The sequence below is a fragment of the Fringilla coelebs genome, assembly GCF_963513975.1.
Source record: "Fringilla coelebs genome assembly, chromosome: Z".
Taxonomy (NCBI): Eukaryota; Metazoa; Chordata; class Aves; order Passeriformes; family Fringillidae; genus Fringilla; species Fringilla coelebs.
Genome location: NC_140031.1, coordinates 57,383,480 through 57,455,568, shown reverse-complemented (window position 1 = coordinate 57,455,568; position 72,089 = coordinate 57,383,480). Strand labels below are relative to the sequence as shown.

The 72,089-nt window shown below is 39.8% G+C and overlaps 1 protein-coding gene across 1 annotated transcript; it reads left to right on the top strand.

Moving 5' to 3' along the window:
• The first annotated feature begins 32,208 nt into the window (after positions 1-32,208).
• UGCG (UDP-glucose ceramide glucosyltransferase) lies at positions 32,209-68,546 on the top strand. Its single transcript, XM_084225082.1, has 9 exons — positions 32,209-32,467; positions 56,909-57,050; positions 60,493-60,595; positions 61,510-61,611; positions 61,997-62,109; positions 64,031-64,209; positions 64,687-64,773; positions 65,197-65,386; positions 66,116-68,546. The coding sequence occupies exons 1-9, from the start codon at positions 32,370-32,372 to the stop codon at positions 66,284-66,286; spliced, it is 1,185 nt and encodes a 394-aa protein (XP_084081208.1). The 5' UTR covers positions 32,209-32,369; the 3' UTR covers positions 66,287-68,546.
• The last annotated feature ends 3,543 nt before the right edge of the window (positions 68,547-72,089 follow it).

The window sequence follows — 72,089 nt, the reverse complement described above, 5'->3', positions numbered from 1 at the left end:
TGACCAGTGTCTTCAACAGTAGCTAAAATTATAGTTCATGTGGACTGTACCCTACAGAGCTGCTTTTTTTAAGCAGACAAGGTAGCCAGCCACTTGATCCACTTCCTCTTTTCTTGTGGGAAAGATGAGTGTAAGAGCTGGTGTTATTTTGGTTAGTATTTATTGTTTGTATTTTACTGGTGCCTCATGTATTGTACTGGGCCATCATGTGTGACTATCCATTAACTGGGCATTATTCCGTCCCCCCATATTTAATTTCCTTATGATAGATATAATGGTTGGTGAGTTCCATCCCTTAATTCTGGCAAGATGGAACCTTTGTAAGGCTTGTCAAATGACACGGCATTCATATACTACAATGATGGGATGAAGGGTAAACACATAAACAGTGAGAACAGACTTGCTTCTGGAATTATCTGGGTCTCAGATTGGAAGAAATGGTTGATCCATAACCAGGATAATTTCTTAAGCCCCCAGACAGCTGTATTAGGAATGTGGGAGGGCTTGCAAGTGACAAGCAGCAGGCCAGGAAAAGCAGGGAGGCAGAATCTTCTCAGGAAAACATCACTTTAGTAAAGGCAGCACTGAGACAGGCTGTTGGGTTCTCCATTTTTGGATTCCAGGTAACTTACTCTGGTTTCTTTTGTTTTGAGAAGGGGTTGAACAAAAGCCTGAATACAAGTTTGCAAATACAAAGTATTTTCACATTTAAATTATTCTGTGACCTCATTTTAGACCTAAACTAAGCGCCATACATGAGTGATAAGGTGGCTTAGAGAGAAAGCAACTTTGCAATTACATATAAAAATCCCCTGGACAACTATAATATCCATAGTTTGTATTTTATCTCTAGCAGACCAACATTTTTTTATGATTAGTTATCCTCAAATCATGAGAGTCTCAGTCTCTAATACATAGGTGTAACTACCAGATAAATCAGGAAGGCAGTAAAACGTCCATAAAGACCTTTCACCATAGATGAAGGCAGAAAAAATTGTAAGTAATGCTTAGTCCCTATCTGTGATTACCCTATTTGATGATTTTTTCTTCTTTTGTATTCTTGTGTTTTCAGGTAGCTTGTCATTGTTCTCTATGACAGCAGATATAGATTGCCTAAGTGCATGTCAAATAATTTCAGTCTGCATGAAAGCTTCTCTCTTAGCCTATATCAATTGCAAGTATATATTTTTCTTTCTATGCTTTGCATTAAAGAACATCCGAAAGGTTATGGTAGAGATTAGACCCGAACTATAAGCACATAATAAAAGATATTATCATATAATTTAAACTAGCCTGAAATGGAAATTTTTTTTCTTGAACTTATGTTCTTCAATGATCTTTAAAGTTCTGAATGGAGTACTGTATTGACGCTTAAAAAATAATGTCTTACCTGAAGAGCATCTTTGAGATAGGTAAATAGTTGGCTGAAAATGCTACAGGGACACATTCAGGTGTGGTCCATTGTTCTCAATATAGGTATCACTTTAGCTGATGCTAAAGTCTATTCCATTAGACATCTATTTAATTTTTTTTTTCAAATGCTGCACTCTGAAAGCACAAACCAAGTAAAAACAAACTGAGAGGCAAAGCTTCATTAATACATTAATACCCTTCTCTCAAACTCTTACATGTTCCACCTTAACCTTCTCAAAAAGATGGTTTGAAAGCACTCTGCCCCATAATTACATGTATTCATTTTCTGGTTTTGTAATGTTTTCTCTACACAGGTTTTTAGAAAATTAACAATTTTACATTCACAAATCCTCACAGTTAGGTAGTGTTAATATTCCCAGAGAGTGTGTGTGTATATGTGTGTGTGTTTATGGACAAGTTCAATCAGATATGGTAATGGACTTTGTCTTTTAAAACACAGTGACAAAGCTAAAAGATTACAGACTTGTTAATGATGAAAAAGACCTCTGAGGTCATTGAATCCAGCTTAACCCAGCACCACCATGCTCAACCATTACATCACTGCAAACACCACATCTACATGTTTTTTGAACACTTCTGGGATGGTGATTTCATTACTTCCATGGGCACTCTGTTTCAATGTTTGACAACACTTCTGGAGAAGAAATTTTTTTCCCATTTCCAACCTAAATCTCCCCTTGCACAGCCATTTCTTCTTGTCCTGTCGCTGGTTGCCAGGAAGAAGAGACTGACTCCCACCTGACTCCCACCAGGCAGCTGCAATACCTGACAAGATCTCCCCTTAGTCTCCTCCAAGCTAAACACCCCCAGCTCCCTCAGCTGCTCCTCATACAACTTCTGTTCCAGACCCTTTGCCAGGTCTGTTGCCCTTCTATGGCCTCGCTCAGTCTATTTCTCGTAGTGAAGGGCGCAGAACTGGACACAGCACTCCAGGTGTGGCCTCACCAGTACCCAGTGCAGGGGCACAGTCGTTGCCCTCCTCCTGCTGGCCACAGTGCTGCTGATACAGGCCAGGATGCTGTTGGCCTTCTTGGCCACCTGGGCTGGGTCGTGTTCAGGTACTGCTGACCAGCACCCCCAGGTCCTTTCCTGACAGGCAGCTTTCCAGCCACTCTGCCCCAGCCTGTAGTGCTGAATGAGGTTGTGACCCAAGGGCGCTTCACCTTGTTAAACCCTCTTGAACTAGCTTTGCCTCCCCACTTCAGAATGGAAATTTGCAGTGTAAGACTACTTATCAAGAGCTAAATGACACTTCAGATTCACATCTGTCATTGCTCCAAGCAAGGGCTAGCTCCATGAGCTAACTCTTTGCTCAAAACAGCCTGATGAAGAGAATTCTTAGCTAGTATCAAACTGCACCAACACTTAACAGAGATGAACAGAATGAAATTATTTTATTTATTTTTTTTTCTCAAATGACTAATCTCAAATACCATGTTTCTTTGTTGATGCCCTTTCCCTCCAGCCCATGTGGGAAACAGAGGGCACAATTCCTTCCACTTAGACTGTACCATTTATAGCACCTTTGAGAAGAAAATTTCTGCTCCTTCAAGCTTTGGATTTGCTCTTATAACTCAAAGTGGCTTTTTGTTACTCTGTATCAGTCCTGCCTGTTAATTTTAAATTAACACTGTACCAACTACCATTTCATAGCAGCTATGCCTAGGTGTAGTTTGGATTTCTAAATGTATTTGCATAATAATAAAATATAAAGGTACTCCCATGCACAATTATCAAACCTTCCTTGATTTCATTGTAAGACAATTATTTGAGCTACTGAGATATTTTAGAAAATCTCCTTCTAAGGCTACCAAGCTTTGCCTGTCAATCTTTGCTGCATATGTTAGCTGAAATGTTTTGGTCCTTTGCACATAGGGATTGAGAAGATGTGCCATAAATAAGTACAAGAATGGGAAAAAGGCAGTTTTGTGCACTTATCTTTTACTCAAATTGACTTTTTTTTTTTTTTTTTTGTGGGAAGGGAAAGAAAATGAAAGACACCGACTTAAGTAAGATACCGGTAGCTCTGAGTATAATTGCAGTTTCACTGTTGGCTACAGGACCGGCTTTGCACTAAAGGCCTTCTTTGAACTGAAGGCTGTACATTTAGATTTCATCAGCAAAAGTACTTTCTGGTGCAACTGGCTTGTAGTATTTTCATGCAAATGACACAGAAGATAAAACTGGATCCTAACTATAAGATCACCAGGCAGATTGAGTGTAGCAAACACATTGCAAAGAATAATAATCATCAATGACAGGAGTGAGTTGACTCTTCCCACGTTGTGCAACACTTTTATGCAATAGTCTTCCTCTTAGCATATGACTTCTTCGCACATTTTGCACTGATTTTCTGCAACATTCTTCCTCTTATCATGATGCTTCTTCCCCCTCCTCCCCCAAGATTTTTCCACTAGTATGATATAAACAAAGAGAAGCTACATTGGTAAATGGTCAAAAGTTCAGTTTAAGGAGATTAAAAGCTCTGAATGCAACTAGACACACATTTGTTTCACTAAGAAAAAAATACAGACTTCATAATTTTTAAACCAAACCATCATTTTTGTGGTGGGACTCATGACTTCTATGGTAAACTGGGCAATATATATACAGATGTATTTAACCATGTCTTCATCTTTAAAGTCCAAAAGATAGATAATTGCAGCATGGTGTGTTTGGGAAAATTGCAGCTTGGGAATTGTACCAGTTATGGGCTTTCTGCATTCTGGTTTTGTGATGGCTCTGCATTCTGAGTGTGTGATGGCTCACACACATTGGTGATTTTAATAGCAGCACAGCTTACCTAATCATAAAGTTAGCTGGGGTCTGCAAGGAGACAGATCTTTTCAAACTGTTAATTCTCATTCAACATGATTTCCAAGGAAAATGGGCGAGGAACTTGAAATACCCAGACTATTAATATGTCAGTTATTATTACTTGTCTAACTGAGCCTTTTTTTACTAAATTTATATAGACTCTGCCATGTGGCTTCTGCTGATGGTTTATATCTGGTCAGTTTGCCAATATAGACGTGTATCTGGAGAAAAGCCCTTTTGAAAACAGCTATGAGTTTATTTAAGGAAAGATTGGTGAGGAATTAGCAACACCCAAAGGAACAAGAAGGCAAACATTTGAATAATTTGCGTGTATTCTCTGTTTAAGCCATAATTACGGGAGTGTTGTAAGTGCAGAAGGTGAGGCAAAAAGAGATGGTAGATCTTGCACAGGTGTGTGCCTGTGATTTGGACATCACAGCAAACTGCAGAAAATTGCAGCATTTTAGAAGTTGGAAAATCTCAAAAAAAGCAGTAAATATGTGACTGTAAGTTTGAAATACTTGTTGTAATAAGAATATTTACTTAAATAAAACAAAGCAAGGAAGGTATTTACAAACGTATGGTTTTTTAGCCCAAGCACTAATGACATAAAACCTTCAGCTACCTAGGAAGAAAATAACAGGGTGGTAATTCATAAATTAAGAAAAAATGGTCTTGTTGTCACCATTCCTCAGCCTAAGATCATAGGTGCTCTTTATTACCTGCAGAATAAAACTGCAAGATTCATCACAGCACACTGTTTCCCAGCTATGAGAGACCACAGATGAAGATCACACACAGTTGACTATTCTCAGAGAATCCATCCAGAATTTACAGAAAGCATCATGAATGACTCCTCTGCTGAGGCACATGGCTAAAAATATTTCTTTCCAGTGAAAGTATCCTTTTCTAATTTTGCACTCTGCAAAAAGCTTCTTCAGTAGAGCAGTGCACTTGGCATCTCTCTTTTAGCAAAAATCAGTGCAATTAAATTTTTTAACATCAATGCAGCATTAAGAAACAAGCATTCTTTATTTAGCACCAGACACACGAGGGGATATTTCCTCTGAAATACCATGAATCCTGAGTACTGTGTGCCTACTATATTTCAGATACTAGATAGGTTTTTCAGAAGAAATATATATATATGATAACGATTTCCCCGGAGTCATTAGCTTGTATTTCCTATGGCACACAAGTCATTAGCTTGTGTTCTCCCACTGTCACAAGCATTCTCTTGTCCCAGGTATCCCTCCAGTGGTCTCTGATGGCTGATGATCCTGAAGTTATACTTCACTGCCTAATGAACTTGGTACTATGTCTTAAATTAGGAGAAAAGTTGGTGTAACTGGCCTGGTTCATTAACTTGCAAGTCCTTAGATCAGTGAAGTATAGTCTCTTATTCCTTTCCTTAGTTAATGTTTATTGTAGTTGTAATTGTATGGTTGCACAGGCTAATGATTTTGCAAAATGATCATTGTATTAACTCACCAGGTGCAAACAATTCCTCCATCTCTCCCATATTCTTTCCTTTATTGTGGTGGGGAAATTGTATAACAAAATAGTTTGAAATGTTGTCACCGTCCATGCAACTACTCTACATTTTCTCTGCATGAAGTGTTTATAGCAATATGTCTTGACATGAGAAATATCATAGGAAACTCTGTGATCCTCTATGGAACTTGAGTAAGCTGCTGTTGGAATCAGAGATGTTTTATGTATCTGTGTCTCCAGAACCACAGACTTCTCTCCAGTACATGTGTATGCACAGTATTCAAAAATGATTCTGTGCTTCTTGCAGACACCAGTGTAATGTAGTTTTCATTAACACCTCTTTTCTTGGAAAGTCAGTGATATTAATTGATACTTGCACATTTGTGACCAGCAGCTTTTAGAGTTTCTATGTGGAAAATCTCAATCTGAACCAGAACCCAGTCTGAACCACTTTGTCTGATGTGAGGACTGCTCTGCTTACAGCACCAGAAACACCAGTTTGTGACAGACTGCTAAATGATTTGAGGGCCAGTTAACACAGTAGGCCACCTCACTATCAGTCTTTGTGCAATGGGGGTCAGAGGACCTCAGAGAGCGAACAAAAATCCCTTATCTTTTCTGTCTGAACTTTCAGTTCATCATTAGAAGTTAACATGGGTGACAAGAATGTTAGTCCCCAAGCCCCTGACACCCAGACATTTGCATTCCTCAGAATGGGAAAGAAATTACACAATGCTGGCTATCTCCTAAACCAAATGCCAGGCCAAGTAGACAGAGCATTTCTGTAAGCACATAATGATTAAAACAGTACAGAGAAAAGATATTTTCTCTTAATGTCTAATTTAAAAAGGATGTACCCTGTTTTTAAGTGCAGCTTTGGTCTCCTACTTGAATAGCAATATATTTTAAAGCTATATTTCACAGAAAATAGAACATTAGTGAAACTTGCTGTGCTTCAGATTAAAATGAAATGCCATAGAATTTTTCCAGAAATATTATTGTTGAATTGTTGTGAAAAGAAAGACCTTTAACTAGAGCAGATACAAACAGAAATGACCCAAGAATACTAACACTTTGTGTTAATTCCCATTTACTTCTTAGGTTACATCAACTACTTGAATTTTCTGCTGGATCAGAAGGGAAGTGAAACAGCACATTAAGTTAAAACCAGGATATCCAAGAAGACAGATGACTCTGGGTCATACTGCAGCATTAATTTCTGATGTGTCTTTGGGTAAGTCAAAGAGAGTGATTAACCCCAACCAGCTATTGTTACAGTAATGCCTAATTAAAACTAATTGTGTAAATTGTTCCTGAAAAGGGGGATTATTCACATGTATTTAAGTTGAGCTGTATGCTCCTCGGCAGACATGGCCCTCTCTCCATTTACTACAGAAGAAAACTATGGGCTCACTTAGATATTTAGCTTGTGCCTTCTTCAGATATAGGTAACATGAATCTAGGTATTAGTTTTCTTGAAGTTCTAGTTTACACTTTATTTTCTCTAAATCCATATGTTTAAAACAAAGTTATTCTTCTTTTCATCTTGTCTTCTACAGCTGAGTGTTTAGCTCTTTGGAGATGGGACTGTCCCTCAATAAGTGCATGTTGTACAACAAAATTCCTGGAGGGTTAAAGCACTACTGTAAGATAACTTCTTCTCTGACTCTTGTAATGGGTGATATTTGACTTGCAGTCTGTAGTCTAGTGGTTACAGTACAGTCTAAGCTTTGGCTTCAATCAGAAGTGAGTTTATTTGCTAGTGAGGGTGACTAAAAAAATCAGAAAGAAAGGCTCAAACTAAAAAGATTTAAGATCAGTTCTTTATCCTTTTTAAAAAATCTTATTTAATCCCTTGTGTTGGAAATAACACAGTACTTACAGAGACAGGAGGTCTCAACTGGCTCCTGGCTCTGATGGATGTTTCACCTCATGTTGACAGAATAGGTGGATTCCAGCATCTCCTGACATCCACGGTAGGAACCTGATTAGGAATGTGTTTTTTGAACAAATTTCTGTTTGCAGATCTCTTCCTGAAGTACTTACTCTTTTGAATGTCACAGAGAAAGGAGAATATCTTCCTGCTCTGTCTGCTGTTAACTCTGAGATCAGCAGGGCCTTAGTCACCACTAGCTGTGGGGAAGGACTATGTAACTGCAATAAGTTGTCCATATAAAGGACATATATATGCTCTGACATAAACACAAGACATCTTGTGGGAACATATCTGCACTCAGAACAGCCGCTGGAGTTCCATCAGCCAGCAACCTCAACTCTGGTCTGCAGCTACTGCAGCCCTGATTTAGGACAGTGGCAGGATAGATGAATGCATTGCATTCTTTAGAGCCTTGGGTGGGGATGGGTATTTCTTGGGCAAGAGAGAAACTTCATGAAAATTAAATATTTTTACCCTAAATTTGCTTTCTTTAATATCTACATCCCCAGTTTGTTGACTGAAAAACACCTGCACAGGTGTTTGCACCTGCTTTTGCAGTAGGGTCCACACAGAGAAAAGTGTAAGGTGAGCATAGTTCTGTGTGCCCCAGCAGCAGATACACATATCTGGCACCACCAGTGCCCAGCTGTCCAGACAGCAAAGAGCTGCATCCCAAGTTTGGTTTATTATCTTTGGCGTCTTCCTTTGTAGAGTATGGCATAATAAACATTAGGATCTTTAGAGCAAGGGCTATGTTTTCATTCTTTGTCAGTGTGACATCAATCACTGTGGCATCCCTATCCGTGCTTGGAGTTTCTATACATTACCCACAATATAAATAGTAACTAAGAACAGTAGCTGACACCTGTGTGCCAGCAGCTGAGGTTTTAAGGGTGTTTATGTCTGTAGTTCATAAAGAACTGTGGAATCCTCCCTTTTTAAATAGCACGTTATAAATCTCAAGTCATATACTTTTCAAAATTTTACCCATTTAAAAAAAATATTTTGCAGTTTTAGATGAATGATGGCAACCATCCTTATCCTGAGTTGATCTGTAGATAAAAATCTGAATATTATAGAGCTTGGGGTAAGCTCTGGGGTAAGGATTAGGGACGCTGTGCACTGCATGGTCAGCCGCTGCCACTGTGACAGTGACGACCCTTGAACCCAGCCACAGCCCATGACATAAACCTGATGTAAACCATGGGTGACCGAGACACCTCCAGTTCTGCAGCTGCAGTCCTTAGGTACTCTGTCAGAGGTGCTGTGTCCCAGGTTTGCTTGTATGGTGGATGAAGCGGAAACCCAACACCCATGAACTCACAATGACAAGAGCCTGCAGTGGGCCAGCCCCCCTTTGACTGAGCAAGTGCTGATGCAGAACAGGAAGACATCAATTTATTCAGGAAAGGAGAAAGAAGGGAAGGATCCTAAGCTTAAATTTATTCAGAGGACATAGACCTGGCAGTGAGCTTAGGACTTAGAGGTGGCATAGATCCTGCCCCACTCCTCATAGCAGCAAAAAATGAAGATACCATTGCTAAGATTATTTATATGGAAAAACATAATTGGATAAATTTCTATTTATTTCTAAATTCTGACAGGATGATGTAGTGGCTGGAAGGAGGAGGCCCCATTGCCCAGTCTCAATAGTATTTATCACATGAGGAGCAGAGAAATATGGGCTACTTTTACTTAACTGTTAGTTTCAAAAACAGCTTTTTGTGTAAAATCAACAGGAATAATGAATGAGCTGAATAGCTGCATAAAAATGTGTAGGCCTGTTAGTAATTCTTATCCCCAAAGTCAGTCTGCTATCATTTACTTGTTTTCTAACACTTTACATGGTCACTTCAAGCAAAGACCCTTGAACAATCAGGATACAAGCATGAAACTCCACTTACAGGCAGTTCTTCAATAAGTTTTGCATTATTTACTCCATTGCTTCCATGGGAAGCTCTAACTCTGTTGCTAGTAATTGAGAAAGGAGGGATTAAGAAAGTTCAGCAAAACCGGTTGATAACAGTGGCTGCAAGCAGTTTATGTGGCCTAGAAGAGACATAATAAAGGGAGCTTTAGTAGGAGACAGGATGGAAGAAACTGTAGTCTCTTGAAAATAAATCTGTATACCTGAAGAAACAAGGTATTTATTTTTAGTGTATTGGTCCCATCAGTCCATAGAGAGCAAAGTTCAAGTGAAAGTACATATCACACTTATGATGGCTCCAGGCATTATTGAAACTGCCATATTAAGGGCAAAATTTACTTGACAGGGTAAATTGCAAGCAACACACAAACCACATGTGAAAGTAGGATGCAGCAATGCTTCCTTAATTTTGGCCAGAGCATGAAAAACTGGACCTGGCCATACTCTTGGTTTTCCCTTGTAATTTACTGTATTTCTTGGGCTCAAAACTGCCAGGGGTCCCACCTATGTGCATTATACCAGCTTCTGCTCCTTTATTGCCACACTAGAAGTGTATTTTTTGCCCAGTAAAAATGAAGGTTGGGGCAAAGCTTTCTGAGGCTCTGTTTGTTGACAAGGCATTCTGTCCTACTAAAATTGTTACCAAATGAGGGAATGTTGCCTCTGAAGTATCAAAACCAATATATTGTGACTTGTCAATAGACAAGGACAAATGTCACTTTAAATGTATTTTATTAACAGAAATATATATATATCAGTGAAAAAAGAGATCTATGGATTGAATCCTTTTACTAAACTAAAAGAAAGAAATTTACTTTTTCTCAAAGGCAACTTTTTGATTTTTGCAGTTTATTTGTTAATTTGTATAGTACACAGTTGTAACCTAAAATTTTATGAAGCATTAATTTTATGAAGCATTAGTTATAATATGAAAATTTGAAACCACTGTTCTTGATGCTGAGTTTGTTCTCGTAACATTCCTGAATTAATCCTACCAGGATTAGAGGAACTGTGTTAATTTTTGAGCAAAATCATGACAAAAATTTTCTAGCAGAAACTAGTTGCTAAGTTCTGGGGAATTATTTGTTTTTTGTCTTCCTGGAAATTCTCAACTTTGACAAGCTCAAAAAGTGTTTCATCTACTGTCTCTTTTAAAGCAGCACTTCAAGGAATATATTTGGCAAATGAAATTTGATACTTTTGCTAGCACATGGAGTGACAACCATTGCATGCTGGTATTTTCGATGGTTGCTTGCCGTGTTAGTGTTGTTCAGCCATGAAACTAAGGCAAGACATGGCAGTTCTACCCTATTCTATTGCTGATAAGATGAGAAGATGAAAACAGGAATGCAGAAGCTCATGGATTTGGGGATTTATTCCTATGTTGTGTGGGTGGGTCGTATTGCTAAAAAGAGAGTAAAACATCTGTGAGAAGAGTGAAATCACTGTCTTTAACTCCAAGCTGAATCACTGTGCAAGTGCTCCTACTGCTCATTGCCAGGTAGCTTTAGAAGTCCATCACCAGAGCGAAGGGAATCACAGAACGCAGGTTTACATTGAATGAAAGATTACTGATGGAAGACTGCACATATACAACAAACCTGCTTTCAAAGTGATTTGCAGTAAAGCTTGTGCAGAGTGCTGCTGTTGAGTGCAGCTGTCATAGAGAAGGATGATGGTATTGGTACTGGAGGGGAATAGCTGGACTGCTAAGTGAAATTTAACCAATTGCTGATCTCCCTGGCTGACAGAAAAAAAAGTAATTTAGTCTGGAGTCAATGAATCTCATTTACAGCTGGGTGAAGTAGATTAATGCTTTTGAGATTCCTTTCTCTAAATTGTTCAAAAAACTGAACAAAAATAAAACCTTAATTTTATCACCTTAAGAAGGCCACTGAACTTTGCATTTCAGTTATCATTTCAGCAAAATGTGATAACTGTATGTACTTGCCTCCCTGAACAGTTGTGAGAATAAATTATTGTTCCTAAACAGCTTGCAAGCTGAAAAAGGGATGAAAAAGGGAACAGTTAATGTTAACATTTAGAAAAAGGAGAGCAGAAGGAGGAAAAGGTTACAGATATGCTTTTTACTGTTTCCTCACCCAATACTGCAGTCACTTCAGAACAAAAGAGGCCAGGCGCATGAAAACAATTCTGAGACATTTCTGTCAGGCTTTGCAGTGCAGGCCAGTACTGCAGCAATATCTGCTCATGGGTCTTCAGATGATCCTGAAGATCATCTCTCATCATACGGGAAATGCACACGAGAGCGGGGGTTGATGTACAAGTGCAGGAAGAGAAGGCTAATCATTTGCTGTTGCTTAACATGGGCTCAGGCAGTATTCTTCCCAGGCCTTCTTGAACACACCCTCGTACCTGGGAACACTTTCATATGGAACGGTTATGAAATACTATGGCTGATGTAGTTCTGATAAGAAGCTGTAGCAATATTTATAAACTGCTGAGCTCTATAGATAGCAATACCCTTGGTAACAGGAAATGGGACATGGTTGCTTCACCTGTGCAATTAGTGAAGCAAGTCTCTGCATGTTCATATGCTCTTATACAACATGAACTTGATAAAAAGACCCTATTGGCATTTGGGCTCATCAAAATGCCATGGGGATAGTAAAGTATCAGAAAGCACTGGGCAAAACTAAAGAGCTTAGAATGCACTGCCTTCTTACAGTAAAATTCTCTAATGCCTGTACTGCTGTGTAAATAATTACAGCACTGAAAATGCTTAACTGTTGATGTGAATGGTATACACTGTTCTCAAGTTGGAATTGCTTTTTGCATCCATACAGAAAGGTTTTAATTTTCTAAAATGCCTGTCAAACTAAGGAGCTCTGTGAATGCTGGGCCTCTGCCTACAATCAAAACCAAATAAAGCAAAAGAAATGAAAAATCATTGAGAGAAATTAAAACCTTAGACACAGCATCTTGCGTCAAAGTTTTGCTCATGTCCCTCAGCAAACAGGTGTCATTTACTTTTTCCCAAGCACTGAGTTAAATTGCTTATATATAGTATTTTCCCAGCTCCCTCTCCCCTAAATTCCAGATCCAAGGAATTTAGTCTGATTGGAATCAAAATCCATGGTATCAGTGGCCATAAACTTCAGATGAATGTGGTCAGGTTTTGTTTAATCATTACCAAATTTCACACCATTTGAATTCATGTGATCTGACAGTGAGTCAAATTAACTTTTTTCCTAAGAGTTAAGATTTCAAAACAAGTTGCACAAATATGATTGTTTTACTTTTAAGAAGTTTTGTCAGAAATCTACTGTGTATATAGAAGGGGAAGGCAATGGAGAGTTAGCACTAGAATTTCACTGACCATCTGCTGGGGCGGGGCAGGAGGGTGCTTATCACACAGTGGAAGAGCGAGATGGGGCCAAAATTTGGTAAGTTTCTAAAATCTTTAAAGGTATGACTCTAAAGACACAGAGACCACATAATTGTAGGGTTCATAGTTAATATTTGTAATGGGGAAAAGCTTCTGTAAGATTACATCAAGTGTGATCTTGGTGCTGGAAAACCACTGCCCTGACAACATGAATAGAAACAAAACCCTACTTGTCTCTGAACTGGCTGCAAATAACTACTGCATTTTAGTCCTGCCTTAGTTGAGCAAAAAGGAGGTTTTTCTAGATCTCATATACCTAAAAATACAGAATAAAAATTTTGAGAAGTCACGTAAGGGGATATAAGTTGGAAGAAAAAGTTGGGAAAACATGTTGAACCTTGGGAAAGGAGTAAGAGGTTTATTTTCTCCCCTGCGTATTGCTGATGGCATGGTTGGCACTGTGTGCATTATAATCACAGCCATTAGAGATACACAAGTGTTGCTGCAGATATTCTCAGTAAAGTTCTTAGCTAGTAATGACTTCTACTAGTGTTGCTCTTCATTACGTATCAGCAGAAATGTATTATTCTGTGGACCAAACATTCCTGCACATTGCTGTGCCAGCTGGCCTCTAATTCATTTCAGTGAGAAATCCAACTTGCAAAACATGATTAGGGTGTCTCTCTTTGGTAAGCTGCACACACAGTGCTTATTGCAAGCTAGACACATGTGGGCTTTGACAGAGTGCCACAAAACCACACAGCACATGAGTATGTTTCCAAATACTCTTGCCACCTATTTTTCTGTACTACATTCTTAGAACATATTCTGGTGACTGTCAATGTTTATGAAGGCCTGCACATCTCTGACTTGATCCCCTTTTTCTGTTGCTGACCCAGGCTGTATTATTTCATTCTTTTTTCATTTGTTTGGTTTGGGATTTTTAAAATAATAACCTCAGCTTTTTGTTTTACTTTACCACAATACAATTTCATCCTTTTTTTTGTTATGGGGTCCCTCTTCTCAGATATGTGAGATCTTTTCTCCTTTACAGCAGATTTAAAGCAAAAGTGGTTGTAAAAGGAAAACTGCTTTATCTATCCAGCAGAGAATTTTTTTCTATGCAGGCACTTCAGAAGACAGAGTGTTCTCTGAGCCACAGACCTCCTTAGAAACCTTCTTTGCGGGAAACAAATGGGATGGTGAAGAAGCTGGATGAAGCTGCATGTGCTGAGAAGGGTTTAAGCAGGTATGTAGCCTGTAGAAACACGCCAGAAGTCTTTCTGGACTTCAACTAGTCCTCCAGGACTAAGTACCTGAAGAGCTTACAGCTACCATGATCTTCTTTTTGCCTGGCCTACATCTATAGTAGACAATCTCAAACCTGTATTTTAAGTATGACTTACCATGTACTTCATTTTACTGTCATTTGTATCAGTAAGGCTGCAGTGCCTTAATAGCTCTCTTTAGAAGTCAATGGTCTGAAAAGACATGTCAAGTAGGTAGTAAGAGAGATGAAGTTAGACTGAAATGAAGAAATTACTCATAAAACAAAGTTTAGACAGTGTAGGCTCCTGACTACTGAACACACAGAGAGCACAAAGCAACATTTTAGGATCAAGTTAGTGAGTAGTGAGAGCGCAAGAATCTATGTGCTGTGTCAGTAAATGCACATATAAGGTTCTAAAAGTGAGCATTGGAGCAAGGGAAGTGCTTGGGCAGCAGGGTCACTGAGAAGACATAGGTCTTGAGGTTCTCCAGCCTCTGAAGATCAAGAGCAATCTTTGAACATCTGGCTCTTCATTTCTATATCACTGTTCCAGGCATTTACATCAAACACAGCAACTAAATTATGCCAAGTCTCTTAGAGACTTTTGGAGTACTCATTCTCATATTTTAAAGTAGGCCTTACCTTCCCTCTTACTTCAAGCTCATTTCAGCCCATTTCTCCAGGAACAGATCTCCTTCAGCTGTATAATGGGAGTGGTCTTCTGAAGGGAGAGAAAGACAGGCAAATTCAGGGCAGAGTGTCCACGACAGGTGTGGGGCAGCACAGCCAGGGTGCAGGGCAGAAGAAAGCCCTTTGAAGTCAGATGGGCACTCTCCTCTTACACCCCTGTGTGAAAGGATGACGTTCATAAAAAAGAGAATTACAGATTCACAGATTCAATTAGAGGAAGTGCATAGCACACAAAAATGTGGAAAGTATTCAGGGAGGATTTACTTTGCTCAGGAACATCGTGATATTAAGTGTATTGAAGCCAAAAGTTGAATCCATAGACAGTAATCTCTATATAGCAAAAAATGTGTGGCATTTGCAGTATCAATGTCACCTCTCATATTACCTTTCTGCTTTGGAGATGTTCTTATGGGGCTGTTTGCCACCGAATATGAGCCCAGTTCTTGGGTGGAAAGGGTTTTTAACACGTTGTTTCCTTTGTGGTTCCAAAGAGGATGCAACGTGTCTCTGAATCTTTGTACAAAAGACAAATCTGGTGCTTTACACTAAGAAAGCTGGATATTACAACAAATTCCCATTCAGAAAAAAAATGGGTCGATTAGAAAAATAAGAGAAGCACAGCAAGCTTTGGGACTAAAGGGGGAAAGTGTTTGAGATATTAATATCGGAAAATAATAGTAGTATTCAGATACTAAACAAAGAAACAATGTACTAGAATAAAATTATTCTTCATAATTTATTTATTCTTCTTTAGTGTCTTGAAAAACAAGCCTCAATTCATTGGAGCTGGAAGATTGGAACCACTCTAATGTTACCAAATTTCTTAGAAAGGATAAGAAAGAAAGAAAGATTCTCTTTCAATGAAAACATTTCACAAGACACTTCAGTAACCTTCAGAATCAGAAAGCAGCCCAAGACTGTTGTAACAAATACTTAGTATTTTTTATGTCCTGAAGCCATTTTTTGCTGTTTACAAGCTCTGTAAAGTTGCTGAGGATCATTTCACTGTTCTACCAATGCATCCACTGAAACTGCCTTTACTTTTAAGTTGATAACAAATAGAAGATCTTGGTAATGTGCCCAATGAAAAGGGACACAGAGGTTACTTTCTTAAGGAGAGCATGATTTAAAACTAAGCCCTAATTTAGAGGCATCTTAGAAAGTGATTTTGTACCGTACATAGAAAAATAATTTTGTAATTTTTGAGTAATTTGTATTACTGGGTACATGGCAACTACTTGCATTCTTATTTGCCAAAATTATCACAACAAAGTTGATTCAGCTACTGGGCTTAAATATGTGCTTTATGCTGTAGTGTTTTATATTTGTTCCATTGCTCTAGAGAAACAATGAATTGGATTTCTATATAAGAAATGAATATCTTTATACTCCACAGTATTACAATTAAGTATTTTAGCTGTAATCTCAATTTCCCTTATTTTTTGCCCCATCTTTGTTTATTGCCTTTGTAGAATAATGACTAAAATCTGACAGGAAACTGCCTGAGGAACAGTCTGGTGTCTTTGTAGTACCACAGAGTATGCAACATACTTAGAGCAGAAGTGAAATGAAATTATACTGAAAAAATCTAGAAGATTTGCATGTAAGTACCCATGATTTTATCACAGTAAACATTTAAAAATCCCATTAATTGGAAATTGTAGCATTGGGAATGATTTTCCTAGCTCTCAGAAGTGTGGGTAAAAATATAAATGTTGGTATTCACTGTGTCAAAGGAAATAATCTTTAGCAAAAATTTTACTTCATAAGTATAGATAAAGTAGGAAAAGATAAATATAAATTAATTTGGCATGATCAGATGTGAAACACCATATATTTTAGCTACCACAGTATGATTCAAGAGAGCAAAAATTGGATTTGTTCTGTTTCAGTCTTTGCAAAAGGGCAGGCACTGAGGTTTCTTTAAAACTTCAGAACATTTCTTGGACAAATAATGAAAATTTCAATTATTTCTTGGACATAAAGCATGGACTTAGTTTAATATCTAGAAGTAAGTCTTTTTAATGTTGGGCCAGGCTTTAGGCTGGTATAGGTGAATATAGTTCCATTGCAGTCAGGGTTAAATACCAGGATACCAAAAAAAGCATCCTGAGCTGCATTTTGGAGAGCATTGCCAGCAGGTTGAGGCAGGTGACCCTGCCCCTCTACTCAGCCCTGGTGCAGCCTCACCTGGAATGCCATGCCCAGTTCTGGGCTCCTCAGTACAAGAGAGACATGGAACTCCTGGAGAAGGTCCAGCAGAGGACTATGAAGGTGATTAAGGGACTGGAGCATCCCTCTTGTGAGGAAAGGCTGAGATATTTGGGTGTGTTCAGCCTCAAGAAGAGATGACTGAGAGGGGGCCCCATCAAGTATTTGAAGGGAAGGTGTTAAGAAGCTGGATCTAGGTCCTTCTTGGTGGTGCCAAGCAGCAGGACAAGGGGTGGTGGGAATAAATGAGGGATATGAGGAAGGATTTCTTTACTGTGTGGGTGATCTTGCATTGCAACACGTTGCTCAGAGAGGTTGTGGAGTCTTCCCCACTGGACATTTTCAAGAACCATCTGGACATAATCATATGCCATGTGCTTTGTATGACCCTGCTTGAGCAGGGAGCTTGGAACAAATGACCCTTCCAACCTGACGCATTCTGTGATTGTGTGAACTGTCAGTGCATTGCATCAGTGTGGAGTCAGCTTTGGGACACCAATTAGGACAGTTGCTGACATGTTGCTTACTCTTTTGCTTTAGCAATACTTTGTCATGGGCTACATATTTAATGCATAATAGCATGTATGAACATATATTACCAACCCATCCACCCCTTAATCCAAGTGCTGATATCTGTCCTTTAAATAAGAGGTTATTTACTAATGTGGTAAAACATAGTGAACTAGTGTATTTTGCATTTCTCAGAATAAGACAAATGCTGTGGGAGTATTCACAATAATAATTTAACATTCCTTAATGTTAAATTAACATTCCTTAATGCTTTGTCTGTCACATAATTTTCACATTTCCTTGATATTTAACTGTCTCCAAGCAAGGTAGAATACCTGTAGGCAAAGGTACAGAAGAATACTTGAGACTACTTTTGCTGAAGCCTTAACTCTAATACAGCTACAACCTTTAAGTACTTAAGTGTAGACTTGTACCACTGTGCGAAACTCTGCCCCTAGGACTCCAGTGGTCTGTGCTCTCATCCCTTTCATTTTCCCTAAAGTTTCTCAAAGAGGTTGCATTCAGACCTTGTGTGATATGCTTGCTCCCCGTGAAAGGTCTGACACTTGCTCCTTATTCCCTAGGGATGGAGAGAAGCACTGCAGTCAATATATCACAGTTTCTTTGGGCACACAGCCCCCTAACCAAAGAGTAATTTGCCTTGTAAATGTCTGGATCAGCCAGAGAAGTTTTTTTCCTAGCCTTTGGAAAAGCTGATTATTTCATGCCAAGCATAGCTGTATTGCCCAATAAGAGTTTGTTTATCAGCCCCACTCTCACAAGTAGCTAACTGTGAAAAGACTCAGTGGTGAATAATTCCTGCTGGAAATAGTCTGGAGTTTCTTTCAAAGCCACACCTGTTCATGTGATACAGGCCTCTTAGCTGAGCTGCCCTGCGCTCTCATGGCATTGAGAAACAGAATGTCACAGCCCAATGAAAAGCGAGGTAAGGCCATATTGGGCACACAAACACATATGCAAGCAAGGAAATGGCTTTAGACTGCCGAGAAACATTGCCCATTTAACCATATCTAATGTACTCTCTCTCACACACAAAACATTTGGTGCCTGAGTAGTATTTCTATTTGCTTGAGAGGGAAAAAGAATGAAAGAGCAAAGGACAGGTTACTAGGATAGGAAGTATAAAATATTTCTGATTCAACTGTGATGAAGCCAGCTGAAAACAAAACGCCTACTGGTTTTCACAATTGTCCAGGACCTTATGGTTGCGATACACAGAAACAGAATTTTCCATATTCAAACTTACAAAAATTACATGCCTGAAAAGAACGTTTAATTGTAATAAAAACCAGAACAAGTCACAAAGAAATGGGTGAGAATTATATATTCTTGTAATAGTCCCTTGGAGTCCATGGAGGATGCAGGAATTTGTAGACTCTTGCTTCCTACTTATCAAAATCAACTGTCACACCTTACACTGACACCATGGGTTTGGAATATGTGATGCAATGCAACAATGGCTCATGATGACGAGCATGCAGAATTAACCTGTTCCCTGTATTACAGCTGATCCACCCAGTTATGACTCATTGGTAAAGGACTGAACTTTTTGTCCTGAGGCAGAAGGGCACAGCAGCTGTGTCTCCCAGACACAGTGCCAATGCTTTCATGACAACTTCAAGTGCACTCAAGATAAGACTGATCCAAGAGCAGGGTTTTTGTACCGCAGTGATTTTTGGCACAACAGACAATTAGAAGGCTTGCAGACAAACAAGACAGATCAAAAACCCCATGGCTTTCACTTTCGCTCTCTGGGCTGAGGTCTCAAACTTAAATGAAACTGGGGCAAATTACCCAATCATTTGTTTGTTCACTTTTGTCAGTATCTGAAACAGATCACACTCCTGAACAAGGTTGTCCTGCTTTAATGGAAAGTTGGGAGGAAATCTGGGGTGAAATTTTGATGGATACTGCAGCTGTTCCCACTGTTTCATCCTTGATGTCCAGATTGATATCACTAACCTCAACACAAAAACAACAAACTGCTTATACTTCTGTTCCTGGCAAGACTCTGCTCTTACAAATGTGCGCAAGGCTGAAGACAGACACTGGTGGTTGCTAAGACCAGTTGATTCCAGAAGTAGGTGAGTTGATATTCCATTTCAGGGCCATCCTTTAGGAGAGCATTCTACCATTTATCCACACCAAATCACGATAATTCCGATCCGTTCATCTTTATATAACAGTCACTCTCTGGGTCAACATGAAAACCAAACTGAACAGAACTCCTGAGTAAAACAGAAGTCACTACCTGAAAAGACCATGATGGTAAGAGCTCTAGTAAGCCTTTATCTCTTCTACTTCTGAGCAGTCCCCAGCATGAAACTAGTTCATACAACACCTAATAACTTTGTATTTGCAACAAACTAAAACAGCTTCTGCTTAGAGAAAGGAAAATGTACATAGAATTTATTAATTCACTATTTAAAAAATAGAGTTCTTTTTTCAGAGCTGACTCCATTGTAATAAATCAAAATTCAGCCTTGTCTCTCACCTGTTGTGCACCTGATTATAAGAATATTCCTTTGCAAAGAAATTTGGAAGAACATTAAACAGTAGTGCTTTTGTAATGGGCTTAAATAGTAACTGAAACTTGATCATTTCCTCAGCAGTTTTCCTCATATTTTGAAGGAATAAGTCCTGTCAAGGACAATGTAACAGCACAGCTAAGGATGATGATCTTTCCTTTGCAAAGAACAGGAAAATGCTATGGAAATACTGAATGTTTTTAGAAATAGAAACCAGATAGCATCCTTTATCTAGAGAGAAACTTTGGTTATCTAGAGAGAAACTGAAAACTCAGGTTTCAAACTGTGCCTGTCTAGAGTCAATGTATGTGAGTCTTCTGCGCCACTTAACAGCTGCTTCACTGTGAAAGTGGTAATTAAATAACCACAGCAGAAACACAAATGACCAACAACACAGGAAACTTGGCAGATTGCTTCTAACTGGATGCATATCCCTGTGCAAGAGTCTGTAACTGCTGTGGAAAATCAGCAAAGGTCAGAAGAGATGATCCCTGTGAGCTGGGTAAGGAACGTCCGAGGCACCAATCGCAAACACTCTGCATGAAGGACTGCACTGTTTCAGCTGGTCTCTTCTCACCAAACCCTGTGCACCTCCCAGACGTGCAGGAGTAGCCACTGAAGTCGTGACCTATCAGCCCAGTCCAGCACACAACTGTGAAAAATGGCTCTGCTACTGCAAGTCCTGAGCAAAACAGTTCTTTTGTTCTGGAAAAAAACACTGCTCTGTTTGAAATAGCAGGTCTGGTCTATGCTATAAACACCTAACACAATTTGGAACAGCAGAGCTTCTCAGGTACAGGGGCCTTTTACTTGCAACTGCTTTAAAGAAATGCATTTTCTTTAAAGGAAATACAGCTTTTGCATGTATTAGACATGGTAAATAAGAGTTGTTCCCAAAAAAGAATTGGGAAGACTTGCCTAATGTGGTTGTGAAATATATTTGCACAGAGGCTTCTATCATATTCCTGTGACCTCTAGTATTGAGCTTAGTTTCACAGAATAAAGGAATTGGAATATCAGAAAGCATTGTGGTAAGATGGAGGAGCAGCAATAACAGCTACATGAGCAACTCGAATAATTAATATCTGATTGAAATATTGTGTTAACAACTATTTAGAAACAACTATTTATAAACCACTTCAGGAACTGCGTTTAAAATAGTTTTTTAAAACAATATTTTTAAAATGCCAGACAAACTTTCCTCTTGACAATTTTAGCTGTGTATTTCTGTCTTTAGGTTACACTATCCTCAGGTTCTTTCAGCAGCACCCAGGCAGAAATTGAAGAAGTCAAGATGTCCCTTTCAAACAGTGCTATGAAACTGTGACTCTTTGTGATGAGAACCAACTACGTGGCTAGAACAGATGTCTCAGTGCATTCTGGCTACTTACACATAACCTTTCTGTCCATCTTCAGTCTGTACCTCCGCTCATATTGCGGGAAACTAAATGCAAATACTCACAGATATCAGAAAGCAGATCCCAGCACTCCATAAATGAGTGCAGAGTGATTCCTGGATGCTTGACAATTCTGTAGTGGCTGGGAAAGATTCAAATACAAATCATATCTTCGCAGCCATTTGGAAAAGAGGCATTCCTTAGGGATGCCTCTGATGAAGCTAATGGTGTATGCTGTAATTGCAGCCCTTGAGACATGAGTAGGAAACCCTGTGAGATATCTTGGACTGTATTCAATCACAAGTTATCTTGTCCTCAGTGTGGTAATGACTTGAGAATTGCTGGGCACTCAGCTTCAAGGCGGGGCTGATCCTAATTTCTAAGACAAATGTCTTTCTAAAGCACTTATTCCCTCCACCCTCTAAGCTTTGATAAGTAATGACCAAAACATCTTTACAATTCTGCTCACCTGTCTGGCCAAGGCAATTTTACTTACAGGCAGTCATGACTGTAGTAGTGAGAAAGGACTAGGAGCTTTCCAGCTGCTCCTGGATCTGCTTTGACTGAGCTCAGGAACCAGCTCCTACCCTAGCCACCATTTTTGTACCATAGGGCCATAGTGTTTGGGCCCAGGAGTTTCTTAAGGACTAATCTCTGTGTCAGTATCCACAGAACAATTTAAATTTATTATTTCTGTCTATATGTACTCTTGGAGTATTGTCGGAGTCCCAGTTGTCGGTTTCTCTGGATCTGCATTGGAGGCACTTGAGACAGTAGCTCATGTTCGGACTCAGATGTTTTATTTTCTCTTATCAGTAAAACAGTCTCACTACTGTGAGTTTGGCATCTTTTCATTAGAAAGCACAAAATGGCTCACAATCTCCTGTTACAAGGTCTTTTAAGACTAAACTGTCCAATTAAGAAAGGACACCTAGATTATTTTCCCTTTTAACCCAATAACTGGTCCCTAGAAGCAGGCAATGCAGACTTTTCTGTCCAATTACAAACTGCCACCCAAACCCATGAAGAAGAAGGAAGAAGAAGCATGAAGAAGAAACTCAGGATGACACCCTGTGCCCTCCATCTTTTTTCCATCCACAACATACTAAAAATCCCAAAACCTAAATTTCTCACCAAGTGATACACCTCCACTACTCACTATAAACTCCTTCACACTTTTGTGGATTCTAGTCTATCTTGAAGTCTAGGAAACTTTCTCCATGAATGAGGGTCAAAATCAGTGCTCCCCTGGAAGTCAGGATACCCTAGAGCAGACAGAGAAATATTCCTGGTGCCCTGGCTTTCCACAGAGTATCAAATACTTATTCCTGGAAGCAACAAACATTACCTTTAGATACAGTGTCCCATTCACTCATGAAACATCACTATTTAGCTCACTGCTGTGTTAGATTCTGTTCCCTGGATTTCACCCTTTTTGGCTTTTATTCCTGGCTTATAAAAACACTTATGTTTTTGATCCCCAAGGGGACTCTCTGCCCACAATTCTGTTGTATTGCTCCCTGACCAAATTCTTTCCCCCAGTTCAAGCCCCTGATGTATGTCTTTGGTTCCTAAGTCCTGAAACAACTTGCCTTCATTGAATCCACTAAAACTTTGGAATTGCTCTTGGCTATCCTTGCTTGGGTTAGCAAGAATACAACAGTTTTGCAGTAAAAAGGGCTGAGAGATGCAAAGAACCCTGAGTGTCTGCTTGGGTCTAGCAGGTGGACAAAGAAATTTGATTACATGTTTCTAATAGTAGTAGTACACCTTTAACTTGCACTCAGCATTTTTAATTTCCAAGAAGGTTTGCATTGATGCAAACTTAGGAACTCACCTGTAGAATGAATGCTTACTCTTCTGAAAATCATGAAATATGTAGCTAGCTAATAAATTTGCAATATTGCTTGATTTTTTCCTTATCTTTATAAAACTGAGATATCCATAGAAGATATTAGCCATTATGAGGTGATGTCAAGGGCCAATTGAGTTCCATAAATAAAACAATAACTTATATTGTTTTTCCAAGTGAAAAGTCCACGCATGGTGTGTACCTAACTGGACAATTAACAGTAAGTATGTTTTTAAGGTACTTGTGAAAAAAATCCCATTTTTTTCTCAAAACTATTAATGAAAAATGTAAATTTAAAACATTACCCAAACAGACAATTACCTTTTTAATTACAGTGAATTACCATCTTCTTCCCTCTCTATATTTGTACTCAGTATTTCTCTAACATGTTTCTTGGTTAAAACCAACAATTGTATTTTGATATATATTCTGCTCAGCATGAAATTCTATGAATTCTATGTACATATTATTGTCAGATGAAGAATTATTTGCTCAGCTGGTGGGGAAATACAATGCTTATGCTGCAAAACCAGTAGCCAATGGAACCAATAAGCCAATGCTTATTCTGCAGGATCACGTTAAACGCTAACCAAGAAGAGGTGCAAAATAATGAAGTTACTTCCATGTTTGGGTAGTAACACCCAACTTTATACAGCAGTCAGCTGTAACCTCCGGGTTTATGACCACCAGAGGAAACCCCAGGACATAAAAACACATGTGCAAAGGGGAGGGAACTTTCAATAATAATAATTTCAGGGAAATAATTATCACATGTATGTTTGTTCCAGGAAAATCAATTAGTATTATGTAAAATTCAGTATAAAAGCAAGAGCATTTCTATATTCAGCTCAACTGGTGCAGATATCCTGTGTGCATCCAGCACCATAATAAAGAATGCCTGCTTCTTATTGCTACATATGAGCTTTATTTTACTGATTTTTTTTTCCGGTAATAATACCTGCAACAGATTTTGTTCTTAAAAGGAACCTGTTTGCTTAATACTCCTTAGAGATATGACTTTTAAAACACTGGAGTTGGTGGAGTCACTGTCCCTGGAGGTGTTGAAGGAAACACTGGATGTGGCACTCAGTGCCATGGTCTAGTTGACAAGGTGGTCTTAGGTCAGAGGTTGGATCGATGATCTAAAAGATCTTTTCCAACCTAGCAGATTCTATGATTCTGTGGAATATATAGAGATATAGATATAGATAGATTTCCTGTTTCCTTTTTTACTTCAGATATGAAAAATATCATAACTATCACACTTTTTCAATCAGATGCTCTCACCCCTGATCACCATCCTCTTTTTCTCATACGACCACACAGGGAGAGATTCCTGGCCATCCTCCTTGGCCTGTGGCTCCACAATAATCAAAATACTGTGGCCACATGGTTTTGTTTTCCAGGAGGTAAGGATAGCATAATATGCCCTAGAAGGAACGTGTAATTTGTTTATAGGACATTTTTTTAAAAAATGAAAATACACTGGTGTGTAGATATGACAATTTTGTGACGGTCTGTATATTGAAAAATAATGTCTTTTCATCTCAGAGGGATACTCCTTGTTCTGAAAATTTAAAAATAAAAATGTAGAAAAGTGAAGGTAAAGGAATAAAAAGGGAGCATATAAAAATTGAAAAAATTACCTGTTAACACTTACTTATAATAAAGCCCCATTGTTCTTGCTCACTGATAATAGTAAATTAAAAGGAGAAACTCTGGAGTACAGAGGACAAGTCAGAGCAAACATTTGGAGGTGGGTCTTGGAAAACAAACCCTTGCAAAATGTGGCTGCTGAAGTGAAGAATAAGAACTTTGAAGGAGAGTCAGGAAAGAGCAGTAAAGTAATATATTCAGAGCATATAAAGGAAAAAGGTTGAAATGACCTGTATGAATAAGCAAGGTCTCCTCATAAAAATCAAGTATAAAATGGGATCTTAGAAGAGGCGGGACTGGCAGCTCTGAAGGAATAGAGACACTCTTTCTGAGCACAGAGGGAAAGCCACAGAGTTGAATCTGATGAAGAATGTGAAGGACAGTGAAGTACCCTGTAGCAAAAGAAAGATCATAGAAAATGTAGGACCACTGCTTAAGCAGGGAGGATACGTGGTAACAAAGGACGTGGATATGACTGAACTACTCAGTGCCTACCTTCAGTGGAGGAAGATCAGGAGACCATTCCACCTGATAGATGCACATGAGTGCTGAAGCAGCAGGCCTCTTCTGATTGTCTTTGACACATCAGCAGAACATGGCAGGTTCCTGAAGACTAGGAGAAAGCAAATATCCCTGTTTTCCAGCAGGGCCACAAGCTACAGCCATGAAACTACAGGCTGATTGGCCTCATCTCAGTCCCTGGGAAGGTGATGGATCCGCTATCCTGGAAACCATTTCTAAACAAACAAAGAACAATAAAGTGATTTGGAGTAGTTGGCATGGACTTATGCAGTGGGAATCAACTTTCTATGTAGTTTTCTTTGACCAGATGACTAGTTTTGTGAATAAAGGGTGATAACTGAAGTTGTGAATCTGAACTTCAGGAAGGCTTTTACAACTGTCTCCCACAATATATTCCTAGACAAAATGACAAGGAATAAACCAGATAAGGGTGTGGTGAAGTAAACTGAAAGCTGGCTTGGGCAGCCAGGCTCCAGGCCTTGTGATCAGCGGCAAGAACTGCAGCTGGAGGCCAGTCACAATTGGAATGCACCAAGTGTCAATAGTGGGGCCAGTGCTGTTTGAACCCTCAGAAAGTTTTCAAATGGTACAAAACAGGGAGATATGGCTGGTAACATACATGGATGGATTGACATTCAGAGGGATTTTGACAGTCGGGATGGATAGGCTGACAAGAACTACATGGCATTAATCTAGAACTCAAGGAAGAACATTACAAGTCCTGCATCTGGGGAGGAAAAACCCAAGGCAGCAGTACACACTGAGGGCAAACTGTCTGGAAGGCTTTGCAGGGAAGGACCTGGGGTGCTGGTGGACACAAAGTTGACCATAAGCAGCAATGCACCCTTTAGACAAAGAAAGCCAACATCATTGTGGCTTTCATTGTTATGTGCATTACCACTGCATGTAGCAGCATGGAAATAGACCAGCTGAGGGTCACAAAGATGACAGATACTGAATGTTATAAATGAACAAATTGGCAGCCAAATTTATAAAAAAAAATTAGCAAAGGTTTATTAGATCACCAACAAAAATAGAATTTAGAAAAACCACTACAGCTAAGGCAGCGTCATTTCCGGAATTTGGCGCTGGGTGAACCTGGATCCGACTGACAGAGTGCCAGTGTCTCCTCAGTGGTTCACCCCGACTGCTTCATGCAGCCAGCTTATATCCCGTTTATTATGCCTGAGGCAGAAATGAGAGAAGGTTCTTTTGTGTCCCTTCACATGTATAACTGGGACCATACAGATGCAGAAATATACAAAAGCCAGTCCAGATGTCCTGATGACTATCTGAACTTCTTCGGAATAGCCTTCTTTCACATGTAACAGAGTGGTGGTGGTGGTTCTTGAGTTGGTAGATGCAATCTCTCCAGATGCAAGTTCTCCTGAACAGCTCAGACATTCCTGGGAAGTCGGCACTCATGGCCCGGGAAGCTTTCATTCTTATGTTAACGGACTTGATATTATCTTAACATGTCCAAGAACTCATTGAATAGAAATAAGACTCTGCTCCCAGCCAGGGTGGTCAAAGACATGAGTTGAATCTTGCAATATTTTATACACATATATAGCATGAATTATCTCTACTATATACTACACTGAAGCATCTGACATATGAGCAGTGACAAAAGAGTCAGGATTTTTCAACTTACAGAAGGCCCTGGGGGAATGTTACCAATGCACACAAATACCTGGTTGGGCAATGAAGATGGAGACTGACTCCAAACTCAGCAAATTACTCTCAATGACCCTGCTCAAACAGTAAGTTGGAATAAATGATCTCCAGAGGTTTATTCCAAACCCAACTATTCTGTGACTCTGCAAAATTATTTACCTTAGTTATCTACAGGTTTCTCCAACTATTCCAGAATTTAATGCTGAGTGCACAAGCCTAGTTATTTCCAACAGCAATACTTGGGAGGTTTATAGATTAATCAGCCTGGATCAACTTGTCAAGAAAAATACATATAGCTGAAACATTGTTTGAATTTTTTTTTAAAAACTGCTTTCATGTTCTATTACAAAACTATTTCTGAAGCTCAAAAGTACTGAGGCTTTATTCCTTTCAGACCTACTTTGAGGTTTCACTGCAACCTGTAGCTTTAACTTTTTCAACCCTTGGGCATAAGAGCTCTGGTCTCTGTTTTTTCTGGTGTTTAATATTTTGAGACACAGTAACAGACAAGACAAAGACTGTGTTATGGGCTAGCCTACAACTGCATTTGTTAAACTTCACAAGCCACTTCACACATGCAGATCAGATTTCTTGTTAGTGCCAAACAAAGAGGATACTGGCAGAACTCTTTTTTGTTTCCCTCCCTTGGCCCTACTAGACAGGCTTTTATATACAAAAGTGCTCTAGGACTTAAATATAAGTTCTAAACTCACTTAGGCATGGAGGCCAACAAGCAGGGAGCAATTGAACAGATTTCTGTTTCAAATAAGTGATAACTGCAAACTTTATTCTTAATGTAAACATTTAAGAGGAAGATGCAAGGCAGTGTATTTATATAGTAAAAAACATGCAGAGCTGTAATAGACACATTTCTTTGATTTAATTTGATTTAATTAAAAGGAACAAAAGTGAATTTTTAATAAAAGAAGACAGACATCCCAGAGTTTAAACTACTAGAACCAAGTTTCAAATACACACAATCCTTACCAGTGCATGTTCCCTTTATAATAAGGTATTTTACAAAGCAGTTTCAGAGTGCAGATGCATTAACGGATCTAGTAATTAAGCAAACAGAAAACTTCCACTGTCTGTCCCCTTATTTTATATTTTCATAAGGAAAATTACATATAAGCAAGAGAAAGCAAATTTATTCTTGCCTTCTATTTGCCCAGAACCTCAGTGTACCATTCTAAATGGAAACAGTAATAGTAAAGTGAACTGGAGAAAATGTACTTGAAACACTAATAAAAATTATGATCTAGCGTTTCAGCGTATTTTAAATACAATTTTAACTGAAATCCAGGTGACAAGCTGTCTTGCCATCTGAGGATGGAGACTCAGATGGAGACTCAGATCAATTTTCTCTCTCCAAAGCTTATGCAAGCAATGGTTTTCAACAGACACTGATGGTTGAGAAGAAAACTAGGAGGTCTGCATAGGATTAAAACCTTTCATAGGTATACCATTTAGTGGTTTTGGTTTCCACAGCCTTCTCAGCATTAATACCAGTATCACTACAGGTTAATCCACTATTGTTCCTTTGTTAACTAATTATATTTATCCCTTATTATCAGTTCAAAATTACGAGTGTTTCTATTGCATCATTTTTGTTGTTTGAACAAGTCTCATATCTAGGCCACCTAGGATCTTTATGACAAAGATTTGTATTAAATTAATCTTTTTCAGTCTGCAACAAACCACACTCAAACACTGTTAAAATGAATCAATATTTTGTCAAAACGATGAATGAACCAAGAACAGCAGCTTTATAGTACATGGGAGAGCTGATTTTGTTTTTAATTTAAACATAGGACACATTTGCATTAAGTCCGAAGCACTGGATTAAAACACTAGGGTGTATCATGCCCCAAGGCATAGTGAGGCACCTTTGAGTAGGCAGATTTGTCCTGCTTGAAGAACACTGCTCTCTGTGAATTGTTGCACTCTATGCTTACAGAGGGGAGACCAAGCACGCCTCCCCTGCTACTGAACTGTCACAACTCCAGGCGGCCCCATGCTTCAGACAACCTTTACTCTTTGCTCCCCCACTAATCTTAATATGCCTGCTGAAAGCATCCATGGGGCAGCAAATTTTATTAGAGAAATTACTCAGGTTGAAGGCTTTACTATACCTGATTTTCCTCCATTACAATTCTGAAAGTATACTGAAGATTCTGGTTTTAAACCTTACACCGACTTGAACATTGCATGCTGCAGCTTTTTACCTTAAACACCTCATGAGAGAGTTCTTTCTCCCCATACAACCACAGGCAGAATGACATCCCAGAGAGGATGACAGAAAGGTGGATCCTTTTCTAGACAAAGTTATTTGTACTAGCTTAGTGTTTCCCCACGGAACATTGCTTGAGGACTGCTCATTCATCAGTAGGGCTGGCTGAAGTATAGGAGTCAGTACCTCTATTCATTTTATTTATGAAGAAGCCTCAGCAAAGTTTGTTTGCATGGAGTCATTGACCCTACCTGTTGCACAATAAGCAGCCTCTCAATCTAATCTCCCAGGCAAACACCTTCTAGGACCAAAAAAAAAATAAGCTTTACTGCTTCAGTTTAATAAACTCTGATTATTTGCTTTACTGATTATTGGAGACAGGCCCTCAATCTTCCTCAATTCCCTGTACTGTCATATTTTAAGCCAAGATAATCTTTTGCATAGGCTGTTTCTGCCTTAGAAGAGAGATGCAAGCCAACCAGGTAAGGGTTATATGAGCTATATTCCAACAATAAATACGTATCAGCTCTGAATTCTCTGACTCAGCTAGTCTTGTGACTGTGCCAACATTGAGCATGGCAATTCAAATCACGGCCAACAAATGTCTATAAAGCTCATTGAGGCAATCTTAAATTAATATAAATGTGATCATTAGACTCTAAATGAAGAAACAACTAGGAAAAAAACCTGCCACTTTCAGTTACAAATAACATACAAACACAATAGGGGAATTTGAAAATTAAGGTAATTTGTTTTACTTGAAAAGTTATTTTTAAGAAAGTTATAATAAGTAATCACTGAAGCCAGTGAAAAGGCATGTTGCTGGCCCCATGATTTATTTATGTGGAAACTAACATTAACCAGGAACTACAGACTATACAGGCAGTGTTTGCACTAGAATGGACTGATACCTCACCTGTTCTCACCAGTTATTAGTAGCTTTTCACTTTTAGTTTTAAATCATGCTTTTAATTTGGTCAATTCCACACCAGATGAGATCCCTTTTTAAATTACCTTTAAATTACTATATCTTAACTTCTCACATACAACTAGAGCTAACTTGAAACCCAATTCTTTCTACGGTTATTGTGGTGACTAGAATACTTTTCAAAACCGCAACTGAGTTCTTAGCAGAATTTATGAACCCTCCTGAACCTACATTAATAAGAGAGAGCTGTGGAGGAAAAAAAAAATTAGAGAACATGCATACACTGCTTGTGTTCAGCTTGTGTTATTGGTGAAGACTCCTGAGAAAAAGTATACCTTCTCATGTACAGGTAAACATAGTCTCTTATGTAAGGCTATGCTTATTCTGGCAAGCTCAGTATAGTCAAGGAACAGCCAGTCAAGTCCTTTTATCCTCCCACAGCATACCCCAGATTAATGGAGTTAAATTTAAAACAGCTAATGCAATGCATGTTTGCCTATTACACAATAAGCAAAAAAAAAGAAAAAAAGAAAAAAGAAAAAAAGGAGATAAATTGATATTTCTGACTCCAGATCAAAAATGCTGAACTGTAAAAGAAAACAGAAGTGTTGGGCGGCTTCTGCATATGAACCCCCTCAAAAATGAAGCCACATCACAGTAATAGGAATTGCCATAAACACTATAATGAAATAAAGGCAAGAATAGCTGGCTTACAGGATTAGCAATGAGTAACGTACTCTTTCATTAACTGGACGCTAATTCAAACGTAGCCAAGGCTAGTAGTCACCAGGTTGCTTTAGAACTCCTTGGGCTCCACAGATGTCAGTATGACTGCTGGAATTGCCCCAGTCCTTGGTGCAGCTGCTCTGACTCACAGAGTGCAGTGCTGCCAGCAACTCACAGGTGCACACCTATGCTAGAAATAGCAATCCCGTCCTGCAGCATTCAACATCACCAAGAAAGTGTTCAGACTCAAAAGCAATACCAAAAAATAACAAAGGCCATACAGCCCTATATCAGCCTCTCTGTCCCAGATCTCAGAATCAGAGATCAGTTGTGTTGGAAGACACCTCTGGAGATCATCCCGTCGAACACCCCTGCCAAGGCAGGGTTACCTGGAACAGGTGAACCAGGAACAAGTGCAGGCGGGTTTAGAATGTCTCGGGACAAGGAGACACCATGACTTCCTTGCGTAGCCTGTTCCACTGTTCTACCTGTGTAAAGAAGTTCTTTCTCACGTTGAGATGAACTTCTTGGTGAAACTTCTGATTTAGTTTATGGCCACTGTTCCCTGTCCTGTCGCTGGGCCTCGCTGAAAATACTCTGGCACCTTGGTCTTGGCACCCGCTTTTGAAATATTTATATGCATTAATGAGATCTCCTCTCAGTCTTCCCTTTTCCAGACTGAACAGCTCCAGCTCCCAGAGACTCTCTTCAGAGATGCTCGGCAACACCGGCAATATCCGTCTCACCCCGATCCCCGCCTCTGTGCACAAAGGGCTGCGGTCTCCTCAGTGGCCAACACCAAAGTTGCACGATACGGAACCACCGCCTCCGCCGCGCCCGCACCCCTCCCCGGCGGCCGGAGCGGGCGGGGCGGGGTACCCCCGCCCTTCGCCTGCCGCACCTCCCTGGGCGGCCCGAGGGGGACGGACCCAAGGTCAGGCGGCGGCGGCGGGCGGGGGCCGGGCCGGTAACGGATGTGCCCGCCCGCCCCGCCTCCTGCGCTGACAGAAAGGCGGCGGCGGCGGCTCTCGGGGCGCTAGTGGCTGCCGCGCGCAGGCCGGTGCGGAGCAGCAGCGGCGCCTCCGGAGCCGCCCCAGAGCCCGCCCGCAGCAACCGCCGCCCCCGGGCCGCCCGCGCCCCCGCCTCGCTCCGCTCCGCCGCCGGCTCCTGCCCGGGCCGCCGCGCCCCCCGGGGATGGCGGTGCTGGCCCTGGCCTCGGAGGGACTCGCCATCTTCGGGCTCATCCTCTTCGTCGTGCTCTGGCTCATGCACTTCATGTCCATCATCTACACGTAAGCGCTGGGGTGCGGGGGGATGGCGCCGGCGTTGTTCCGTCACCCACCCGCCATCGCGCCCGGAGCGCCCGGGCAGCGGGCCCCGTCCGCAGCGCCGCCTCCGCCCCGGACTGGCGGCTCCCCTGCCCCGGGTGTCAGCCCGGGGACCCGCCTGCCTGCCTGCCTGCGGTGGGGCTCCCGCTGACCTCGCCGAGAGAGCCGGGGGTCGGGCTGGCCGTGCTTAGGGTACGGCTGTGTCCCTGCTGTCGGTCTTCGGGTAAAAACCGTCCTCTGGTTTTCTGCCTCTTGCTCTGTGCGGTGATCTTTGCTCCGTAGCCCTTAGTGCTGCTGGGGAAAGCTTGGTGTTTGTGTTCTGGTATACACTTGTAAAGTGTGGCTTTCCCGGTGGCAGTGGGAGACCAGGGTGCGCAGGAGTTTCAAAATGTATCATGTTTGACTGCAAAGGCTGTACGATGGAACAACTGAAAGAGCACAGCACGCTCTGCCAGCCATAAGCACACTTCTTTTTTGTATTGAGAAATAATGATAGTGCTAGTAAAACAAGTATATGTAGTGAGTCAGATCCTTCTTGGATAAGTCCAAGTAAAAATGCCTTTAGAGTTTGTGAGCAGTGTTTGCATTTTAGTGACTGACAAAGCAGATAGAACCTGGCAGAGGAATTTTCTATAGGTATGTGGGGAAAGGATTAAGAATGCATCTCTTTGTAGATAGTTGTTTTGCCTCTTAAGTAAAAGGCCACTCTTGCATCACTACTGGGATTAGAAAATACCTGAATTTCTGTTTGCTTTCTTTGTGCTTATCTATTCTCCTTTCTTGCTGCTCTACTGCATCTGATAGGTACCTTTGATAAACCTCAGCCCCGACTGAAAGCAAAGCTCACAGAATGGGTCAGGTTGGAAAGGACCACAGTAGATTATCTAGGATTCTAGAGCACATAGCATGGGACTGTGTCCAGACAATTCTTGAATATCTCCAGTGAGGGAAGACTCCACAAGCTCTCTGGGCAACCTGTTCCAGTGCTTAGTCACCTGCACAATAAAGAAGTCCTTTCTAATATTTAGGTGGTACTTCCTGTGCCCCAGTTTTTGGCTTTTGTCCTCTTGCTTGGCACCACTGAGAAGGGCCTGGCTCCATCCTCTTGGCACCCTCCCTTCAGATACTCACAGACACTGATTGGGTCCCCTTTCAGTCATCTATTTTCAGCATTGAAGGGGCCCAGCTCCCTCAGCCTTTCCTCATGTGAGGGATGCTCCAGTCCCTTAATCATCTTCAGAGTTCTCTGCTGGACACTCTCCATTGTCTCTCTTGTACTGAGGAGCGCAGAGCTGGACACAGCATTCCAGGTGAGGCCGCACCAGGGCTGAGCAGAGGGGCAGGATCACCTGCCTCAGCCTGCTGGCACTGCTGTCCATGATGCAGCCCAGGATGTCCCTGGCCTTCTTGGCCACCAGGGCACCGCTGGCTCATGGAGAGCTTGTTGTCCAGCAGCACCCCCAGCTCCTTCTCCGCAGAGCTGCTTCCAGCAGGTCGGCCCCGGGCTGTGCCGTGCCTGGGGTTGTTCCTCCCCAGGTGCAGGACCCTGCCCTTGCCTTGGCTGAATTTCAGGAGGTTCCTCAGTGCCCGTCTCTCCAGGCTGCTGAGGTCCTTCTGAAGGGCTGCACAGCCCTCTGGGCTCTCGGCCGCTCCTCCCAGCTTCGTGCTGTCAGTGAAATTGCTGAGGAGGCCTCTGCCCCTTCACCCAAGTCATTGTGGATAAATTAAACAAGACTGGGCCCACTGTTGGACCTTGGGGGTCACCACGAGTGATGGGCCTCCAACCAGAGTCTGTGTCACTGGTTATGAGTCTGGGATCTGCTGTTCAGCCAGTTCTCACTCCGCTTCACTCTTCACTCATGCAGTCCACACTTTCTGAATTGAACTTACAGATACCAAAGATTTGCTTCTGCTTAACTTTTTTTTTCTTTTTTCTTTTTCTTTTTCTTTTTTCCTTTTTTTTTTCCTTTTGTGGTTTAGTTGCTGTTTTTTATTTGGTTTGTTTTTGGGAGGGGTGTTTGTTTTTTTAAAATGTGAAGTCACTAGTAAGTTCTAATAGTTTTATTTTTTTCTACTGTAGTTCAGTTATCCTTAGATCTTATATTCACTTGAATTAACTGCTTTCTTGAAAAATGATTACCTGTATGGGTTACCTTGGACACAAATGGCAGGATTTCAGTACTGGGGGGGCAGAAAGGGTGCTTACTGGGGGACTAGACTACTTTGGGCATGGCTAGTTTTGGTCAGCTTTAATGATGATTAAAACTGTCTATTGCATGCTTAAATCTCAGCCTGTCAAGTGAGCATGTGTGATGCTGCTGCTCATAGCTCTTCTATGAATAAGTGACAACTGAAATGGGCAGGAGACACAAATGGGGAAGATGTGTAAGTGGATGAACAGGAGACAGAAGGATGAGATATGCTAAGATGTGAGAAGAAAGAACAGAGAAGAGTACACTTTTGGGCAGATGATGCCACAGGAGCTACCCCCTCAAAGGGACTGCTACTTGTGGAGCAGGGACACTCCTGAGTGCCCTCTGGGCTGCAGGTAAGGCACTCCTGAAGGGATTGTCACCTGTGGGCAGCCCATGCTGGTGTAGAGACGCCCTGAGGGGCTGCAGCCCCATGGTTGACTCTCCCCTGAGGAGGCTGCAGCCTGTGGCAGACCCATACTGGGGCACAGACTCTGCCAAAGGGATTGCAACCTTTACAGCAGTCACTTGTGAGCAGTTACACCTGTAGAGCAGAGTAACAGTTTAAGAACAACCAGCAGTGGAAGAAAATGAGTAAGAAGTAAGGCATGGCAGAAAAACCATTATGTGCTGACCCTTGCCTCCTGTGTCATCTTGCTGAAGGGCTGGGAGGGACTGAGGGTAAGGAACCATGCAAATGAGCAGCTCACATAGAAGGGTGAGGGGAAAATGTTTCTTACTGAAGCAGAGCCCGGGAAAGGAGGACAAAAGGTACTTCCCTAAAAGTTAGTCTTTTTTTCCTCAGTACCCAAATTGATAATTAGTTGCCTGATGATTGCCAGTAGTTTAAATTGAATTGCCTGAGTTGAGGCAGTTTTGCCTGTGGCAGTAATTGGTGGGGAATGCAGGCAGCAGCTGGACCTGGTATGGCCTGTATCTAGAGTATTTGCAGCGGTGTGAAATCTGGATGGAGTTGTATTTTTTGTTAATGGGAATTAAAACTGCATTTATAAATTGTGTGTTAGCAGGTGGAAAACTTGTCAGTTGTGGATGCAGTGGGTAAGAACTGGAATGATCCAGTCTCAGTCTCTGAGGTCTCTGTTCTGCTTCCAGCAGGGCTCTGGAATTGGCATCTCAGTAGGGCCAGGGTCAGGAGCTGTCTTTGATGGAGTAACAGGCTGATGGCAATGGGGATATTTAGAGTTGAGGTCAGCAAAACAGTGTCCTGTGGCTGGAGGTGAGCAGCTGGCAGCACCGAGGTGACCCAATTGCAAACTGTTCTGGGTTCACAGGCCACTGTGGAGGAGCTGCCCTGGTTACAGTGATTTGGCAGATCTGAGGGAAAAGGACCACAGCTCCCCACAGTGTCACCACACAGCTGCCCTCTGAAGTGAAAGAAGAGGGGGACATCATCCCAAGCAGCTGTCCTTGCAGCATCTGTGGTGGTGCTGGGAAACAGTAGGTGATGGGATGTAGGTGATGGCTGGAGAGGGCACTGTGCTGGTGCACTTGGAGCCTGTGCCACTTGTTAGCATTGCCCTGTGCGAGGGAGGAGGGCTGGGAGGTTGTCTGATGGAGCTGTACCTGGTCCTGCAGGCAGGATAGTCCTGTGAAAGGAAGGTGAAGGAGGTGATCAGTGGTATTTGCTTTGAATGCTGGAGCATGTTTATGGGGTAGGGCTCCAGATAAACAATGATTGCTGGGGTTATGGCTGAAAATGCTGGTGGCTGCACACTGTTACTAGTGCCCTTCATCTCATCGAGACTAGGTTTGTTCTGGATGGCAGACACAGCACACTGTACCCCTTCTGAGACCCCTGAGGGAAGAAAGGATCTTCACTTATGGACAGAAACTGCTTTTTATGTTGGAAGATGCAGTATTAGAATAGAATTAGATGATATTTGGCATATACTGAATAACACATTGTTCCTATTACGGGCAGTAAAGAAGAAGGATGAAAGTAATTAATCTTCCTGTTTTCTCCTTACAGACAGTATTGTTGGTTTAATTTTTTTTTAAGTCGTTGAGGTACTGCTTGTACTCAGTCTGCACTGTGTGTAGCCATGCTGTATTGGTGACTTGGAAAGTCCCATCTGTGCCATTGGATTATTATGATAATGTTGTAACATGTCAGTAAAGCTGTTGTGGACTAGACATTCATCCATCTGTGGTTTCCCATTGGTATTTAAGAAGTTTGATTTAGTGAAACACTTAGAATGTATGAATTAAGTAGGTAAATGGAATTATTCAAGAAAGTAAGCTTTTTTGGCTTGAATTGCTTTCAGCAGTTGTTGAGATCAAGATCAAGACAATATTTGTTTTGCCTTGGTTCATGCTATGCTTATATTCAAAGTTGTAGGGTTTGGATATCTAAGGTAGTGTTCTTCCATTATATATTTGCAAAATCTGTTTCTTGCCACCTCTTTCCTCTACTTTGAATGGGTTTGAAACACAGAAACATCTAGGTTGTAAAAGACCTTCAAGATGATTGATTCCAACCTTTGATCACCATTGCATCAATTCAGCCTTAGCACCAAGTGCTATGTTAATTTCTTGAATATCCCTGGGAAAGGTGACCCTGCAACCTTCCTGGCCAGTCCATTCCAATGCCTGACAACCCTTTCTGTGAAGAAATTCTTCCTGATGTCCAACCTGAACTTACTCTGACAGAGCTTGAGGCCACTGGACCTTGTGGACACTTGTCCTAGCAGTAGTTGCCCAGAAGACACGAACCCCCACCTGGCTACACCCTCCTTTCAGAGTTGGAGAGCAATAAGATCTCCCTGAGCCTCCTCTTCTCCAGTGTGAACAACCCCAGCTCACTCAGCTGCTTCTCACAGGACTTACTCTCTAGACCCTTCTTCAGCTTTGTTGCCCATCTCTGGACAAGCTCCAGAGCCTCTTCCTTGTTGTGAGAGGCCCAAAACTGAGCACAGGATACAAGGTGTGGCCTCACCAGTGCCAAGTAAAGAGGGACAATCACTGCCCTGGTCCTGCTGGCCACACTGTGCCTGATATAAGCCAGTGTTCCATTGGCTTTCTTGTCCTCCTGGACACACGTCTGGCTCATGTGCAGGCAGGTGTTGATCAGGACCTCCAGGTCCCTTTACTGGGCAGCTTTCCAGCTACTCTGCCCTCAGCCTGTAGCACTGCATGGGGTTGTTTGACTCCTGAGCAGGACCCAGCAGTTCACCTTGTTGAACCACTGTTGTGGTTTAAGCCCAGACAGAAATTAAGTACCATAGCAGCTCACTCACAGTCCCCATTACTTCCACCTGGGTGGAACACCACCTCACGATTGATCCTGGCCTATTGATCCAGATCCCTCTCCAGAACCTTCCTATCCTCCAGCAAATCAACACTCCTGGCTAATTTAGTGTCATTGTGAACGTACTGTGCACTTGATCCCATTGTCTGGGTCTTCAGTAATGATATGAAAGATGTTACATAGTGTTTGTCAACTCTCTTAAGCTATTTATTTATCTTTTTGTCTTTATTTAACTGGTAAAAAAACCTGAACTCGAGTGAAGTCATGTTCTGGCTTTGAGTCTTCATTGTTCTTGTCCCACTTGTCCCACAGTGGCAATTCTGATTACAGCACTTAATGGAAATCACTTTTAGGCAGCCACAGTCAGTTGATATTGAGGTTGCTCATTTTCTTGGTTCCTAGGTGTAAGTGGGAAGGGTAGTGCGTGACACTTAATTGGTAAACATACTGCTGGTTTTAGACAAATTATTTTAAAAAGCTTTTAGTTACAGTAGTCAATGAAGAAATAATGAATTCTGCATTTATGTGGCATTTTGGGTGTAACTGGGTCTTGTCTGCTGAGTGAAAATCAAGACTTTCCAGAAACATATACAGGTAATAAGAAATCCAGACGTAACCAAAAGTAATTAATAGCATTATTGTGTGTATGGACACAAGGAGGAAATTCAGTTTGCACAGATGCATAAAACTCAAGTTTCCTGAGGTACTTCTGCAACATTGAAAAGCTTAAACATGGCTTCCAAACCTAAGCAAAAACTCCACATAGCTGATGTTTAATTGCTGCTTTTTTTTAATGTGAAGTTAATACTTTGGTTAATAATTCCTCATTGCATAGTAATTGTGATACTTATTTCTTAAGAAAATAAAAGTTTTATTTCTCTTGGGCCTGTTTGTCTTGTCAATCCTTTCTTTTTACTCTTTGACCATCTCTTGCTGCTCAGTCTGTAATTTGTGTCCAGGTTTACCTCACTCTAATCTCTCTGCTTCTCATTGTCATCTCATTTTCACCTTTTTTGTGTGTTGGTGGGACTGTCTCATCTTTTAAACTTTCTTGTATTTTCCATTGTCTGGCAATAGACTGGGTAAGATAGCTGTTAAGAGCAGCACTAGTTATGCAATTAGCCACGATCGAGTTGCATATTCTTTGATTTGTGAAACTGCTGCAGACAACATCTTGTTGCAGATAGGAGCTAGGTAGGTTGTAGGTCTTTAAATCTAATTTAAAAGGCAATGTTTAGAGAACTCTCCTGTTACTATCAAGTGTTACCAGGCATAAGTGAACAACTACTTTGGTAGACTCTGATGGAGAAAATCCAGCTAATCCTTTATGAGGTGAGAGGTACCCTTGCCTTCTGATGATAACCAAACTCAGAAAACTGCAAAGTGTGATTGTACTGGAGCTTCTCCAGGAACGGGCTGGAATATGTCTAGCACATGCAGAATGCCATGTCTGTTTTTGGGTATGTGACTTAAATGAACTTTTATTCAACTTGAACAACTTGCACTTAAATGTCCTATGCAGGTTATCTTCCTTAAGGTACATAGATTTTCCAGTTATGTAGCTGATGACAAGGATGATGTAGAGTGTTGATGATTCTAACTACAAACAGATTGTTGTCTGTGATCTTGTATGTGTGGAACAGGGAATGAAACAAATTCGTGATCTGATTAGCAGTGTCTTTTTGTACAAATTCTTTGAGGGTTAAAAGCAAGCAAAAGAAATACTTAAGTGTTTGACCATAAACTGGGACACTGGAGAGGCAGGAAAAGTTGGAAAGTTATCTGAGGCTTATGTTTGACCTGAGGTGACATTTAATCTTCCTGATTTTTCCTCAAGTAACCCTTATTGCCCATCATCTGTGCATTAACAATGGGCCCTACTTTATGCAGAAATCCCAAGGTGTTTGCTGCAAGTGCTACATCCATAAAACTTGATGTTGTATGGGTTTTCAGCAAATGGATAACAACATTGTAGTGGAGAACTACAATCTGAAAGATAGCAATGCAAAGATTGGAAGTCAAGTATAGTTACTGGGGAGGAACACAAGAAACTGATAGGGTGTGGAAGCACAGAAGTCAGAATAAACAGAATATCCTGAGTTGGAAGGACCCACAAGGATCATAGAAGTCTAACTCTTCTTCCTGCGCAGGACCAGCCTTGAGAGTCACACCAGGTGCCTGAGAATGTTGTGCAAACATTTCTTTAGCTCCGGCAGGTTTGATGCTTTGACCTTGTCCTTGCAGGGGAGCCTTTTTCTAATATCCAGCCTAAACCTTCCTTGACCTTCAGGCTATTTCCTCAGGTCCTGTCACTGGTTTCACCACTGAGAATGCCTGCCCCTCCTCTTCCCCTTACAAGAAGTTGTAACTGCAGTGAGCTCTCCCTTCAATTTCTTCTTCTCCAGGCTGAACAGATCTAGTGACTTCAGCCACTTCTCATTAGGCTTCCCCTTCAGAACCTTCATCATCTTTGTTGCCCTCCTTTGGATGATCTCAAATAGCTTTATATTTTCTTTTTTTTGCTTTGTTGTGCCCAAAACTACACACAGGACTTGAGGGGAGGTTGTACCAGTGCACAGCAGAGTCGGACAATCTAACAGCTTAGAGGTGAAATTCATTTTTTTTTAAAACTGTGAAGGAAAGTGTAGTGCTTTAGGGTGAAATGCCAGTTGAAGGTTAAGTTCCATCTCCTGCTTGAAGCTGAAACAAATTTTCACAGTTTGCTGTATACACGTTGCATTGATATGATAATAATAGCTTGTGATAGAAGATGGAAACTATGGAAGGGATGTTAAGTTTGAGATGCACAAAATGATCAGATATCAATGATTGCTGGGGCCATTTGTCATCTTCATTAATGACATGAACTGTGTGACATGAACATGCTGATGGTACAGGACTAGAGAGGGTGGCTAAGACACCAGATGAGTTCAGAGAGACCCAGACTGGCTGGAGAAATGGTCTGACAGGAAGCTTATGAGGCTCAACCCAAGAAAATGCCATGTCTTGCACCTGGCAGAAATAACTCCATCAGCACAGGCTGGGGACTGAGAGGCTTGAAAAGAGTTTGGCAGAGAAGGACATGGGAGTGCTGATTGGTGCCAATCAGCCTACAAACATCAGTTTGATTATGAACAATGGCAGGCTCTTGGTGAGAAAGCCATTGCTGCATTGTTAGCAGGTTGAGAAAGGTGATCCTTCTGTTCTGCATAGCACCAGAAAGGCTGCCTGGAGTGCAGAGCACAGTTTTGGTCTCTCCAGTATGAGTCATGGTATGCTAGAGCAAGCCTAGCTTAGGGCTGCAGGGATGATGGTGGGACTGCAGCATCCTTCACTCAAGGAGGCGCTGAGAGCTGGAACTCTGCCTGGAGAAGGCTCAGAGGGATCCTGCTAATGTGTGTGAGTACCTGATTGTTTGGGGGAGTGAGGGTGTGAAGTCCAGGGTTCATGTCAGTGGTGCTGCGTGACAAGATAAAAAGCAGCAAGGATAAATTCCAGTGAAAGACTAATTTTAAAGCAAAGAAGACACTCATGGCTGAACATTGAAACAGGCTTTCTGGAGAGTTTGTGGAGATAGGAAAAAACTGGCTGGTCCTTAGCAACCTAATCTAGTTACCCCACTTTGAGCCAGGTGTTTGGAGTAGCTGACCTCCAGAGTTGTCTTCCAACCTCTGCTCTATGGTGATTTTTTTTGTGTGAAAGATGACACTGAGGCAGCTGTTTGGACTATTAGAGAGCAATAAACAAAGAAAGTTTGTGTGGAGGCTCTAAGATTTATGTGTTGCTTGTTTTAAACAAGCTGAAGTTTACCTGATACCATGTAATCGTAAGGCTTAAATTTAGATAATCCTTAGGGGAAAACATATCTGAAAAAACCAGGAGGTGATTCTTTCATATACTAAGATTGTGGTTGGGTGAGTTTCTGTATTACAGGCTTGATAAATGGGGAAAGCAAAACAGTGCAGGACCAGAAATCTGAGAGTGGTAAGTGTGGGAGAAAACCAATAATATTGAAGGCAATTAAGGCAGGCCAGTTCTTCAACAGGGGAGTTAATAGGATGAGACAGACTATAAAATCTGGGGTAAACATTAAGGTATTAGTGGCCCTGAATGATTTACCAAAATGCAGGAAACCAAAGCCTAGATTAAAGACTGTCTAGTGTTCATTTAAAGGAGAGGAATCATGGCAGTTGTGGATGATGTACTTATGTTGAGAGGAGGGAAGATAGTACAATAGATGTATTTTGATTTTAAAGCCTACTTGGCACATCCCTTGGAGTGGTTTGTGTGGAAGGGGAAGATAGAAGGCTGTAACATTTGGAGTATGTAATATGGAAATGAAACAGGTTGAGTTAGTGGAGCTCTTATAGGGCAAAAAAGCATCCAGCTTTGTATGTGAGCTGGAGTGGGGAAAAATATCTGCCAGCTTTTGTCTGGATACAAAGATTTTAAAGAAGTTGATGTTTTACATGGACTGTTTCCATAAAAGCACAGATTTTGATTAAGGTGGATGAGTAGAATGGTAGATGCTAAATTTCTCTAAAAATTGAAATCTGAAATTTCTGTCCTAGCTGCTCTGTGACATGCTGAGCACAAAACTAGTTTTACTGGTTTGCTAGAGCACCCTTCAGTATTTCTGTCCATCACTCCCTGAGAATGATGTAATGCTAAATAGTGGTGTCAGAGTTCATTAGGATTTTTGAATTGCTTTTTAACTGAAATAGAATACCATTGTTTTGACATATTTAATATTGGTTTTGCATTTTACTGAAGACTACTGTTTAAAATAAATTACTGATTACTTTATTGTGAGAGATGTTTTCTTATAGACTAAAAAAAGATTTTCATTTTGCTGATTGCAAGGTGACTTGTTTTGCATTTTCTTATATACATTACTTTTAATAGTAGGTGATGAGGACATATTGAAGACTGTATCTTCTCATAAGTAGTCTGGGTGAATTCATACCCTGAATCAAATTATTTCAGTTTCAGCATGTATAAAGTCTTATACTGTTCTTTGGACGGCTGAGCTAAAAAACATTCTTACAAGTGTAAACTTGTAAAATAGAAAACGGATGGGATGCATTGTGCTAAGTGAAAGATTAGGACTTTCTTGCCAGTGCTACTTTCCTGAGGAATTGTTTTATTTCTTATGGCAGTTTTTTGAACACCTGCTGGGTGTTTCTAGTGGACCAATCATTTTTCATTAAAGTAGCAGGATAACCAACAACCTATCTTTGTCCGTTTGTGCCGGTAGCTGATCTGCTCAGGTTTTGACCGCTTCAGTTCCGCTCTTTGAAATACCACTTTGTAAGCTACAGATTGTTTTGTTTTCTTTTCTTCCCCTTCTGTTGATAGGGCTCATCTTGGATTTTTTAGCAATATAGTCCATGAGGAGGAATCTGTAAATGAAATTAACCATTCACTTTTATGTAGTTTGCAGCTGTCCTATTCTTGTTAAGCACTTGCCTTGATCTTGATTCAATTTGCCCATGTTGTAGTGATTTCCCAGATGACTGCTGCTTTGGTTTAATAATGGGTAGTATGCTACACCTTATTTTATGAAGCGGAAGTATCACTTGTCTGGTCATATGCACATATTGTTAAAATATTCAAGCTGATGAAAACCAGATATTGGTCAATGTACTGAGCTGTTATTGTGTAAATATCCCATGTGTTTTATATTGAAATACTTTAAATTAAAAATTGGGTCCAAATTGAGTTCAAAATTGTTGCTTCACACTTTCTTTTAAGCATTTTTAAGAGAGATAATACATATGTTTTATGCCTGCATTTCCAAGATTTGTTTGTGCAGGTTGTGTAGTGGTGAGGGCAGTAAATTTTTTGACAGCACAAACTAAGTATTGTGGGGCTTTTGTAGACACAAGACTGATAAAATTTGCGAAGTTAGTTTTTCTGGTTTGTACCTGTCAGAAATGTAAAAAAAAAAAAAATTACCCTTCTGAAATGCAGTCAAACATGATGTTGTGTAGAAGTATTATTTTAGCTTAACATTTTCTTTCAAAGCATTTGTGTTTTTATGTAATTGCTTCCTTCAGTTTCTGATGTTTTACAGGAGACTTATTCAAGATTTCCAATGCATTTGCAGCATGAGGGCAGTGACCCTCTCACTGACAATTGTGTAGTCCAGACAAGATTTACAGCTTTTTTTATTACCCCAGCTGTGGGTAATCTGGTCCCAGACTGTGTGTTCAAACTTGTGTGAATTGATGTTTTAGTGGCTTTTTCAGCAGTATGCTGTTTTGTACTCTGGAAACACTTGTTGCTGAGTTAATGAAATAAAAATCAGACTGTCATACATTGAAAATAAAAAATGTTGGCCTGGTACCTGCTGTATGGTTGTTAATGTAGTTTCTGGTGAGCCATTAACATAATTCTGCTACCGGCAGTTAATTGTTCTGGAAATTTTGAGGGAGAAGAAACTGGAAAAAGCTGCACAAAAGGAGCAGCCTGGGGTCTCTAGGATGCGCATTATGTAATGTTTAGCAGATCATGTTGTCATTTAAACTTGTGCCTTATGAAATAATTGAGGCTGAGTTAGTTTAATCTTAACAGATTTTCAGAATAAAAGTCAGAAAACCAAATTGAATAGTCTCAAAATAAAATTGTTCTAAAGCTTTGTGTTTTAGAAGCTCCCAAACACCAATGGGTTGATCCTGTACTAAAAGCTGTCTTCTGTGGTTGGTTTTTCTGGCCCAGAGTTAGGGCCATCCCCTAGAGATGCTTTCATAAACAAAACACGAATTGTGTTGGATGCAGCAGTTCTCTAAACTAGCACAGTATTTGTTGCAAGGAGTACCAAAAACATTTCTGTTTCTATGCCTTAGTGAATCTTGATTTGATGCTCAAGGGGATAATCCAAATCCCTTCCTTATATTATACCTTTCTAAACATTTCTGCCATTCTAATCTGCCTTTAGTGAGCATGTGGCTATGTGGTGACTCAGATCAGCAAGCGAGTTTTTTCTGTGAGGTAGTTCCCTGTTTGATCAGCAGGCTGATCCAATTTGTCTTGTGGTGCTGCCTGTTTTATAGCCATAAGTGGGCTGAGGGTGTGGGAAAGCAGAATCAGGGAATAAACTGCTGTTTTGATGGCAGACTACAGATAGACTACAAGGAAAAACGGTGCGTTTATTTTAATGGTTAGCATGATGCAGTACTGGATGTGTTGTAGGCATCTTGCTATGTCTTTGTTAACTGCATTCAACATGCTGAATTGTGAACTATCAAAGATTAAGTCACTAAAAGGGTTCCTATTGCTTCAGGTTCAGGCACAGCCTATTGTATGGCTGTTTGTTTCTCCCTTTATCCTGAGGGAGTGGGAGGGGAGCTGGAGAGGAAGTGTATTTGCTGGCTTTAAGCTGAGGTCTCTAGTGTTTGCTCGTTCTTACTCCTAAAAGATAAGGTCGGGATTTTTTCTACTTGAAACTCTAAAACAGATTTGAAAGCATTTTCAATTCCCCCCTGTTTTAGAAAAGACTGCATCAAGTTATGGATTGCAGGTACTGAAAGTGACTTAATGGTAATATTTGGAAAATGCTGGTTAAAGAATTTCAATTTGAAATGGCAAATACCACTAGATAGGACTTCAACTGTTCTGTATTTAATGATTTTTGTCCTTATTCTTAGCTGCTGATTGAACAACTCCTTTCCAAAATTGAAAAAGCAAATTGGTGTTTGGTTTTTGAGAACACTCGCCTTCTGAAAAATAACAGTGATCACAATCTAGGTTCTTTCTTGATTAATTCCAGTTCAAGACCTCTAAGTTAACCCTCTTTTTTTTTAAGTTTTGATTCTCGAGCTGCTTTTTGCTTAAATTTTTTTTATAATTTCTCTTCCTCTCCACTACCCATTGTGATTTCAGTGCATTACATTGTAAGATCATTTTCATTTTGTCTGTGGAGGTTATGTGTAGGACAGGAGAAAATATGCATTGGAATTGAATAAAGTGTTTTATTTGACTTGTACACTCAGCTATCATGTGATGAAGCTCAATTGTAGCATGCTTTTCAACATGAACCCCTAGTATGCAAAAGGCAGGATTGCATTTTTTGTTTTCAGTGATTTTACAGGCATGCACAAACCTATGACTGTTTTTCTGCTGGCAGACAGCCCCAAGAAGTCTGCTACAAAGTGCATACCTGAATCATACCTGACATGTTCTTCTTTCAGACTCATATACTTCCCCCTATCTCTGAACATTTTATCAAGGCCAAGTGACTTGTTAAATGTTTTTAATTACAGTAAGGTCTCCCCTTAAGTCCTTTCCTTGTTGTACACAGCTGCCTATTTCTACTTCTCCTAATCGGTGGATCTGAGGGTTGTGTAACTATCAGGCTGGTGAGTGGGTGGATTGACTTGCCATGTGTCCGTATGGCTGTTGAATTGGATGTGAGCAGGTGACAAAAGTGGAGGATGGGAAAGAATGCCTCTGTGAGAGCAGTGACTGCCTGGTGCAATGGTTTGACCCAGGCCAGCAGCTAAGCAAGCGTGCCTGGCACTAACATATTTCTATAGGCTGATGCCTTCCTTTCAGTCAAGAAAGGTCAAAGAGGGGTATGCCTGAAGTATTACTTCGAGAGTCACTTTTGAACACTGGCATTGGTTTCTGTTACTAATTAACTTAAGTTTGCTGTGTCTGGCAGATAAGGAGCAACCTCTAAGGGAGTGAATGCTGTGAGGGAAAACTGTGATGTGGAGGTGGGACAGTTTTTAGGAGCCTGACCCAAATCTATGGTCAGCTCAGCTCTTCTGGAATCCTGCTGAAGCATGAGGTGGAAGGAGACCCTGTTCCCGCTCCTCTTCTGTGATCTTGGCAGCACATTCAGAGCCTTTTTGAACGTACTCTGGAGCTTTTGCAGCCTTCCATAAGATGCCTGAACTCTTAATTTGGCAGAAGACAATCTGAAGTGGAAGAAAACAAAATCCAGATTTAACTTTCAGTTGAGTGAGTGATTTGAAGCAGGATTGTATGTGCATCAATACTGGCACGATGTCTTGCTTGGCTGGTATTGATGGCAACACAGCAGAAGGATTACTGGGGGACCTTTGCTGCCTGTGAAGCTGCATGATTATCTTGCTGCATCCTTTCAGGCTTGCTAGGTTAAACTGATGAAATTCTAACATTGCATGTTGAGTAATAGTTATGTGGTGGTTTGTGAATCTCAGCTAGTTCACTGTGGGATCAGGCAATTGCTGGCACAGGACATCCCAGAAAAAGAGGAGAAATGGGGAAAGAGGGAGTGCCTCTGAGCAGTAGCCTGCACTTAAACTGGTTTAGCTACATTATAAAGCTCCTCTCAAGGGGAAGAAAGCTTTAAAACAAGAGCAAGGCATTTAATTCTTGCTTTAAGAATAATTCTTTCAGTTTACTAAGAGACCAGTGGCCACAAGTGTTTCTGGGTTTTCTGTTAGATCTGTCTTTCAGTTTTTAAAGCTCTCTGACGTCTGTGAGGTCCATAAAAAAGAGTAATAGTGTACTAGGCCTCCACAGTAATGCAGCAGTAGTATTTCTGTGGGCTTAAACCTGGAGAGAGAAGTATAAGAAACAGATACTTGATAATAGTATGTTATTCAGCCTTACTTATATCATTACAGATATCATTGTTCTCTTGTGTTTCTCTGCCTCCATGTTTTGCTTCCTGATGGGATCTACTAGAGCTATGACAATGGTTGCTTGTATATGCCCAGTTCCTCCCAGCTTCACATGCAGTCAAAAACCTGCACATACATATTTATTATTCAAAATGTAATTATATTTATATATATTTATTATATAATATGATATATAGAAAAATATTATTCACATAGGAAGCATAGCAATATATGGAGTCATAGAATAGTTGAGGTTGGAAAAGCTCTCCAGGATCATCAAGTCCAGCTGTTAACTGAACACTGCCATGTCCACCACTGAACCGTGTCCATAAGTGCCATATCTCCACACCTTTTAACTATCTCCAGGTTTGGTAACTCTGCCACTTCCTTGGATGGCCCATTCCAATGCTTGTTAAGCCTTTGATGAAGAAATTTTCCCTAATACTCAACCTAAATGTAACAGACTTGAGGCCCTTCCTCTTGTCTTGTCATTTTTTGCTGGGACCAGAGACTGACCCCCATATCACCACAGTCTCCTTTCAGGGAGTTGTAGAGAATGATAAAGTCACCTCCAAGTCTCCTTTTTTCCAGGAGGAGCACCCTCAGCTCCCTCAGTCTTTTCTCATCAGACTTGTGTTCCAAGCCCTTCCCCAGCTCCTTTGCCCTTCTCTGGACGCACTCCAGCGCCTCAGTGTTCTTCTTGTAGTGAGGGACCCAAAGCTGAACACAGCAGTCATGGCACAGCCTCACCACCGTTCAGGAGGACAGTCACTGCCCTGGTCCTGCTGGCCACACTATTGCTGGTGCAGGCCAGGAGGACACTACTGGCCCTCTTGGCCACCCGGGCACACTGCTGGCTCATGTTCAGCTGCTGTTGATTAACACTCCCAGGTCCTGCACCTCCGGGCTGATTTCCAGCCCCTCCCTCCCCAGCCTGCAGCTCTGCAGGGGTTGTTATGACCCAAGTGCAGGACCTGGCACTTGACCTTGTTTGACCTCATACAATTGGCCTTGACCAATCAATCCAGGTGTCCAGTTCCCTCTGCAGAGCCCTCCAGCAGATCAACTTGGTGTTATCGGCAGACTTACTGACAGTGCACTCAATCCCCTCATCCTGGTCACTGATAGAGATATTAAACAGGACTGGATCCGATACTGATCCCTAGGGGAACACCACTGCAGACTGGATGTCAATTGGATTTGAGTGCATTCCCCACCATTTTCTGGCCTGGCCATCCAAGCAGTTGTTAACCCAGCAAAGAGTGCATCTGTCCAAGACAGGGAGAGCCAGTTCTTCCCCTGGGGAAATGGTTCCTTCCCATGCTGTTGCAAATGGTTTCAGTGGCCTTACTGAGTAGGTAGAAAACACCTATGGCCCTTCCCTCATCTACCAAGTGAGTCACCTTGTCACAGAAGGTGATGAGGTTGCTCAAATAGGACCTGCCTTTCCTACTGTGCTGATCCCCAGGTTGTCCTGTATATGCCATATAATGATACTGAAGATAATCTGCAACAGAACCTTCCCCAGCACTGAGGTCAGGCTGACAGGCTTGTAGTTAGCTCCCCAGATCCTCCTTCCAACCCTTCTTGCAGGTGGCTGTCATGTTGGGTAGCCTCCAGCAAACTGGGGCTTCCCTCATTAGCCAGGACTGCTGGTAAGTGATGGAAAGAGGCTTGGTTTGCACTTCCTTGAGCTCCCTCAGTAGCCTTGCATGGATCCCATCTGGCCCCAGGCATTTCTCTGTCTAAGGTTTATGCCAGGTTATGGGGCCTTCATTCTGCTCCCTGCTCATTTCTTTTCACTCAGGGACCTTGTTAACCGGAGAATAACTGGTCTCACTATTAGAAAGTGAAACAAAGACAGTATCTGAGCCTTTCCATATAATTTCCCAGTTTGTTTTTCTCTGCATCTAGTAAAGGATGGAGGTTCTCCTCAGCTCTCCTCTTGTGGCTAATGTGTTTATATATACATTTTATTGTCTTCTATGGCAGGAGCAAGATCAAGTTCTAGTTGTGTTTTGGCCCATCTAGTTTTCTCTGTCCATTACTTAATGACACCAGCGCTGCCTGCATTGTCTTTCGAGGTTATAAGTTCTCCTTTTCATCCTGAGTTCCAGCCAAAGCTCTTTCTTTAGCCAGCTCACTCATCTTCTCTGCCTTGTCTTTTTGGCACATGGGGATGGCCTGCTGGCTGTGTCTTTAGGATTTCCTTCCTCCCAAGGTACTCTGTTGAACAATCTCCTAAACAGGCCAAAGTCCGCCCGGTGCAAGTCCTAGGGGGCAGCCCTGCTGACCCTTCCTACTTTTACAAGAATTAGAAACTCCATCATTTTGTGATTGCTGAGCTACAGACAGCCTCCAATAATCCCAGCTTCCACCAGTCCACAGATCACAAACAAAAGATCCAGTGGGGGGCCCTCTCAGTGGGCTCACTCAGCTCCCTGATACCATTGGTATCTTCTGCACGCTCCAGGACCCTCCTAGACTGTTTCTTCTTTGCTGTATTGTATTCCCAGCAGACATCTGTTAAATTAAAGTCCCCATGAGAAAAAGGGCTAATGATTGAGACTTCTCCCAGCTACTTGTAGAATAATTCATCTGTTTCTTTTTCCTGGTTGGGTGGTCTATAACTCCCACCCAGGTTTCTGCCTTTTTGGCCTATTACCTTGATTACTGCTGATAAACACTTAACCCTATCGTCACCATCATTAAACTCTAGACATCCAAAGCAGTCCCCAACATACTGGCTACCCCACCATCTCTTATTCCCTGCTTATCCCTTCTGTAGGGTTTATAGCCATCCATTGTAGCTCTTGAGTTGTTGTATCGTGCTTCAATGGTGATAGCTATGTCATCGTTTTCCAGCTGCACAATGGCTTCCAGCTCCTCCTGTTTGTGGCCTATGCTGCATGCATTGGTGTAGATGCACTTCAGCTGGGCAATTAATCCTGCCACCTTTTTTTGGAAGTTTGTGACAGTTTTCAAACACTTCTCTTGTTTCTAGGACATCAGTAACTCTTGTGTCTTTGCTGCAACAAAGATCTCAATCGCCGCCTCCATTGAGATGGCCGGCTGACAGACCTCCCTAGCACACTGTCCCTTAAATACTGACAGGCTGTCCCCAAGCTTATTGCTGCCATACCTGATATTTATCCCTTCCCCCTTTAAATTAGTTTAAAGGTCCTACAATGAGCTGTGATAATACCTATGCAAAAATCCTTTCCCCCTCTTCGAGACAGGTATAGCCCATCTGTTGCCAGCAGCCCATGGTGTCACACAAACTAACCATGGATCAAGAAACCCAAAATTCTGCTGATGACATCAATTATAGAACCAGGTATTATATTGACATCAGTTATAGAGCCAGGTATTATATTCTGCTTGATCTTCCTATGATGTTTCTTCTCTCATCCTTCTTTGCCACTGGAAGGATACAGGAGAAACTATTTGTGTTCTGATCCTGTAACCAGTTGTCCCAGGGACATTATTTTGCATACGTTATTTTCCATATAGAAGTCCTCTTTCTGTATAAAAAGGATTCTTGGTTACTTAATTTTAAAAGGATCAGATGACTGTATAAAAAGTTACTGCTGTGAGATACTGGAACTTTTTTGTTAGCTGTCTATGACTTCCTATGTGGAACTATCTTTATACTATTACATTAAGGGGAGGATTTTATGTCTGCTAATATTAGTCTTGGTGAAGCAATGATGCTGTTAACACTTTCATGAATTTAGGGATTGTCTATAGTACTTTTTGAAATCCTCCAGTCTTTTTCAGTTGTATTTAATGTAGTGACCAGTGTGGTATACCAGTAGCAAATTTCATTATTTTTTCTTTTGTGGATAAAAGTACCAGCTTTTGGGAGTGTTTTAATTAAATATACACAGGTATATATATAGTTATATAGATAATATGTGAAGTGAGAAGATAGGAGGAGCTCATCCTTTTTAACGTTCTGTTACCAAAACGAGAATAATCTCACATTTTCTTACTCTTGTTTAGGATGAGATCTTATGCTCTGTATTCCATAGCAGACCAACACTCCACAAAGACCTGTTTGAGATGTTTCAGATCACTAAAAATTCAGAAATAGAAGCAGGAAAACAAGTTTCTTTCAGAAGTAGTAATCTGCTACCTTATCATGATGGTCTGTGAAACCACAGTCTTCAAGTCATAAATGCTTTCTACATCTTGTTTTGCTGTCTGGCAATATTTAAATATCTGTTAAAAATTTCTCATCAAGATTTCCTTACCTCCCTCTAACAGATAGTTCTTTAGTTAACCTAGCTGCTGAGGGAAGGTTGACATGAGGGAACAAGGACTGTTGAGGTTTTTTTAGCTGTGTTTCAAATGGGTATGTCTGAGAGACCCAGCAGCTTGTCTTCTGTAGCAAGGTTTTTGGTTGTGCTAGAAGAGACGACAAGGGACTTTTTACAAGGTCAAGTAGTGATAAGAGAAGGGGGGAGTGGCTTCAAACTGCTGGAGTAGGTTAGATTAGATATTGGGAAGAGATTCTTTACTGAGAGGGAGGTGAGGCACTGGAACAGGTTGCCCAGAGAAGCAGTGGGTGCGTTATTCCTGGAAATATTCAAGGCCAGGTTGAGCAGGGCTGTTGGCCACCAAATCTAGTGGAAGGTGTCCCTGCCCATGACAGAGATTTGGAACTAGATGGCCTCTAAGTCATTCTGTGATAATACTCTTCTGCCCTTAATGAGGGGAGAAGAAGTGCTGTCTTGGCCTTTTTTTTTTTTTTTTTTTGGTTGCATAATTTGGTACAGATTAGCAAGAATTCATTCTGAACAGTGATAACATGTGGGGATTTGTCTTTGAAGGCTTTTTTCCCCTATGATGAGAGGAATTCGGGGGTACAGGCTTCTGTGGGTTAATTATTATTGTGATAAGCAACCAAGTTAGAGAAGATTTTGCAGGTGTTTTTTCCATGATGCTGGATAGTGAAACTACAGCTCTTGACATGATTCCCATTTGGCTGCTTTTTCTTTTTTCTTTCCTCATCTATGTATGCTAGTACCAGGCTGTATTAAAAAAAGTCAGTTTTGCTACCTAGGGACTGCAGGCTGATTAATTTGATAAATGTGGGTGCCTAAGTGCTTAAATATAACCTGGCTATGTTCACACATGTTATCTGAAAGTGCTTACAAACACTTCTCTGCCAGCAGCTGTTTCAGAGTTCAAAGGTCATTGGTGGTTTTGACTGCTTGGAACTAATATCAATGCAAAGTAACATATATTACCCTATGCATGGTATGAACCTTTGAGAAAGGATTGCGTGGCTTTATAATTTTGAACGGTATGTGTTACACATGCAGAGTAATGTAGAAATGATGGCCTTTGTGATCACAGTGTATGTCTGAGAGAACTGAACCAGCACAAGCACCAGTTAGTGCTCAAAACCACCATCTTCATCTTACTTCTCCTTGGAGACTTTGTACATAAGCTGTAGCAGATTAACTTAAAATGTACTTGCATCAACAGTGTTAATGATCCTAAAATTTAGTCTGTTATTTTGGCTTTCACGTTACATGTTAGCCTGAATTTCAATACTCTAACTTTTTTAATGGCTGGCCTGTTTTTCTAGTAGGTATTCAATTTAATTCTTTCTCAGAATATGCCACTTCACAAATAGTCCCCACTGTAAAATGATCTGGTTTACTGTTAATTTGCTGTTTGGTACATGGACTCTAGCAGAGCACCATAGTTACTTTAGTGTCACAATACCACAGTTCTTTCAAAAGGGCAGGCTGCCCCTTTTGTGCAGTGTTATGAATAGCACATGAACAGAAGTCTTAAGATAGAATGTTAGGGACAGTCTTGCCAGTTGTTGTCAAAATTGTACGCTTCAGAGCTGAATGGATTGTGATAATGCTGCATGTCTTATTTGTGTGTTTTGCAAGGTTTCTATCTCTTTCTTTCTCATACTGTAATTCAATCACCCTCATAATACTGTGTTAGCATGGTTTGTAATATGTTGCCTTGCAAGAGTCTGCAGGTTTTTTGCTTCATGCTTATTCACCACAGTCTTGCCTCAGAGCTGTCTTCACAACTTAGTACATTGACACTTCCTTATAGCATTTCCTGTTCGTCATGGCTTTTGTTGCTGTACAAAGCTCTATGCATTGCTACACTTTTTTTTTTTTCTCCCTTGCATTACCTACTTTTTGACCCTCCTGGTCAAAGTTGCATTCTTGACACTCTCCCTTTTTTTTTGGACCTAAAGGCCTTATTTCCTGTTATGTTTTTGAACATTGCAAGGAAAATGGCTACCTGGAGTAGCAATCTGAATTACTGCTTTTTTTTTTCCTTTGGTCTGACCATCCCTTGGCAGTTAAATGGTCAGCAAGACTATTTCAATTTACCTCTGAAGGGCCCAGGCCTGGACTCAAAAACAGCACTAGGACATAATCTGCTTTGTTCTTCTGTCTTTTTGGTCAACCCATTGTTTAATTTCTGTAACATGCTCATGATGTCTAGACACTAACCTGCCTAAAGGCAAACATGCTGGCTAGGGCTGATTAGGTATCAAATGCCACTGTCCCACTTCAGGGAAAAAAAATATCTAGAGATCTACTGGAGTCTCTTCTCTTACTGGAGCTTCTTCACAGTTCAGTAATTTTACTTGGTGAAGACGAGAGTTGATGCTATTAGGTACAAATTGGAAGAAAATAGTCTTTCAATATGACTACTCTTCATCATAGAGAATTGCAGTATGTGATACATATGTTAATTTGCAAATTTTGTTTCTACAGATTCTTGTCCTTCAGTTGCTTGTGTATGTGTATTTTCTTGATGCAAATTTGATTGTATACTGGCCCATTGTTACAATATAGTTTACCACAGAAAACCAAAAGAAACAAAGCCTCTGTGAATAAAAGAGATTTGGCCCAGAAAGATTTGAAATACGCCAAAAAAACGTGATTAAAACTAAGGCTAGATGTTGGTACCAAAAAATGATGCATTTTATGTAATAGTAGAAGAAGCAAAGAGAAAGGAAGAGGAAAGAAAGAAAGAAATAGAAAAAGAGGTGTGCATGGGGGGTGGGGGGACAGGGGGAGAGTGACAGGGGTTAGGGGAAGCATGTCACCCATCTGAGGGTCCCAAAGACATCTCGTTGCTCCCCTCTGTCTGATCCTCTCGGCGGTGAGGGTCCCCTGTCGCCGCCACACCCGGAGAGTTCAGAATTCCGTGGATCCGTCCGCACTTCGGGCAGGTGGGAACGCCCCGGTGCCCCCGGCAGGGGCCGGTTTGACGCCGTCCCTTGTGACACCGAGGGTCTGTTCCATCCTCCGCGGTGCTCGGGGCGGGGTCCGGGGACCCCTTTGGGGGCTCGGAGGGGCCGTGACGCCCCCGGGCCGTGAACGAGCTCTGCCCGGGGGAAGGGGCCCTCGGGGATCTCCTCTGCCCGGCGGAGGATGGGCGGGCACCGCCTCGCCCCAGAGGCTTTCCAGCAGCTCCCAAATCCTCTCCTCCCCCAGCCTTTGGGGCCAGGGCCTGTCTGGGTTGGCAGCTGACAGCCCTGGGGCTGCGCTCTCCGCTCCGCAGGCGTTCAGCTTGAGTCCTGTGTGAATGTGTTCTTCTTTCCGAGACCCGAGTTTACTGCGTCCTGTCTCCATCAGCGAGCAGGTCACTGCCTCAGTCAGAAGGTCTGTTCAGGGTGCGGTGGTCTTTTTGTAACACAGTTTCACTATTTCAGTGAAAGTCCTTCATGAAGGTGTTTAAGCCATAAATTATAACATTCAGTCTCCTATATTCACGATCTTTCGGAATTCAGTTTTGTGTTTGTTCACACAGGAGTGTAGGATTAAACATTCATTTTAATGAGTTGTGATGTTTTTGCCAGCACATTTTCTATATTCATTGTGGCAGTTAGGGACACGGTTTAGTTGTGCACTTGGTAGTGCTGGGTTAACAGTGTGACTTGATGATCTTAAACATCTTTTTCAAAACCTAAACAATTCTGATTCATTGCTGAAATACCAGAAACTGTTTGAAATTGTGTGTAAAAATTTATCTATGGTTCTGACCCAGCCTGGTGTCAGACTTTTAAACTACAGTTAATTGATCCTTAATCTTTTCTTGAAGTTGTTAACAAACTGATCAGTAGGATCAACTGTTTCACCTGTGCTTTCAGTGTGCTCTGAATTTTGTATAACTTGATGCAGGAAAAAGCACCTGAGCCGTTTACTTTTTGCCTTGTTTACAGTCAATTGGTTTTTATTGTTATTTTGTTATAATACTATATTATAAATGACAGTATTATATTGGCTTTTGCATTTATGTATTAGCTTTTGCATGTTGTTATTAATCAGAAGTATTTTGATAAGGTACAATATATACTTACTTTTAACTGCTTTTGGCATAGTATCCTCTCTTAGTTTATGTAGGCACCATGTATCTCCTTTAAATAGTAGTGAAATAGATATATATAAAATTTCTTAGACTGTAGCCTGATAGAGGCTATGGGATGTTAAAGTGCTTTTTCATATGACTAACTCAGCAAATGGTGTAAAATAATTAAGTAATTCCCCACATTCAGGGACTATCTTATCTGAAAGACAAGGTAACTCAGGCAAAAACGAGAACACCAAGAAAAGAAGAATTTATTGACTCTTTTTATCAGGGGATAAAACCACAAGAAGAAATAAACTATATTCATCTAATCAACAGGATGGCATGCAGACAAGTCAAAGGTTAAAAACTGAGCAGGAAAATCCCTGAAACACCTAAAAGCACAAGAATGTTTGAATAATGAAGGAAACTCATGAATATGTATATAATGTAGCAGTATGTAGAGAACATTGTTTTACACTAACTGGTGTGCTTTCTGGCCCATCAACAAAAACACCTCAGCTCTGGATATTTTTACTTTTTTTAATCCCGTATTATACTTTTAAAAAATTCTCAAGTGTGGAAAGTGTGGACTTTGTTTTTCACATACTGCAAGTTTTAATACTGTGAAGGAAGGCAGAAAAATCCCGTCTCTGCTGCAGTTTGAAAAAAGGTCATATTCCTATTGCTCAAAAATGCATTGTGTAAAATGCATTAATCTGAAATACCTATTAAGTTAAATAAAGCTGAATGTAAACTACATGTTTACATTCATAAAAAAACTAAGGTTTTTTTTTAGGCATTGGCTTTGACATCAACTTTGACATCAACTATTGGATAGAAAAACAGCTGTTGTTTCAACAACTACATTTGATTCTTTTTGCAGCGATTTTAACTCCAAAGCTTTCTTAGTTCTGATTGTATTTTGAATGGCTTTCTCTAGCATGTTTTCTTAAGTGGTTTTGTATGCTGTTTCTCATTACAGACGCCTCCACCTCAATAAGAAAGCCACGGACAAACAGCCATATAGCAAGCTTCCTGGTGTTTCCCTTCTAAAGCCGTTAAAAGGCGTGGATCCTAACCTGATCAACAACCTAGAAACCTTCTTTGAGCTGGATTATCCTAAAGTATGTATATTATTTAGTGTAGTTTTTTCCCCCTATGTCTCAAAAACTCCCATGACAAGCTTGGATGGGAGCTATGCTGCTTGGTTGTCTTGTATGGTTCTTCCTTCAGTAGAAAATGTATTATTACATATTTTACATGTTGCAAACAAAAATTACTCCTTTTTAAAAAGCTCTCTATTGAGGAGCCTGTCGAAGGCTTAAGGGTGAAACATACTCTACACTCCACTAAGGTTTACTTCATCAATATTCCTGTATTGTGGTGTTTATAGATTTAAGTGTTTCATACTGCTGCAAGAGCTTAATTGAGAGGCAAGAAATTCTCCTCAGTTCTCTCTAAGAGATCCTCCAATAGAGAACACTTTAACTGATAGCCTGAAACTTTTTGGTGGCTCTTACTGATGGCTCATCTAATGAAGAGTTGCTCAGTGATGAGATACACTATCTCACCAGTTGTTGATAGGTAGGGTAGTCTCTAAGCCATGTGTTAGTGTTGGGAAGCAAATACTTCGTAAAAGCTCACATTTGCTGTTGAGCACTGTTTGAATGTGTAATACAAGCAATAAGTAATGTAATTGATAAGTGTGTCAGATGCTCTCCTTGCTCTAAAGATCTTAAAAGAAGTCTGTAAATGTTTGCTGTATCATTCAATATTTGAAGTATGCTCCTGTGGATGGGAAGAGGTGCATTTTTTTTTTTTAACTGAATTTGTGTCTGCTGAATTCTGAAATTTGAAATTTAGCTTTAATATAAAAACTTCTTTTTTCTCAGTTCTTCTCAAAACTGCATCTGACACTGCTTCTCCAATTGTAAAAGGTCAAGGGCTTGTGTGAGCTGTACAGTAAGTGTTTGTGTATTCTGAGAGCCTTAAACTGACAACTAAGTAGGCAGGGTAAAACAAATAAAAATCTCTAGCACTTGGATCTAATCAGAGATTGGATTTTTTTTCTGTAATGAAGCTTCAAGCCTTTTGAAAAGCTTCAGACATGAACATATGAATTCTTTCAGCTCAACAAAGTGCAATAAAGTGTGGCCAAGTACATTTTAAAGCATACTTGAGGCAAGCTGCCTATGCCAATATTGCAAACAGTGCAAAGAATTAGCAATATCATAAGGTGTTACATGAACTATAATGAACACCCAAACATTATGCAGCTGGAACATTTGGCTACAAATATAACTAGTTTAATAATTAAAAAAACCCAGTTATGTTGGATCTTGCTTTACAAGAGGTAGTCTTGGTCCTTAGTTCTAAAAACACATGGATAATAATCCTAAAATGTTGGTACTCCATGCAAATCTGAGTTTCAAGTAATGATAGATAATAATATTTTTTCCAAGGAGACTGAAAATGCATGTATGAATTATTCCATTTACTGCAGCACAGATTAGACAGTATGTGCAAGGTCCCCAAACTGTCTGAAAAAACTTTTTATAGTTACTGTCCAGAACTACTTTAAGAGATTGACCACAAAATTAGAGCAACAGTATTGCCTGTATTCAAAGTTCAGCTGTGCAGTGAAAAATCATTATGAAAGATTAATCTTAAACTTTTTCCAGTGAAGCTGAATTCAACCTGCAGTGATAATGATTCTCTTCTGTGATACTCCATGTGTGAAATACACTTCTGTTGAATGGAATCCAGTTATACTCTCTAAAAACTGCAGGATTTAAACATAATATTTTTGTCAGTGAAGAGTTCTCACCTACTGTGCATATTGTAATTTTGCAAAAGTTTCTCTATTCATGTTAAATTCAAATTAATCTGATGGTAATGTTTATGTCAATAAGCTTTTTTGTTTTTTTACTTTGCTACTGCATACAAAGGTCATTTGTTTTGAATTTTTCACTTCTCAAGTACTGGAGTCTGAAATATCTGGTTTACTTCTGGTTGAATTTCTTGGAGAATGTGGATATAGAAGTGTCACTGCTGCTGTGGATTGAAGATTGATTGTATAATGACTTGGCAAACCAGTTTTATTTTACAAATTTAATTTAATGTGCCCTAAAAAGATAATTTCTTCAGTTATTTATTTCTATGGTGTTCATGCTATCAAGATTCTGTTGTGATGAGAGGACCTGTCTGCTTAATGAGACAACTCTTTATTAAAAAATCCATTTTCCATTCTGTAAGATGGTAGAAGTCAAACACTGCATGCTCCTTAGCCAAATTGACTTTAAGTTTGCATTCTGAGAGGTAAAGCTATTTGCCTGATACTTTGTAGTGCTAGAACAAATTTTAATTCCCATTTAAATGATTTTAAATTCCCTCAATATTCTGAATGGAGTTAGGGTAGATCAGGCTTTTGTGTAAAACAATACCATTTATTAATTTGAAGTATATATATTTAACTTAATATGTTCTGTTGTATCTAATAGCCCTTACTGAACAAGAACATAAGAAATTTTCATCATAGAGCTAATAGAAAGCTTTCAAAATTCAGATAGCTTTTGCTTAAGGAGTTTAGTGAAATGATAAAATAGTATAAGGGAGAATAAGAACTGTTTTGATTGCTGGTTGGGATTCTTTTTTACAGGAACTACTACCAATGTCCAAGAAAATTGGTTCTTGTGATTGAATTTTTCAGTCTTGGACTGTAAAAATGGCTTCTGGGCATCTTGATCAGATTTTTTATATTTTAGTCTTTGTATTGGAGCTTTAATAGCTCTAATTTTAACAGGGTAAAAAAAAAGTTATATCAAGTAAGAAGTATTTGCTTCATTGCAAAAGCAGAAGTACCTTTATCAAAGCTGCCTCAATGTTGAGTGATTTATTTCTTCGCCCACTATCACTAGCTTGTATAAGCATGTAGCAACTACAGTTTTCCCTTACCATTTGTTTTTTCAACCATTACTCTATTAATAAGAAAATACAGATATGTTACATATACATATTCCTGAGCTTTGTTGTACAACTAAGTATACATATGTACATATACTGGTCTCTGTGGGTTATCTTCCAACTCTGTTCTGCATATGTATCTATAAAGTAAAGGAATGGAAGATGTAGTTCAATGGTATGCAGTCATAGTGTGTCATAACCCCATTTTTTAATATTTCAGGTCTGTCATTTCATTTAATATAATATTGGATTTAAGATTCATACTTGAGCAAAAATGGAAGTGGAAACGAAAATTTTACCTTGTACACCAGAACATCTTATTTCATGACTAATAGAGACCCTTCAATAACAGCAGAAGTAATGTTCATCAGTAAAAGAGTTCATTGAGACACAGCCATGGTTGTTTTTTCACAAGTACTTGGCAGTGCATTAAAAAACTGGACTCATTTAGCTGTAAAACAACCCCTTTGTTTTTGATTCTATAACAGCACTTTTTATTTTTTTAGCTTACTACGCTCTTAAGCTTTATTTCATAGAGGGTATGGATGTTAGCTGTATGTATGTAAATATATATGTGAGTGTATACATTTTTGTTTTTACTAGTATGAAGTACTACTCTGTGTACAAGATCATGATGATCCAGCTATTGATGTGTGCAAAAAGCTCCTTGGCAAATACCCAAATGTTGATGCTAGACTGTTTATAGGTAAGCAGTGCAACTTGAAGGTGGGACTCTGACTTGTAAAATGATAGGTCTTCAGCTCCATATGGAATACTCTACATGGAGTTGAAGACTCCATATGTATATGGACTTAAATAGTTGTCTTGTTCAGCCCATGTTGCTTCTGTAGCTTAATCACCAGTTTGCGGTAAAAAGTAAGTTTGTAGTCAGTCTGTGACAAAAGTCGAAGAAAACTTAAGAAGGAATGGTTTGGGTAACTCCCTGCAATTTTTCCTCCTAATTCCAAAACAACAGTTTAAATCCTGTCTTTGCACTGAACTAAATGTGCAGGAAGTGACTCAGAGTTGTGGCTGTATTTGAGCTTGAGGTCCTGCAACAATCCTTTTTTATCTGCTTAGGCTGTATGGCTCTTTCTTCACTTTATATTTGAATTAGCAGAGGAAAGGGGTATTAGAACAAGGTAGTAAAATGTAATTGGTTTTTTCTTCTCTGATATAAAAAAAACTTTACTATGTCTGTCAGCTGGATGTAAAGGAGTGTGTCTCACTTTATTCAGCTCCTTTTTAATTTTTCTGCTGAAATTACTGTAGAATACAATCTTCATAATCACAGTCTCAAAGAATAGAGATGAATGATGTTTACCTTATAAGAATTTAGTAATAAGCTTTATAGTTCAGCTGTTCCTTTAATTACATTAATCTTGCTACCTTGCCATTTTAAGGAAGCATTTGAATTTTTTTCCTTTTATTTTTCCAATTATAAAATATAGAAATGAAGGTATACTTAAAATGTAGATATTTTGTATAAAAGTGGACTTTAAGAATTGGTGGGTAAATATTTACTCTTCTTCAGTTCATATATTTAAATAGTTTGGATATTGAATCTGAATTCCAAAAACTCCCCATACATTAATTTTGTATGATGTTTGTATTTTTTAGGTGGTAAGAAGGTTGGCATCAACCCCAAGATTAATAACTTAATGCCTGGCTATGAAGTTGCCAAATATGATCTCATATGGATTTGTGATAGTGGAATCAGAGGTAGGTGTATATGTGCTAACTGTTAAGCTGTGCTTATTCACCATAAGCAAACAGATTTTGGAGACTATTTTAACTGAGATTATGAGCAGAAATTAAAGTTAAAAGTCTGCAAAGAAATGTTTTTGTGAAATTAAAATTAGCCTCTAATTAGAGGAGAAAATACCTTTAAAAATACTATTCAGACTCTTTCCATTTTATTTGATGTTGATCATAATAATTGTTAATCACTAATATTATTTTTATGAAACCATTTTTATAAGATAGGATGTGTCAAAGCATATGTATTCTTGATACTGGTAATAAGATGAGAATTAGTGTCTTACTGCAGTAGTCTGCTAATGACAGAGTTGCTCCATCAAGTGTCATTTTTTCATTTGTCACTTAGTAACACCAGACACGCTGACAGATATGGCCAATCAAATGACTGAAAAGGTGGGCTTGGTCCATGGGCTTCCCTATGTTGCAGACAGACAGGGGTTTGCTGCTACCCTTGAACAGGTGAGTGCAGTGTTGTGGGGGGGATGTTGTTTTATTGTTTATGCTTACAAAACCTTGCTGAGTGAAAGATGTATTGTGCCTCTTGTACTTTGTGAGTGAGGAAATGGTTATTTTTAGCTGCAGTCACACATCCAACTCAGGGTAACTGGGACAACTTCGAAGTGCTCCAAAATTCCTCTGTGGTACTCTGTCTGTTGATTCAATATTTAAGTTTACAATATGAGCAGTAAAGATTACAAGATACATGTTTTGGAGTTTATATTTAAAATTATTAAAATGAGTAATTGAACTGATGAATCCTTTCTAGTGCTTAGTCAGAAAGGACTAATTAATTCTATTTTGATATCTGAAAAAGCACACAAAAATGGCCATGACAAGTCTAAGCTAATCTAGCTCACACAGTATCTTGCTTCCAGCAGGATTTACAAGCAGAGCCTTTATGGAAAGTAGAATAAAAGCAAGGCTTATATCCTATATACTGCCTCAGTGTTCTGTAATTTTCAGCTGAGAGACTACCTGAGCAGGAGCCAGACTCGTATGTTTACTAATCCTTAATATAATAGTATTTTAGTAGAACAGATTTCTTAAACTTTTCCATTATTTTTTGAGTCCATGTAAGTTTTTAACACCTGTAATTTTCTATAGTAGGAAGTTGCATAGATCTGTTTGTTACAGGATTTATATCTGGTTTATTCTGACTCTCGTTCTGAAGTGCTATTTCATGTCTCATAATAATTGTATTGTGAAAGAGAAAGTGAAAGGTTGATTCCTATCCACCATCTTCATATTACTCTTTCTGTTCTATTCTTCCCTCTGTTCTATCTCAGTAAGTTCTCTTTGGTAGAATGAAGAGGTTGAGTTTGCTTTTTTGTTCCTTGTGTCGCAAGGCATGTAATCTAATAAATTTTTATTTGGAGCTGGCATGTATAAGATATTTTGGCCCCAAAGCTAACTGTAGGGATGAAAGACAGAAATGTGAGAGATGAAAGTACAGTGAAATTCAGTACTCCATCATTGATCTAAATGAGGGATGCTTTTGTGTTGATTTTTCTTCCTTTTTTTCCTTTTTTTTTAATGATTCAAAGTCTGAATTTTTTCTTATAAGAGAAAATAAGAGAAATTTTTTCTTATAAGAGAAAAAGCAGAGGTCTGTAGCACAACTTTCCTAGTGTTGCTACTTGTAAAAGTAAGAATTAGAGCTCCTGCTCCTGTATTCCTGGAAGAGCTTTTTACCTGCTGATCCAGTGTACTGCAAGATAGGCATGCCTTTTCTTGAATGAGTTACCTTACCAGTGTGAAGGCAGTCTACACTAAATAATAATGAGAGGCACTAGCACTCATTCCCTCTGTTTTGTAGGTCATTCCTAGTCTTCAGGTACTGAATCTTGTAAAAAGCTCTTCTCACAATCTTGAGTTTTTTCTTCATTGTTTTTGTTTGCAAGCGTGCTAAGTAAACACATTTCCCATGCTTCTGTAGAGTCATATAGTAAGTTTGTAAGAACATGTATGCAGGACTGCAGTTAATTTTCACAGGAGGAAGGCAAGAGCATGTCTGTCAGTTATCACCACATAATGCATTAATCTTAGCGATTAGTTGGTTACTTAATGGTTTTTTAATACATACATTCCCTGAGAAAAACCTCAGTAAATTAGAAATCAAATAAAAAATGAAGTGCAGTAGTTCAATATGTGGATTTAAAACCTGCTTATAGATTTGCAAAAGTACAGCAAATATCACCAATAGATTTCTCAGATCTGGTGATACACTAGGTTTTTTAAAATGGTACTAAAGGTCTTTCCAAATACAACATCATAATTGGCTGCACTTAGTGTTTTTTACCCTCCATATGCTTCCAGAGGAAAAAGTTGTCAGTGTAGTACTTACATACAGAGTTTTAAATGCCTTTTGTTCTTTTGACAGGTCTATTTTGGAACTTCACATCCAAGGTCCTATATTTCAGCCAACTTAACTGGCTTTAAGTGCGTAACAGGCATGTCATGCTTGATGAGGAAGGATGTCTTGGACCAAGCTGGAGGACTGATAGCTTTTGCACAATATATTGCTGAAGATTACTTTATGGCCAAAGCTATAGCTGACCGGTAAGATGACTCTGAAGTAAGCTTATTGCTTTAAGTGTAGTTTAAATATTTCTTTTTGTTGCTTTTTGGGTTTTTTTAAACACATGGCACATACTCTTAAGTATTGGTGTTCATGTCAGCTTTACTTATATATAGCAAGCATGTTAATGACATATGCTTTGTCCTATCAGTATAAGGCTTTTAGAAATAATTAAGCCATATAATTGTCAGTTCTTCTAGAGAAAAGTTTCAGAACTTGGTTTAAGTTCGGAGTTTAAGTTCTTTGTTTAAGTTCTTTTTTTTTTTTTCCCTAAGAAGAGTCTTGTTGAAATACGGGTAGATTTTTTTTTGGTTTTTTTTTTTGCCTACACCCATTGTAATAATAGGGCACATATGCCAAAGAAACTTCTTAAGCCTAATAAAATTCTTGGCTTATTATCTAGTTGGTTTTTGCATCTCTTATTTACACATTTTTATTGTAACAAATTCATTTTTCAGGGGCTGGAAATTTGCAATGGCCACGCAAGTTGCAATGCAAAACTCTGGTTCATATTCTATTTCTCAGTTTCAGTCCAGAATGATCAGGTAAGATTTTGATCTTTACTTCCTCTCCCACCCATCCCTGCCCCTTTCTTCTGATGGGGACAACCTGATAATGAGAGGGAATACATTTTCCAAGCTAATTTGATCTAATGCCCAGTGTGCCAAAGTTCAGTGCACAGCTTGATGCTTGCTTCTTCATTAGTGCTGGGAGAGAGGTGCTGACTTTCCACAGAAGAATGACTGCTAAAAGTGTTAAAAAAAATTAATACACCCCTACCCTTAGTATCTTTAAAATGCTATCCATAGCATCTTTGAAGGGGAGGTTTTTTGCAGTATTTTATTTGGAGGGGCTAATTAAATTTGATTAGCATTTTAGAAAATACCACGATGGCTTATTTGGTGAGGCAGGGGAGGAGGAGGTAATGAATAATGCAAAGTCAAAACTGATTTGTTTTTCTTTTCTAGGTGGGCCAAACTACGAATTAATATGTTGCCTGCCACAATAATTTGTGAGCCAATCTCAGAGTGCTTTGTTGCCAGTCTAGTTATTGGATGGGCAGCTCATCATGTGTTTAGATGGGATATAATGGTATTTTTCATGTGTCACTGCTTGGCATGGTTTGTATTTGACTACATTCAACTAAAAGGTGTTCAGGTATGTAATTTTATTTTCCAGAAGGTTACTAAAATTACTCATTGCCATTGATTTCAGCAAAAAGCTAAGCTGAATTACAACCATAAATAATTCTATTGGCATGCAGGAAATAGCAGATCCAGTCCTGTTACTTGTCAGTCTACCAGCTTCAGTTACAGTATGATGAAAAGGAAGAAGTACTTTTGGTTGTAATTTTGTATTCTACAAAATTTTGTACTTGCCTCTGACTAGGCTCTGAAAGTTTGTCTGTCCCCTTAATTGATACTCATGTTCCAAATCTGCTCTACATGGGCATATGCAGAAATTTTAAGCTCATTTGACAGTACAAGAACAGAAGCTTTGTGGGATTTCATTTTGGGTTGGGGGGGTATTATTTTATTTTAGTTGTCACTTTGTCTTATATTTGTGTATGTGTACATTTTTCACTTCATTTTGTTAATAATGGGCAAGGAGATCCACTGTAACCTACTTCCAAGGCCTCCTAAAACTTCTAACATAGAAAAACGCCACAAATGTGAACAGCATTTGTTCTTCTAATGCTGTAGAAAATACTTAATATGGGTAATTGTATCTTGAACATGAAAATATTCTTGGGTTTTAATGAAGAATGCTATTGATACATAAATCTGCCTAGTAAGCTTTATAAAACATATTTGAAAGGTTAAGTTACTTTAAAATTTCTCTTGAATTATCAGTATGATTAAATACCTTGCTTTTTATTATTTCTAGGGTGGTGCTCTGTGTTTTTCAAAACTTGATTATGCAGTAGCTTGGTTCATCAGAGAATCCATGACAATTTATATTTTCCTATCTGCTTTGTGGGACCCCACCATTAGCTGGAGGACGGGGCGCTACAGATTACGTTGTGGAGGCACTGCAGAAGAAATTATTGATGTATAGCCACACATTTGTAGCTGTGAATGTCAAAAAGTGAAGGGGGAAAGAAAAGTATTATAAGTTGTTTATATACTTCCAAGAAGATCTACCTTCAGTAGTTTTATTACTTGTATGTTTGGTATCTGTTCTTCAATTTATTTTTGCATGGCACTTGCATCTGTGAAAATACATATGTAGTCTTGGCCAAATGGTACCTTCCTTCTATGTACAAATAAAAATAGGGAGAATTGGTCCTGACAGCTGCTTTCTATTTAAATGCTCTGCAGTAGACTTTTTTTTAAAAATATCCTCTGGGATATGAACAGCTTCTTACTCCTTGGTGTGCTAGGCTAGTGAATCTAGGGTTCACATAGCTATTTTCCTGCTGGATTGCACAAGGCTGTACCTAGTAAAATCACAGAGGTACAGCTGATTTTTTGTTTTATCCCACTAAATTGAGCTAGTAATAGGACCTTGGGAAAGAAGCTCTGAAATGTTTTATGCCTACCTCTTGTAGTTGCTGCAGAACAATATGAATAGAAAGACTAAACTGCTTTGCAAAAACAAACTAAAGTAAACCTGTAGTCTTGTGTTTATATGTATATAGGAAATATTTTAATCATTGCAGTAACCAAAAGTGGACTGAGTTTGATAAGAATGAGTTGGAAGGATTACTGGTCAGGCATGTATTATGGGCATCTTTTGGCCAAGTCTGATCTGGTTCTGTCTCTTGAACCTCGTTAAGCACTGTGCTGTAACTAGCCAAGGTGATCCCCTCAGTACTTCCATCCTTTTTTAAGGGGTGTTTGTTCTTCCCTGTGAGTGAATGCTTTTGTGGTGGGGGGTGGGGGAGGGTGTTGGGAGTGTGTGTGGGACAGTAGGGAGCAGAAATACATTTCAAAAACATTTCACACATGAGCTATTTTCTTACACAATGTCTTAAGAATGTAATTTCATGATGCAGGTATTTAATATCTTTGTAAAGTGAACATACATACCTATACTAGTCATAATTAAGTATTCAATTGCAGTAGATATTGTGAATATATTAAAGGGCCGGGTGAGTTTGCTGTTACTGATTAAAACTGTAGTCTTAATTTAGATATCAAACGAAGTTTCCTCTTGGCTGTTTGCCTGTTAGTCTAGCCTTTAAATTGGACTTCTGTATTCCAGTGGTATGACTAAAAGGACTAGATTATAATGCATGCCATGGTTTTCCTCTCTCTGTTCCCTGTAATTTGGTTTTCAACCTCATTGTGATATTTCCTAATTTGTGGTGAACTGGACTTGTTTTCTTTGAACGCTTTTTAATTAAAAAAAAACAAAAACACATAGCAAAGCTAGAGAAGACTGTTGCAAAAGCCTTTTGTTTTCATAATTGTATTTATGCTGCTTTACTTTTCTTCATATGGAATAACATATTGTCACCATGAACGTGAACTGCTAATTACAAGGTCATGTCAACAAAGCAGCTTTAAAAGTTGGATGATGATGTGTAGCATATTAGCAATAATGACATGTATTTATAAAAAATGGACTTTTTACCTTACTGAGCCAATCCCCTACCCATCATATGCTACACAAGTGTAATGCATAGGTATTTGTTATAAAACATACTCTGGGCCAAGATGCTTCATCCACCTTAATATCTCTTTTGCCTTACGGTAACATGGAACTTTATTAATGGGCATTTCTGTATGAACAAAGGCTTGTGATGCATGCTTCATTCTTTTCATGTGAATCAGGAAGAAGCACTTTTCCTGAGGAAGGATTTACACTGAAACCTAGTCTAGTTGTGACCCACAAAAACATTCTTTTTTTGATATTGCTTTTGACATAGTTGAATTTTACTGACAATGTTTGTATCTTCATTTGTTTCATGAAGTTTGATGCCATTCATTGCACTGCTGAAGTGAAGCTTAGCTTGCTACTTAGCTTTATGCTGATTTCTATGCAGGCAATGGAACAGAACCAAAAAAAAGGCTGAACAGACTTCCGTTTAAAAAACTAGGTGGGGATAATTGTTTAACAGGTGCTTTGGTATTAGTAGAGCCATCTTTGGCTGTGAAAAACAAAGCTTCACTTAAGCAAACGGTTTCATTTGGGTATTGTTTGGTTGATGATGAAATGGAAACCAACAGTGTCAAATGTTGTAGACAATGCTGCAACAGAACTTTTAAAAGTTAAAAACAGCTTATGTAAAAGTTATGTTTATTTACAGCTGTGTAGAATACACCTTGTTTATTTAAAATAATTGTATTGTTTTTTTCCTTTATTTAAAAATAAATTTTGAATACAATCTATTTGGAGTACTTTTTTCCTTTCTTCAATGATGCTGTAATGTGACAGATTTAAGTGTTTATGGCAGTTTTGTTAGAATATATTTCTAATTAATCTTCACAGCAGTAAAGGTATGTGCCTTTAAAGGTTTTTTTATAACTACACCATCTCTTTTGGATTTTATATTTGACTGAAATTAACTCAAATGTGCTAAACTGATTTTGAGTTATTCTTAATTTCTTAGAGTAGCTTCAGTGCACAAAAATTTTACAAGTGAACAGCATAGTTCCATATCTACTGTGCAAGTGAGCATAGTTCCATATCTATTGTAACTAGCCTGGATTCAGATTTTAGAGATGATACCTTTTGTCACAAAACATATTGGCATTGAGAAATAATGTTGATCCTTTGCTTTCAGGTGCACTAACTCAAAAGCACTCTGAACTTGCCCTGCCATCTAACTTGGCTTCTTTTTGTCTCTTCCCTACCATTTATGAAGATCATGTGAAACTTAGAGACTGTGTTTATGAAAGGGTTGTTGGAATCCTGCATGCATGGTGTAAACAAACACTGCTGGAATTACTTGAAAACTATTTATAGAAACTTAAATGCTCCCAAGTGTATTTTGTGCTCAGTACATTTGCAGCCACAGCGCAATACATAAATCCTCTTCCCTCAGTCATTTCACTACTTTCCTGCCTACTGCTAAAATAATGTTGTTCTTTTATTCTGTACTTTCAGCTGAAGTCTTTCTCCCTTGAATTCCTTTTGCCACTCTCCTGCTTCCTGCTGAATGCTGGCTACCTACATTTCCTCTCAAGTCTGTTTTGACAGCTGGAAAAGCTTGTCTGTAACCACCTGTTTTCACAAATCACTTCTGGAAGCTGTTTCATTAATCTTAAAACCTCTTAAGCCTCACACCTAATTTCTGATCATCTAATTTTAGGGTGGGTTTGAGCTCCAGCTGTTGTTCTTCCAACTTGTTCCCCAACAGCACTGATACTGATGATAGCTGTTGATGCTGGGGAAGCCTAAATTTAATATGGCAGATATACTTTTAATAGTGTTTTTATACTTAAAAAAAGATTTCTGCTTTTATAGGTCTATGCTTGCATAAATAACACTTAGAAGAGAGAATGGCAATGTATGGAATGGCAATAATTTCAAATTTTATCCATCTTTTGGGTCTGAGAATGTGTTTGTTTTGAACTAATGATCAGAATATTCTAAATGGTTTACTACTTGGATATTCAGAGTGAATGCACAGGTTTAAATAAGATTTTTTCTAATCTCCTAAATTAAAGTCTGTGTCATAAGCAATACTTAGTGTTATAATGCAGTTATCTGGGCAGATGAGAATTTCCCTCCACAAAGTCATCTCTGCTTTTATGTTGGCTTTGGAGAATATATGAAAGATTCTTATGTTAGTGTTGTAAAACTGCACTGTAATTGAAATCAGGGTCCTGGGATGTGCTTTTAACAAAAAAAATCATAAAACCAACCCAACCCAAAACACAACAGACAAACAAGAAACCCCCACCAAACAAACAAAACCAAACCAAAAACCACCACAACCAAGGAAACCACCAACCACAGAACCAAACCCTGCTGACTTTGTGCATCCTGTTGATTCTGAGCCTTTAGAGTTGGACTGCTTAAAAAGTTGTTAGCTGTTCTGCACTGCACAGGCCAATTTCAATTGCCAGCTATCACACAATTGAGAATAAGTGATAATTCTTAGGGTTAAATTCACCACATTCTGCTTTTGTTTATTTGGCAGGTCCCTAAATGTTTCTTTGTAGCAGTTTCTAAGGACAGGTGGCTGTGTTTTCAGTTTTAAGTCCTACCTGTAATCAGTGTCCGGTTTTCCCTACAAATCCAACATTAAATGTAAGCCTACCAACCAGTCTTGTGGGTCCTAAGGCTTTGCTGATGTTCAGCTGTAACCTCGCAAGGCTGTGACCTTGCTAAGGTTTCCTTTTCAATGGCAGTTCTAGGTTAGTGTCCTGCAAAAGTTCTAACGATGCTGAAGCCCTGCAGGGTCCATCTGAAGGGACAAGTGTCAAACAACCCTTTTTAAGTGGAAGATGTTTGTGCTGCCCATCTTTACATTTAGCCGAGGTTAAAATAACTAGTCAGCTTAATTCTGTAACCTAAGATACTGTAAAAAGTAAACTATTTTAAATGCTTTCCAACACAGCATTTGGAATGCTTTATTTCTTGAATTCTCATCAGATCAAGAGTGGACTGCTGCTTATGTGTAGTCTGTGCTTCTGGGGAGAATGTGCTTCTTCTTGATCTGAATTAGATCTAATGATTTTTTCTTAATTGTTGGTGTGACTGCAGATGCTCAATTAGGAAATGCAGACTAGGGAGCCCTGCACTAGAAGTTTATGCATTGCTGCTTCTTTCTATCTCATCCCTCCACACATTCCCCCAACACTTTTTTTCCCCAGTTTCAGACAGGAAGGAAGGGCCTCAGCCAAAACCCATGTGCCAGCTGGAATTAACAGCCATTTTATATGTAGCCAGTTTGTGGGTGAATGGGAGAGGTCAGGCTCATGTCGCTGTGCAGGAAGCCAGTAAATTCACAGGGAGCACAAAGCAGGAGCTGTCAAAAGAAATCTCTTCAGTGGGCTTTCACATGAAGTGAATTATTATTCTTGACTTTGTCTTTTCATCCTCTGGGCCTGTGTTAAACTTAGATCTGCTCACAGGGTGGAAGTGAGCTGAAGCCAATTTAAAGCTCTGCTAGCCCTCCCCCTGCCTTTACTGTATGATGAATAGCTTTTCTTCTTTCAAGGCTTGCCTCATGCCTGGAAGAGTGTATTTTTACATGTTGAACAGTAACTTATTTTTGGTGGCAATAACTTTGCCTTTTCTCAAATACCAAAACACTGGAAGAGGTGATGAGATAAACACAGGCCTGTAGAGTACACATGTAAAATGCAGCAACACATTCAAAAGTAACTCCCTAACCCTATAGAAATGGGAAAATAGAAACTATGAAGCCTTTGGAGGAATCTGTACATACAATTTTTGTTTTTCTATTGCATGTACACACACTACATAAATTAAGGTATAGGTGCACGCATTTTTACGTATGAACTTTTATATATAGATATGTACTGATGCCAAAATAAAACCTTGTAAGAAGCCTTGAATTTGACAAACCTATTCTTTCTGTAAGTGGACCATACAGGTAAATTAATGATTTGCTAGTATAAAAGGCCAGCAGCACAAAGTTAAATAAATTATGAGCCACTGGGTCTAGTATCCAGTTCCATTTCACGTCTCAGTAAGCAGACAGAGGAAAGCTCAAAACCTGTAATTTTCTTCCTGGACTTTTTACTTATAAGCTTGAACAATGTTTTATCCACCTAGGCTTTTGCATCTTCTACTAAGAATTCAGAAACTCTGCTTCCTTAGCTGGCAGCCCCCCAAATCTGAGCAAGACAAGGCACATACTTTTGTCACCTGCCTCCTTTCTGTTCAGTTTCATTGGCTTCCGCTCCTCCTTTTTTGGGGCTACTGTTGTTCCTGAGTG

Coding starts and splice junctions, on each gene's coding strand:
- UGCG (XM_084225082.1), top strand. CDS start 32,370: ATGGCGGTGCTGGCCCTGGCCTCGGAGGGACTCGCCATCTTCGGGCTC. Junction 60,596..61,509: donor TGATGCTAGACTGTTTATAG/GTAAGCAGTGCA, acceptor TGTATTTTTTAG/GTGGTAAGAAGGTTGGCATC. Junction 64,210..64,686: donor GCCAAAGCTATAGCTGACCG/GTAAGATGACTC, acceptor TTCATTTTTCAG/GGGCTGGAAATTTGCAATGG.